General features: G+C 45.5%; 1 protein-coding gene across 1 annotated transcript; it reads right to left on the bottom strand.

The window, feature by feature from the left end:
- Positions 1-38,966: 38,966 nt before the first annotated feature.
- LOC146796254 (cathelicidin-related peptide Oh-Cath-like) lies at positions 38,967-64,032 on the bottom strand. The gene is made up of 4 exons (XM_085630192.1): positions 63,817-64,032; positions 61,878-61,985; positions 53,509-53,592; positions 38,967-40,737 (listed from the first exon to the last, which is right to left on the bottom strand). Exons 1-4 carry the CDS (start codon positions 63,994-63,996, stop codon positions 40,492-40,494), a joined length of 618 nt encoding a protein of 205 aa, XP_085486318.1. The 5' UTR covers positions 63,997-64,032; the 3' UTR covers positions 38,967-40,491.
- Positions 64,033-72,089: the final 8,057 nt, after the last annotated feature.

Genomic DNA, 72,089 nt, shown 5'->3' with positions numbered 1-72,089 from the left:
TCTTGAGCATGATGTAAACTCCACAACCACTTTGCAACAAAGTAGATTCATTCAAACCGACTTTTGCTGGGCACCTGCTGAAAAAAATTCAAACTTTAAACTTGGTCTCCATGACAATCAGCATGCATGTAGGGCTTTATACTTGTCCCTCATGTGTCCCCTATGTAATTTGGAGATTCACACACAGGTACGGTGCGTTCCGGGGCCCTAGGGCACCCCAAATGCATAGCAACGGCCCATACACGCGTGTGTACGGTCCGTATCACTATGGGTACGCATACGCGAGCACACCCATAGTGATAGTGAGCGTACAGGCGTGTGTACGGTCCGTATCACTATGGGTGTGCTCGCGTATGCGTACCCATAGTGATACGGACCGTACACACGCGTGTACGCTCACTATCACTATGGGTGTGCTCGCGTATGCGTACCCATAGTGATACGGACCGTACACACGCCTGTACGCTCACTATCACCATGGGTGTGCTCGCGTATGCGTACCCATAGTGATACGGACCGTACACACGCCTGTACGCTCACTATCACTATGGGTGTGCTCGCGTATGCGTACCCATAGTGATACGGACCGTACACACGCCTGTATGCTCACTATCACCATGGGTGTGCTCGCGTATGCGTACCCATAGTGATACGGACCGTACACACGCCTGTACGCTCACTATCACTACGGGTAGGCCTACGGCAGCACTCCCATAGTGATAGGGAACGTACACACGCCCTCAGAGCGAATGTACGGTGCCTTACACACATAACAGTGGTGACAGGCAGCACACAGAAAGGAATTGAGCTGACATACTTGTCCAAGGATGGACATCAAGGCATTGTCTGTGCAGTACTACATGTGTGGGGCACAGGTGTGAAAGGCTGTGATGTGGCACATTACTCCTGAGTTGTGAAGGCAATAGATGTATGATGAGATGTGTACAGATGTTATGTGTGACGGTGCACTATGTGCCAGACATGCCCTTCACTCCTTTGACATGTGTGCATGTCGTACAGCACACTTGAGATGAGCGTCACTGGCATGGCACAGTCAACAACACACGCAAGTGTCCCCTAATGCCCGCTACAGGGGTTGCCACACCTGACATGTGACTACCCACGTTGCATGATGTGACTATGTCATGTATGTGTGGTGAGTTCACATTAGCTTGATGTTGGTGTTCCCTCAAAAGCATCTGCTGTTGCTGCAACCAACATGTGTGTAGATGGCCATGGCACACTGTTACGCACACCAGGCCACATGTGGTATCGGCTGTAAGGTGTGTATGTATGCATGGGACACGGAGTAGCGTAACAAGGACCTGTCTGCATCCTCTCAATGTATGTGTGGTCAGTCATGACATGTACACCTTCATGGCAAGGTGTGTGGGCTGTCCTAGTGTAATGTCATGTGACCTGTGGCTCTAGTGTTCCGTTACCTGTCTCTGCAATCAACATCCTACTTCTGCTGATATGTTGATGTATGTCACTCCTGTATTGCGTCTGGCTGTTCACTTACACTGGGACACAGCTAGTCCCATGCCATGGGATGTGGAGGTTCACAATCTCCGTGTGTAGCTGGGTCTTGGTAGGAGTGTCACCTGGCAGCCATACGTGTCCAGGGCATGTAGCACATACCTGACTCCGTATGTAGCATATGTGTATTGACAGATTAACATGTGCTCAGTACATATAAATTGTTGTTGTAGTGCACTCACTTCCAAATTACTGCAGAGCGCCGCCTCTTCCCCGACCAATTCCGGACTTGGCTGACATGCGGGAGAATGACTGTATACGCTGCTACCGCTTCCCCCAACCGTTGATTGAGGAGTTGACGGCAAGGCTGGCACCACACCTGCAACCGCTGCACAGGTATCCTACGGCACTGACACCCAAGCTGAAGGTAATGGCAGCCCTACATTTTCTTGCCACGGGTACCTTTCAATATACCATAGCTCATGTTGGTGGCATGTCCCAGAGCATGTTCAGCCGTGTGCTGCATGATTTTTTAGAGGCCATGTTGCTTCACCTGGATGAGTTCATCCATTTCCCAACTCCTGAACAGTTGACTGGTGTCAAGCGTGGTTTCTATGCCCTGGGAGGGATGCCCCATGTCATTGGGTCCATAGATGGGACACATGTGGCTTTGGTACCACCACAGGCACAGGAGGTAGCGTACAGGAATCCCAAGCACTACCACTCCAGCAATGCCCTTGTGGTGTGTCTGTCCAACATGGTGATTTCACATGTCTGTGCTCGTTTTCCAGGATCAGCACACGATGCCTACCATCACGACCGTGGAAACTGCAATACCTGGCATTAGCCGAGACTTAAGAAATCTTCGGGTTATCAAACCCTTGTCACTAAATACTGAATTACCTAACAACCCGCCCCAGGCCTGATGGCCGATTAGGGGGCGAAACACGTGTTGGCTGTGCCATCCTTTTTCTTGCAGCTACCCAAAAAAGAATAAAAAATACTTATCTCACCCGGATCTGCATGTCGTAATTGGAATTTATTCCCAAAAACTGAAACTAAAACTCTAGCCCGGACACACCGTTTCAAAATCATGAGGCGTAGCAGGGTGCCTGAAATGATGACGCAGCTGCGCAACGAACGAGCATGTGTTGTTGGTGGGTACACTCTGTCTGTCCTGTATTTTGCGTAGACTTCCAGCCCAACCGCTTCTCCTGTCCTACTTATGTCCATGTGTTTTCCATGTAGGGGACGCTGGCTATCCCAACATGCCATGGCTGATCACACCTCTCCGCAACCCCAGCACGCCGGCCCAGCTCCGCTACAACACTGCCCGTGTCTGAGTGTGCACGCATTGGTCCCCGTGTGGCATGTGTTGCGATGTGTGTGTCCATCTACATGTATGCCACGTGAGTCAGTGGTGTGTGTGGATGTGTCACTCGAGTGATGGTGCCAGTGATGAGTGTATTTCCACAGTCATAATTGTGACCTATCATGTTGTCATCCTTACATGTGTCGAGTACATGCACATGCAAGTGGATGTGCTTTTTGTGGCTGACTTCTTGTGTGTCTCTCATCCCCAGGTACTTGCGCATGCCGTCTGCTGGTTGCATTGTTGTGGCACTGCTATTCCTCATGGACACGTCATCGTGTGCTGACTCAGCGTTACACGCACGGACAAGTTTGGAAGTCTCCTTAGGGTAAGGGATGCATCAGGGGTGTATTGGGTGTGGCAGTTGTTTACGATGTGTGCACACTGCCCCTGTCGATGTTTGGTTCCTCTGCAGACATGTTGCATCACCATGGGACACATGACATGTAGCTGGATACACCTGAATAGATGATCAGACTTGTTGACAGTCATCTGTAATGGGATAGTGGATTGTGATGATGGCCTCAATGTGTGTAACACTGCCCTTGGACACATACGGTTTGCATTGGCTTGACATGGTGTGGGACTTCCACATCAGAGGATCAATGGTGTATGGCAGGCTCTCCGTGAGCAGCAGGGGGTGTTTAGCTGTTACCCGACACTTGTGTGCCAGTTCCATGGATATCAAGCATTTGTGGTGCAGAAGGGGGGTGCCAGTGTTGGACCCACATGTTACTCCACATGACCTGTGTATGTGTACTCCGAGTTGCCTCTGCATTCCGGAATACATGACTAATAAAGGTGTCTCCATGCCTCCAAGGTGCCTCTTCTCAGTCAATGCTGGTGTGTTGCCACGGTGCATATGGCATGTCTGGCATGGTTTTCACTGATAGCGGCTATGTGTCTATGTGTAGAGAAGCAAGATGCAAGCTGTTTGTCTGGGATTAGACTCTGTATTGTGCATGATGTCCATGACTGTGTGGGTATTGTGACATGTGCCATACCCATGCATCCAACGTTGGCCAGGCCACCATTCTCTGCATCCACCTGACTCAAGCTTGCAGGACATGGTTCTGCCACCTGTCTACACATACCTGTGGGCCCCCCAGGACACTCCACATGATCCCTGACCTCTGCGCATGACTGTTGCTGTACTCAATATGTCTGTCGGCACGGTTGTGCGGCCACCCCCTCAGCTGGTTGGGCCCATCACGGGTGTGTATGGTGCTCCATGTCTGTCTTGCCTAATACATTGTGACCCATGTGTGTCCTGTGCCAGACTCAGGCCCCAGGGTAAGGATGGTTGAAGTCATATGAGAACTCAGGCTTGGTTAGACTTTACAAGACACATGTAAGGTAATAATGCAAAATGTAGGCATCATCTCTTGATCGTGTAAGTTTTTATTTGTGTTGGGGTACGTGTTGGGGGGGGTATGACAAGAGGGGCTTTCCGGGTGTGTGGAATCCAAAGTTCACTGGGGGAGTTGGCGTCCTTGCCTTTGGAAATCATCAGAGTCCATGCCACAGTCTTTGTTAACATTGGTCAGACAGTGACCAGCAAGTCCATGTGGCAGAGAATGTCATTTGCTGATGTGCTGCTGTTGGGCCAGTGGGCCAGGTGCCAGGCCAGGTTTCCTGGGAGATGGTGCTATTGTGCCGACCCTCACGGTCTTTTCCGTGGATGACCCGCCCTCCTGCGGGATCCCTCAGAAGCAGGCTGTGACGATGCTTGGGATGCTCCGTCGGATCTATCCTCCTCCTCCTGATCCCTCCCTGTGGGTGGTGATGTTCTTCGCCTGGTGGCACAGGGAGGGTTGCCCATGTTGTCGGCTATCCGACGGAGTGAACGGTTAATTCCCGTGAGCACCGTCACGAGCTCAGCCTGTCTGTCCTCCATCCGTCCTTGGTGTCGCAGTTGACAGGCATGTTGCTCCGCATGTTGCTGGGCCTGCTGGGTCTTGATCTCCTCGAGGGTCCCCTTCATCTCGTTGAGGGTGGACACAACCTGGCTCATGCCCGTGGTGTCCTGCCGGTATGTGTCCAGGATGTTTCTTACATGGGAATATACCGGTTCCGCAGCCAACTGGTCAGGCTCGAACCTCCGCCGTCCTCCACTCCCACCACCCCTGCCCACTTGCACCTGGCCTGCCCTTGTGGGCACATCGGGTCTCCGGGACCCCTGAGGGGTGGCATTTGCGTTGTCGCCTGCCTCCTCCTGGGTGCCCGGTACATTTTCGCGTTCCGCGGAGAGCGCGAAAATGTCAAAAATTCCGGTTTCCGCAGCTTGGCGATAATTTGTTTCTTGCTCGCGCTGTAAAATAATACATTCTCGCGCGCGCGCGATCGCCTTACCTGAATCCCTGCGTTCGCCGACAAGTTTTCTTGATCCGGTCGCGTTCTCCATGAGATGTTGTATTGTTTTTAGCCATTTGCGCTGTCTCGCGACAGTTCGCGCCCGCAGTGACGTCATGCGTTGCGCGATCACGTCTTTCTTCTCGCGATCATGCACCGCGAGACAACTCAAAACAAGATGGCCGCGCCCGCAAGCAACCACTTGGGTAAGTTGGCGACCCGCAACCATGCAGAAAATCTCACGAACATGCCGGAAAAAAACTTCCGCATCTTCGCGATATTTCCGCTTGTTTGCGATAATTTTAAACATTTTCGCGATAATTTGCGAAAGTTAATTTCGCAAATTCCGCCCACCCCTAATCATCATCCCGCAGAGCCAGGTCCTGTGAGTCTTCCCTCCCAGTGTTGGGGGGTGATCCACGACGTTGACCTGTGTGTGAGAGAGACAATGTTATTTTTGTTCCATGCAACATCCATGTTTCATTCGTTTCAAAGTTGTCACTTTTCCTCAGGGTATTTGGATATGTCTTGCATTCCACTCACAGTGCACTTGTGCATGGGTATGTCCCTTGGCCACAGCTTTTGAGACTTTACCTATGTGTGACACAGTCTTACTTGCTGCGTCAATTGTGACTGCAGTCAGCAGTGGAGTGAGCAGGTGTGGCGAGCCATGCATTGGTGCCTTCCGTGTTGCACTGTACGTGGGCACATGGAGTTGTTCCACACACTCATATAATGCAGGTAGCTGGTGTTGTGCTCGTGCACAGGTTGAGACATTGCCCAGTGTTTTGCCATGGAGAAGAGAGGGGGATTCAGGCACTGGCCACCCTTGTCTACATGCACGCATTCCACCTGCTGATGAGCAGACATTCCCACACCACCCAAGGCTGAGTTGGTCTCCCTGTGTATCCCTTTCTCACTCCCTCTCTGTCCCCCTCTCCCTCCCTCCCTGTGTCAGCCTCCTCCCTCTGTCCGTCTCCCTGTGTCTCCCTCCCTCTCTCTCCCCCTCTCCCTCCCTCTGTGTGTCACCCTCTGTCACCTCAGCCCAGCTTCCTAGGCACACACTGTTTGCAGATCTTTGAATGGCCCTTGGCTTGTTCATGTGAGTTTGTTTCTGATCTCCAGGCACCCATTGGGTGTAGTGTCTGTGTCTGCGCTGCTGCTGTGGTGGTGTGTGCTGCCACTCTTTCACAGTGTTGGCTGTTCATTGGCTGCTGTCATGTGCAAAAAGTGCCTTCACCCCCATGTCTTCATGCAAGGCGTCCGCCATTTGCAGGCAAGTCTTTCCTGTGTGGGGACACACTGTTTGTATGGCTGTGACCTAGGCCATATGGGCAGAGGGCATTGTTGTCTGCTTCTGAGTTGCACTATGTGATTTTTGAGGCCCACACTCCCGCCATCCGGGTTACCGTGTCTTGTGTTGGTGTTTTCTGTGGCCTGTGACTTGGCATTGTCCAACTGGGTGCATGGGGCATGGTGGCGCTAGTGGCATGTGCGTGTTTATGGAGTGTGGTTGAGTCATGCGATAGCTTTGGGGTGGTTGCGTGCATGATTGTGAGTTTGGTTGTGGATGACGTTCCCCCCATGTGAGGTGAGTTGTTTGTGTACTCACCAGGCTCTCGGAGTCCTTCTACTCCCTCCACTACCACCACCGGCAGTATGGCCATCACCTTCTCCTCCCAGGGATGGTATTGTACGCGTCTGCGGGCCGGCCCTCCTCCAGTGATGTTGGCCTGGTTGTGGTCGTCGGTCATTTTGTGGCGGACCGTCCTCCGCAGATCGTACCACCTGGCTTGGCATTCATGCCTGGTCCTTCTGGTGGACGCAACAGCATTCACAGCATCGACAATCGTCTGCCACATGGCTGTTGTTTCGGAAATGCTGGTCTGTCTGACCAATGTTCCAAAGAGGTGTGGCTCGACTCTGAGGATTTCGTCGACAAGGACCTCCAACTCTTGGCTAGTGAACTTTGGATTCTTGTTAGAGGGCATGGTGAGGGGTGTGGGTGTGGATGGTTGTGGGGGGTGTGGATGGTTGTGGGTGTGTGGGTGTGGTTGTGCAGGTGTGTGTGTGAATGTGATGAGGGGGTGTTTGTGAAGGTGGTTGTGTGAAGGTGTGCAGGTGTAAGGTGTAGTGGAGGTTGTAGTATGGTGCAGTTGTTACTCTGTGTGGTCTGGCAGCAGTGGGTCTGTTGCAAAGGATCATGGTTTGTGTGTGTTGGGCCTTTTTATTGGTCCATTGGTGGGTGTGGCTGTGTTTGAACTTTGGGTGGGTGTGTTATAAGGAGTGGTTGTGTTTTGGGCCTCTGTTTGGGAGTTTGGCAGTTGCAGGTCAGTGAATAGGTTGTATTTGTGCTTGTTGGACATGTTTTGTGGCTTTGTGCGATTCAAATGGAGTCTTCTTGTGTTGTTTTGCTTTGTCCTGGTTGTGTACGTGTGTTTTTAGCGTCTGTACGGTGCGTACATCGGCCATTTTGTTGTACAGTGCTGTCCCTGTCTCTGGCTTGGTACGACTCGTACATGCGCGATGTTGGGTGAGGGTGCTGGTGTTGGGGCCTGGGGTGCGCTCCGTACTTAGACTGGTGGGGTGTGTGTTCGCTCCGTACATACACGGGTGGGGTGGGGGTACGCTCTATACATACGTGGGTGGGGGTACGGTCCGTACATCCACTGTTGGGGTGGGGGTACGCTCCATACATACGCGGGTGAGGGTACGGTCCGTACATACACTGTTGGGGTGGAGGTACGCTCCATACATACGCGGGTAGGGGTACGGTCCGTACATACACGGGTGGGGGTACGGTCTGTACATACACTGTTGGGGTGGGGGTACGCTCCATACATACGCGGGTGGGGGTACGGTCCGTACATACACTGTTGGGGTGGTGGTACAGTCCGTATATACACGGGTGGGGTGGGGGTACGCTCCATACATACGTGGGTGGGGGTACGGTCCGTACATACACTGTTGGGGTGGGGGTACGCTCCATACATACGTGGGTGGGGGTACGGTCCATACAGACACGGGTGGGGTGGGGGTACGCTCCATACATACGCGGGTGAGGGTACGGTCCGTACATACACGGGTGGGGGTACGGTCCGTACATACACTGTTGGGGTGGTGGTACGGTCCGTACATACACTGTTGGGGTGGGGGTACGCTCCATACATACACGGGTGGGTGTACGGTCCGTACGTATGGGGGTGTACATGCACGGGTGGGGGTTCGGCGCGTACATACGAGGGCTGGGGGTGGTTGGGCGCGTACATACGGGGGCTGGGGGGTTGTTGGGCGCGTATGCGGGCACATCTCCATGGTTGCTATAGGAGTTCGGTGCGGACGGTGTTTTTTCCATCCGGTTGTAACATTGGACGCACGGGATGGATCGTACTTGTGCGGTCGGACTTCACTTTTCACATTTGTACGGTAAATCGTCTGGGGACGTGTCGGACACATTTTCCGACCCGAAGACGTGTGGGGAATTATTCCCAATGCGATTCGAATGGAGTTTTTCCCATGCGAATCGTACTTGGCAGTTTGTACGGCACTTGTACGATTCGTACGGTAAAAAGACCGGATACGAGTCGTACGGGGTATTTTTTTCCAGGATCCTAATCGGCACCTTGGTCCTGATTTAAATTTTGGCAGGTGACTTGCAATCGATTAAGGGTGTCAGGGTACCTTATGTCCAACACTGTAATGAACTACTTACTGTCTGTGCAGAATGGGGAGATGGGTGGAATCCAAGATCGTTAAGAATATATGGATCAAAGAAGAGAATTATGAGTATAGCTGCCAAAGAGTATCGTTTGAAGGAGGACACTGATGAGACCTTTTGAGATTCTAGAGGGTTCTTTATGTAGGTATAACTAGGCAACGCACTTTAGCTTTGACCAGATTCCTTTCAGGGTAGTTGAGGTACAGACCTCTATGCACTACACTTGTTGTATGGCTGTATGCTATGAAATATTCTTTCCTTGAAGGACTTCTACAGAAGTTTTACTATGCTGACAAATTTCTACTTTATTGGATCTAATCAGGGTTGCCTTTTATCATTCATTAGTGTAGTTTATTTAAGGAGAATTAGAATCCCTCGTGCATCATAGGCAGGAGCACCAAAGCTTTCAATCTAATCCCCAAACAGTGCTTCTTATACTTTCTACAGTGGCTACTGAATTCCTAATTTGCGTTCTATTATTGAGGATGAACTTTGGCTTTCCATTAGAAATCCTGTATTTTTATACTGTGTTTCTGAGACCGACTGATATTATTTTGGCTCTGAATTTGTAATCAATCACTACTTAATCCCACTTATTGTCTGTTAGCTTTACTTTGTGACTAAATGGGCTGCACTGTAGTTGTAAATTGAATGTGATCCTATCTCCTTTTGTTCCACAGGCCCCGCAGAAAATTACATATCAGGGGATAGGAAAGGGGACCCAATTCTTATGTGTTGTCAGTCCACTCGACTCTAAATAGATCAGACAGATCGAGGTTTGGCGGACAGGTTACTCCGCCACGTTTGTCTCATAATACCCTCTCCACCAAACTCTAAATTGGCGCCAGAAGCTTATTACAAACATTATTACACAACAGGCTTCCTCATCCTCCATACTCTCCAATTCAATATAATCAGTGATGCAGTGGTGAATATTCATTATTTCGTCCTGTAACAATAGAAATGGAATACATTCAGGAGTTCATATAAGGCATTTCCTCTCCTTGCCAATGGTAATAAATCATCTGCATATATAGGACTGAGCTTCATTTGAATATTCTCCTTTGAGTTGTCTGCCCCTGTATTCAATAAGTGGCCATAATGTCTCTACATAAGGGCCCTAATTGCGAGTTGAGCAGAGTGGTATCCTGGGGTGGAATTCAGCTCCACCTAACTATGAGCCACCCAGTGTACCAGCATCAGGTTTTCCAGGTGGGGGGAAACTAGTGCCAGGGTTCGCAGAGAGAAAATGTATTCTGTAAGATTGCATGAAGCTTGAACTGCATGCACAAGCTAATCCCCTACTCCCCGTAACCCTTTGTTGTAACATGGGAAAAAATAGGATGCTCCTCCCTGCAAGCTCACACACTTTTTGTGCCCTGACACCTTCCTTACCACGGAATCTGGCCCTTAATCGTACCCTTCCGCTCCATTTAAATAAGAATTCAAATCCATACGGAAAAGGGAATACCATGTTCTGAAAAAACTGACTCCACATATTTTTTTATGTTCTAAATGGATTTAGCTCGCATTATGTGGATTTAGCAGCAAATATAAGTCAGAAATCTTTAATTCCATCAAACAGGTACTTTCACAGCTAAATCTTATTGGTAAGCAGTTAGTGCAGCTCCCCTCCCTGAGCCTCTAACGGCCCAGGGACCCCATTCCTCAGGGCCAGGAGTTCAATTAAGGGAAGTGGGCATACTGCCCCCCAAGACAATTGTGGCCCTAGGGACACCATTCCTGGGGACCCGCTACATTAAGGAGAGTGAGGCATGTGGCCTTCCTCCCCAAGCCCCTAAGCTGCCCCAGGGACCCCATCCCCTGGAGCTAATGTGAATAAGCAAGGTGAGGGACCATGCAGCACCCCTCTTCCCGAGCCTTAATAGGCCCTGGTGACCCCAAACCACAAGGTCAAATGTAACCTAAATGGGAGGGGGGCTACATAGTCCCCCTCCCTGAGCCTAAAAATCCAATTGCTGTGTCCTGGCGAGCCCAACCCCGGACACAGTAGTTTCCCTGCCTGAAAGTACATGGGCAGAGAAACAGATACTTGCTCCTGCCAGAAGGGAGGTAGCATACATGCCCTCCTTGCCAACAGGAACACAGTCCGGGTAAGTATTTCAGCTCCCACCTGACAGGAGATTTAAAAATGCTCCTACCGCGTGACAGCAGACTTTTGTTTCTCTACTTACACTCCTGCGGGCAGGAAAATACACATTTATCCTGCCTGGTGGGACCAAGCACAAGACAACTGCTCCTACCAGGTGGGAGCAATGCCAGCTCCTGCAACATATGGGGAGCCAGCTGGGGCCGTAGTGGGCCCTGCTACTCCCCCTGTGGTCCTCAACCTGTGGTTTGGTGGGTGTCCTAGGTGGTCATCAAGGCACCCATCTAAAAAAAAAAAATAAAGGCTGTGGAGGATGGTTTACCCACGGCCACAGGAGGCTCAGGATAGGGGATGCATGAAAGGAATTTGGCCCCTTGAATGACGTCCCCAGGTCATATAAAGGATCGGGGAAGGGTCCACAGGCCCCTCTCCCCTTTAAGTTAACTGGACCCCCAGGTGATGGGGTCCTCTGGTCTACAAGGCATGGGGAAGGGGTGCACATACCCCTCTGCTTTTTTAAAGAAAATCAGCCTCAGGGATGGGGTTCCCGGCCTACAGTGGTTTGGGTATTGGGATGCAAGCCCATCCCCTTCAAATTAACTGCATTCCTGGGGGAAGGGGTCTCTGGGGCCTGATAAGGCTCAAGAAGGGGAGGAACAGCTCCCCCCTTTAAGATACCTGCAGGCTCGGAAGATGTGGTTCACGGGGCCTAAGAAGACTTGGGGAGGGCAGCTGCACTGTCCCTCCCCATTTTGAAGGAATTAAGTTCTGGCAGATGGGTTCACCTTGAACTTTTAAGGCTTTGAGTAGGGTGCCAGGGTTTCCCTTCCATTAGCATATATGTTTTGACCCCGGGAATATGGACTCCAGAGGCACTAGTAGCTCTAAGAAAGGGGCTGTGCACTCCCTTACCCTTAATTAAAAAACAGGCACCAGTTGATGGGTTCCCCCGGGCCTGAAGTGGCCAGAGGAACGTTCCTCGCATGCCCCCTACCTTCTAAAGAAAAAGTCCAGGGAAATGGGGTCCCTAGTTCCTGAAGTGGCTTGGAGGGTGGGTGTGCCAATGGTTTGGACGCAGAGCCTATTTGCAGGCCACGTTCTGCAACCACCTCCAAGCTGTGCATGGCCAAAGGCCATGCGCAGCATGGGTTTGGTTGTTTACAAAGGGTGACGAGATTGGTGCAAGGGAGGAGAGTTGGCTTTATGCATGGTAATAAAATAATTCTTTGCGTTAAATAAACCATAGGAATTCAATGAAAAACATTAAAGGTTAATGTAACTCCTAGGTTAGCTGAAAATTTCAGTGCCAACATAACAATCTAAACTAAAAACAAACACTGAAATTTACCAGGTATAGGTATAGTTTAAGCCTGGGCAAAGCACTACGCCACACTCACGTAGTTAGCGAAGTTTGCGCTACTTCGCACTACGCAAATTGCACGTAGCACAATTCAAACACACATAGCGTAGCATTGCATAGTGCAGCTGTCATTTTTTGCTTGCTCGCGGTCCTCAACTTCAAGTTGGCGACCGCGAGCAAGCAAAATGACATTCCGGCGAGACTTTTTCCTCATTCGCGATCAGCAACATCAAGTTGGCGATCGCGAGCATGGAAAATAAACCTCCCGGCGAGATTCTCAACACGGGGAGGTCATGTTTCTGATTGCGAGTGGTCGTGTGTGCTCGCGACCGCTCGTGTTGAGAAACTACTAGTCCGCGTTGAGAAAGCTGCCGCTCGAGTAAATATCTACTCGAGCGGCAGAAAACTACAGCTCGCACTGTGCAAGATGCCGTTTTCATTGATTGCACAGTGCCGGATGCTTGTCCGCACTATGCAATCATTGAAAACGGCATCTTGCAGAGTGCGAACAGGGTACTACGCAGTTCGCAAAGTGCTACGCGTAGCTCGCGTAGTGCATAGTGCACTTTGCGTAGCTACGCGTAGCGCTACTTCGCGAACTACACCCAGGGTTATTATAGTTATGTCAAGTCACTATAACGTGTGCCCTCCCCATGCACTGCTAATTCCCTCACATATAACTAGGGGTGGGCGGAATTTGCGGAATTCACTTTCGCAAATTATCGCGAAAATGTTAGAAATCTCAGCAAACACGTGGAAATATCGCGAAGATGCGGAAGTTTTTTTCCCGCCCGTTCGCGAGATTTTCTGCATAGTCGCGGCTCACCATCTTACCCATGTGGTTGCTCGCGGGCGCGGCCATCTTGTTTTCAGTTGTCTCGCGGTGCATGATCGCGAGAAGAAAGACGTGATCGCGCGACGCATGACGTCACTGCGGGCGCGAACTGTCGCGAGACAGCGCAAATGGCTACTAACAATCCAACATCTCATGGAGAATGCGACCAGATCGGGAAAACTTGTCGGCGAACGCGGGGATACAGGTAAGGCGATCGCGCGCAAGCGAGAATGTATGATTTTACAGCGCGAGCAAGAAACAAATTATCGCTAAGCTGCGGAATGCGGAAATTTTGACATTTTCGCGCTTTCCGCGGAACGCGAAGATGTCAAATTATCACAATTTCCACGACCGGAACGAAATTTTAGCCCAGGCCTACATATAACATCACTCATGACATGTTCTATGACATCATCAATAACATCACTGCAACATTTTAAATTAAATAATCAATGGCAAGACTGTGCATGGCAGGGGTACAAGTTATAATTTAATTAGGGCACAAATTATAGTTATGTGAGATATATATGTATATATGAAAAATATGCAGTGAAAAAACCCAAGGTTAAAGTGACTTTATAGTTTCGTGTAAATGTCAGTTTAAATGTAACATATTAAACCAACATAAATACCGAAATTCACCATTTATATTTACTGAAATTGCTATAACTTGCTCTATCAGCCATTTCAGATGCTGTATTGATGTTATCAATGATCTTATAGAATATGCAATGAGTGATGTAATAAGTGAAGTCATAAGCAATGCATGTTTTTTGTGAATTTCGGTTGGGTTTTCATGTGAAGTAATCTTTTTACCATGCCTTAATGTGGGACAGTCCTGCGACCAACCCCTGCACGTATCACACTGCCCGCCATGCACGGTCTTTGGCAATGCACCGACATAGGGTTGGCTGCTGGCAGTAGGCCAACCCCACTTGCACAGACTTTGGCTATGGGTGGCATGGGGTTGACCACAGATCCTGACAAGCGGCATAGCCCTGGCCCTAACCCCTATTCCCCATGGTTTCGCAACATACTATGCCACACCCTTTTTTGCAGCACCACAGAACAGTGTTACTTCCATGAAATTACATGGCAGCTGCACTGACCCTTGTGGGAGTGCTGTGGTACCACCGCATCATGAAAATATATAATTTCTAATTTGACCCCCGGGTGGGGTCCATCTGGTACTCAAATCAAGACCAGGTACCCCTACCCTACCCCCCAGACCTGTTTTTGCTTTGCTTTATATGATACAGGGACCAAGTCTTCAAGTCATAAAATGGCTACCACAACTTTCTCTCCATGTCGCCGCCAGCCAATGAGATTCCATGAGATTGTATGTTTTCAACTGATGGGACCGCAATACTCCACAAAACTATCACCAAGGTACTGCACATAAAATATATATCATTTTGAACCATCATTCTCAAAAACTACTGAATGGTGTTACATCAAATTATAAAAAACACACTTTCAGGGTGTATTTCCTTCAGCCTTCGCACTAGCTGTGTCAGAATTTCAAAACTGAAATTGCATGGAGAAAATGAGTTCTGGGAAGCCCTTTTTTTTGGCCGCCACTTGACAGATCACCCCTAAACCATCCATAAGGAAGCTGAGATGAATGAACATATTTTTTTAAGATTTGTCAAGTGGATTAAAAGGTATTAGCAAACCAAAGAATCAATTTTGTATGGAAACCCAGTCTTAACTGTAACTAAACAGTGGTGACCGCCTTATATATGAGTATGTGAGAAATTTGGTGGTTAGGGGACTAGGGTGTGAGGCCGGATCAAGCAGCAACCACAATCCTTGTCAGGGTGAGGCATACGCTAACTCCAAATTAACCTGTGCTCAATCCTCTGGTAGCTTGGCACAGAGCAGTCAGGCTTAACTTAGAGGCAGTGTGTAAAGTATTTCTGCAACACTTCAAACAGTAATAAAGTGACAAACACCACACAAAAGGACTCCACGCCAAAAAATAAAATAAGAACAAAGCAACAACAATCCAATCAGTAGAACCGGTGTTATAACTTTTTCAGGATTAAAGGGGCAAAAAGCATCAAGTGCCAATTAGGGATATCTGATCGTACTGGGCCAATTCAAAGTCACACGTTCAGGCTGACTGCAATGAAGGGCAGGTCGGCTAGTCACCAGGCTAGAGCCATTGAAGTGTATCTTCTCAAAGTTTGTGACAAGTCTCATTTATGATGGAAGGGGCATGAGGAGCAGGGAGAACGGGAAACAAGCTTTACAACGCAGGCATTACATCGCACTACCTTTACATCGCAACATCCTTTACATCGCATGTCACTACAACGCATGTCATTACAACGCATGTCACTACAACTCAGGCATTACATCGCAAGTCATCACAATGCATACAATTACAACGCATAGTACCCTGACACTATCGACACTTACCATACTTTTGCATTCACTGGATTCAGAATAGTAATTTTTACCCCATACTATCCAACACTTACCCTACTGTTGCACTCACTGGAGTTAGAATAGTAATTTTTACCCCTACACTATCCAACACTTACCCTACTGTTGCACTCACTGGCGTTAGAATAGTCATTATTACCCCTACACTATCCAACACTTACCTTAAATGCGATGTAATGGTGTGCGTTGTAAGAGTATGCATTGTAATGGTAGTTTTTAAAACTGCGAAGTAGTGTCCTGCGATGTAAAAACTGTGTTGTAAAGGCATGCGTTGTAAATGTATGCGGTGTAACGTCATACATTGAGGGAGAACATCGCAGTTGGCTGCTGGTGTAGCGGAAAGAGCAGGCCAGGCATTGCAGGCAGGTGTTGCTGGATGTTCAGGTTGGCGGTCACCGTGGCACTCAAAGTTCGAGTGCAAAGAGTTGGGCTTCACGCTGAATCGTGGCACGTGTGGAGGAGTCTTAGTAAGAACAGGCCTCTTTACTGTTGCAAAGAGCTCAAAAGCTTGAGTTCAGCTCCTATGAGCCTCACCAAAGGTCTAGAGCCTGAGGGGCACCACATTGGGGTCAGTAAATTGCTGCAGCAAGGTCCAGGGGCTGATGTAGGTTGTTGGGAAGCCTTTTATGTCCCTTTGGCTCAGATCAGGAGGCCACCTGACCAGCCCTTGGAGTCACTCTGGGGTCCTGGTTTTAAAATGAAGTTGCAGGTCCAGTTCTTCCTCCCCAGGCAGGTGGGCAGCAGTTTATTCAGAGTAGGTGTCAAGCAGAGTGGCAGTCTTTATTGCAGCACAGCAGCCCTTCTTGCTGACACGGTGACCACAGGTCCAGAAGTATACTGAAGAATTGGTGTCTAGAGTCCTCTTTTTATTCCTAGGTGTCCTGGTTCTGGAAGGTTGGAGTAGCTTCTAGACAGTGCCTTGAAGTGCATGGATTTCCATGTCTCCCCTGGCTGCAGTAACAATGTGGGTTTGTTAGGCCATTTGTGTGAAGGCAGAGCACAGATTATTCAGTTGCAAGTGGGGCTGTACTTAGCTCCCCCATCATGTCAGCAGATGGCTTATCCAGGCACAACTAATCCCTCTATTGTGTCACTGCCTGGGAGGAATTCACAAAGTCTAACTGACAGCTACACCCAGTCATGTGACCAAAGACAGGCTAGGCCACAAAAGTGCTAAGGGCAGGAAAATGCCAACTTTATGAAAGTGGCATTTTCAAAATTGTAATGAAAATTCAAACTTACCATTAAAGAAGGCTTTCTCATTACAGTTTTAATAGACACCAAACTTGACATAGGTACCTGTTCCCACTTGAAATGTACAGCCCTCTACATGTAATAAGGAATCTCCAATGTTATCCTATGAGAGGGGTAGGCCACATAGTAGTGAAAAATGAATTTAGGAGTCTTTCACTCCCAGCACATTTAAACTTAAAAGTACATGTCCAACCTTTTAAACAGCCATCATCCTTTCCTTTGGGCTACTTGGGCATGTCTTAGCTGTGATGTATATGCATTAAAAGGGGAGTTTAACGCTTGACAAAGGGTTTTTATGCCAAGTCGACATTTAAAACTGCATTAAGGCTACACTGGCAGGCCTGGGGCGTGTTTAAATGGCTACTTAAGTTGGTTGCACAATCAGTGCTGCAGGCCCCTTAGTAGCATTTAGTTTACAGGTCCTGAGTATATGGTATATCACTCTACAATACAAGGGCCTTACTGGTAAATTGAAAACGCCAATAGGGCAGAAAATCACAATTAACTGAGTTACACTTCTGGTTCAAACATGATGGTTAACAAAGCACTGAAAACACTGAATAGCTTTTGCTGACCATCATGTTCAAAACACCAATTTGCAAGCACTTCAGAAGCAAAATAGAATAGCAAAAAAGAGAACAATATAATGGGTCGCTTGTGGCCAGGGCCTACAACGAACCTGTTATGAGTGGCCAAATTTGTGCTCATGGCTTTGTGCCATCTGCAGAGAAAATTTGTCACAGACCCAGTAAGTATGACCCCATTTCCTGGGGGCTGTCTCCAATGTGACTAGGGGAAGTAAATCGGGTGGTAACAGGCTGCCAGGAAACATAATAAAAAAAGTTAATGGAAAGTCAAAGAAAGAAGTAATTCAACCTATGGGTATTTATGGAACACGACCTTGAAAACACAAGTGGCAAAAGGAATATGAAACTAAATTCTCTAAATAGGTACAAGCTACTTCAGATATTTTGAAAATGTTCAAGTCTCCACACAACATCATTGAGCGATTTGAAGCATGTGCTGTTCATTAAAAATAAAGCAGGTGCAGAGGTATCAAAGATCTCATTATATTTGGTCATAGTTAGAAATGTCCTACAAAAAGCTGAGAAACAGCTGTTAGCAAGGGGCATTAAAATATCAGGGAAGAACTTGCCAAGAATGGGCTTTCTACGATCTCATGGTGGTCTTTAAACAAGTTAGATTGGATACATTGGGTGTACAGATGACGACCCAGCATCTACTAAATAAAAGAGAGGGGACCCTGCAAGCCACATTGCTTCAAGGAAGGTACAATTTTGAGGGACAGCACCTTCTAGACCAGAATAAGTATGGCCCCGTTAGCTGGGAAAAGGAGGATAATGAAGTATGGGGTGAACTAAGTGATATTAACTAGGACCTTTGTTCAGTGCACAGAATTACATTGTTTTACTGGAACACGCATGGACTTTAAAATTTAGTAAACCAGCAAATTTTCAATCAAATAACAGATTGGTACAAATCGTTGTGTTTCCAGGAAACATGGCTGTGCACAGAGCACCCGCAAATAGACGGGTACCTGCAAGTTTCAAAAGGTGCATCAAATAATCCCTCAGGATGCCCCTCTGGGGGCATGTTAATGTTAATATCAACAAAGATTGGCTCTAAGATATGGGAAATAAAGACTAGAAGCAGTGGCATAACAATAGCTCCCGCACCCCCTGTGGTGGGGGGGTGAGCTCAAGGGGGTCCACTCTGGCACTTTGAACGGGCTGCTGCCACGCTGCAAAGTATCATTTATCAGGGGTTAGACAAATGCATTTTAATGCTGGTGTCTGTATCCTAAATTTGCCACCCATACAAGGTCACCACAAATGTGGTTTATGCGTGTGCTGTGAATCAACCATTGAAGGAGCACTTTTCACACACAAAGAAATTCATTGGAAACATGATAAATTTACCAACTGTAAATCCAAGTACGTTGTGTATGGAATAGTCTGCCCATGCGACAAGCTATATATTGGTAAAACCAATCAAGAAATTAGATTAAGAATCCATCAGCACAAATCGAGAGTACGCAAAAAAGTTCAGAATGCACCATTGCTCAACCATTGGCTGGCTCTCAACCATACGGAAAAAGATCTTAAATGGACCGTGATCTCAAAGGTAGAACAGGACATGAGAGGAGGTGATTTAGACTCCAAACTACTAAGACGTGAGGCAATGCTCATTGTTAAATTTAATACATCTATTGATGGGCTGAATGAATTATCCAAAATGTATAATCTATAATGATCTTCTTTTTGTATAAAATGGAATGAACAGTTTTATTCAGCACCAAATAGTATCCAACTTGCTTCCATCTCCCCGATCTGGAGTCATTTCCACCATGTTGCCCAGAATGTCTGCCTGAATATCATCAGCCTACACATGAATTTACAGTCAATAAGTACACTATAATGACCTAAAAAACAGTGCACTGATATCAACCAATATAGTGTTATACCACCGTTAGTCTTTCTATGAGGATGGTCACCTTGGGAATACTTGAAATATGGCATCCATACCAAGAATGATTTGTTGTGCATCTAACCATCACTATTAAGCCAGTTTAGCTCACTCTCTGGCGCACTCGCGCGGCATTGATTTGCGTCTTTTAGTAAGATCATCAAAATTATACGACACAGACAAAGTGTTGTTCATTCAAGTATCGAATAAAGTTTGTTGACACATACGCGCTCATAGCACGTCTCTAAAACTACAACTCCCAGCGCAAACAATGATCGCGAGATCAGAACGGCACATAGGAAATTCAATTCCGAGAAGACGCCAATGCGGAGAAGATAGCGAGCAATACAACACGCTGGAAACCGTTGCACTTGGAGGTAAGACCTGCGCGAGCCAAAAAAACAGATTGTTTCATAGAAGTGCTTTGAGTTGATTCGCGCAACCAGCCGTGCCACGGAATCCTAACCGGTCCGTTTCTGTTTGTTACAGAAAAACAAATCGCTGAAGAACAAATAAAGACACCGATCGTCCCGTGCTCGCCCGATCAAAAACGCCACGATTCAAGGTATTTTCCTAAGAATAGGAGTTCTTGAGAGCATGAGTAAGACCTGAAAAAAACCCTGTAACCCCTGTATTCATAGTAACACGTCCATTTTTCAGCTTACAGAATCCTCCACTTCCCGCCCGCAGCTGGGTCCATACACTACCAAGACACCACAAGTAAGAAGCCACGATTAAACATTGACGATAATGTATGTTCTAGTAGGCTGACAATTACTTTGAACCAAGTTTGACAGCATTAAGAGACCTTGTTGTACCCTCTCTTAGGTCCATATCGGAATTTATTCTGTTTCTGATTCTGACTGCAGCAGTGCAGATAAGGGTCGAACTTAATGGCTGGTAGGCTTTGACATGCAATACATCGGGTCATTCAGTAAATGTAGTTCTTTGTTTCTGTTTCAGTCACACATTGGTCCTGATGAGGATCTCTACATGAAAGGGGATCTGAAACGCGTCGACCTTTAGTCTGAGGCCAATCCTCGAGCTAAACCAAAATAGAGTTCTTTGTGAATGTTATTGACGTTGTGTTGATGGCCTCTACAATTTATTTTGAAATATTGTGGTTTGTCCAGATATGATTGGTATGAATGGGTATGACTGACGTATTTAATGTGTTTTTTGTACAAAAAGTTTTTTGTTGTGTCTTTTCCAAAAAAAAGTGAATTTTGTATACAAAAATTATGTACATCACTTTAAGATGAGTCTTTTGGTTGGGGTACAATGTAGTGTTATGTGTTTTTTATAATTCAAGTCATTTAAGATTAAATCTGACAGAAAAAGAAGTCATCAGTGTTATTTTTCAATGATCACACTTTGAATGAGAATATGTGACAAATAATGGGCAGCATTGGTAGCTCTCTTGTTTTGTTGATGGTGTCTGTATCACAGCATTAAAATGTATTGGTTATGCATATGTAACTCTCTGCCACTCTGCTTGTGAAAGAATTTAGGTTTCCGGCGCCAGGACTGGAGGGTTGGTAGCATGGCACATAGGCATAGATTCAGAGGCGCAACTAGAGCCAAATTTCGGGGGGGCTACCAAAAATTTCGGGGGGGTGGCTGAGTCTTCTACTAATATGAAGAGTGGAGATGCAGAGGCTCTAAGAAGGGGTGAAAACACAACAAAGCCCGTTTGCAAGTAAATGGTCTTTTAAAGAGCTGTGAAGTGCTCGGGTGCAGCTGTGTGTGTGCCCGGGAAGCTGTCTCAGCCGGACTGACACACATGAGGGGGTGGGGGGGGGGGGTCGGGGGGCTGAAGCCCTTTGAGCCCAATGGATGATCCGCGCCTGCATAGATTGTTTCTTTCCTGTGCGCAAAAACAGATTGCGCTCCTTCTGTCAGTCCCGCCCACTCGGCCTCTCTGAGCGTCACGTGCGGCTGCTGGATCTTCCAGCGCGGGAGGGCATGCTAATTGTGTGTGTTGGGCTACGACCTGCTGCATCCCTGCCAGCAGGGACCCTCGAACAGCAGGATGGGACAGGTTACTGCCAGCCTGCCCTGTACGTCTTGTCCTTGGCAACCACCGGATGGCTCAGCCAGGAGCAGTCCAAGGTGAGAGCCTCGAGCCCAGCGGATCTGTGAGAATGATGATGTCTTTAGTTGGAAAGTTGGTTCTAATTACGTGTTAGAGGTTAATGGTTATGTTTTCCCTGGTTACTGATTTCGCTACAAGCTGCACGCTTACAAACTTTGAGGCCGCTTAGTGCTACATTAATATAAAGACGCCTTGTTCAGCGCAGCCCTGTAAATTGACTTTCTGGTTTTTCAAAGCAGTCTTATTATATATGAAGGCCATAACTGTCCCAGCGCACTTACTTATTAGGTGTAAGAATATTGGCAAATACAGGTAACCAAAAATGCAGCGTTACTTTTAAAATATGAAAAGCATGATTTCCTTTCAGAAACAGCCTTCCATAAGTGTTAATGAAAGTGTAACTGCAGACCCCAGTTAACTTTGCTGGACCGAGAGTAGTTCAAACTATACAGCACCAGTGCGGGGCAAGGCAGCACCAATAATGCATGCAGGGGTAGACTTTTAAGGGTGATCAAATATAAGTGGTGGTATGCAGCTCCACCTGGTCCTGAGCTGGGGGATGCTGCTGTGGGAAGAACTCTCTGCAGAGTTCCGTTGTGTGCCCATCCGTTTTCAGGCAACAATAAAAATGTCCAGGGAAGAATGAAATGACTGATGTGATTAATGTTCCTACTGGAGAGAGATCCGAGTTTTAGTGGCAATTTTAACTCACGATAAAGTAGCACAGAAAGGTTCATTAAAAGCCTGCTGAAGAATTTGTACCCTGCAAATAGAACTGTATTATATGTGAATAGCGCAGTGGGTTACTGCTTGTGTCATAGAGATCCTTTTGACACTTGCAGTTCATTAGTTAAATCACCTAATAACACAGTGACCTTACAAACTGTCATCAAAGAGCTCAGCTGCATGTAAAACTGCATGGTATGGATTAGAATCGTATATTTTCCCCAGTTTATCATTTTCCTAATGTTGCTAAAAGGGGTATGTTTGAGTAGAAATGCTTTCCTATTACCAAAGCCAATCCCAACCACTGTGGTTGGTATTAAATCCTGCGTTTGTGCTTCTCATTCAAACACTCTTAATACATGGCTTACTAGTAAGGATGGCATGTGATTCCTACACCTTGTAATCCTTTTTGTGTTATGTACCATTTCCTAGACTGATTTACACATGTATGGCTCATTGTCTCTGCATAATGTGTGTGTGAAGTAAAGTGCTCTGACACCCAACACATCCTTCACTGGTATGAGTAGCACTATAAAACAAATGAAATAGATGTGAGAGAGGTGCTGTGAAGAGATGAGGGGCACAGATGGAGCATAATAGTGAGGTAATCTGTGGACAATGTGGTCACTGTAGCACTGGGCACCACCAGTGCTAATGCTGGCCCTGAGAGAGTGAGTCAGTGATGTCTGTCATTGTGCTGTTTGAGATTGATAGCATACTAAAGTGTTAGCACTGTATAGATAGAGGACAGGCGTTGGATTTCTAACTTCTAAGTTGTGATAAAAGGTGTTCAAATAGCCAAGTTACAATGACCTGGCAATTTTACACTGTCTGTTCAGAGAAACTAATGCATGTTATAAATTGTGTATGGTACTGCAAGCAGCTCAGCTCTAGTGATCAAAGGAGGTGTAAAATAATGTGTGATGATGTGAGGAGGATGTGATATGGATTTGCGCAATGATGTGAGGAGAATGTGAAATGGACTTCACTGCTTAGGGGCCGATTCCGATCCGGGTCAGAAGGGCACCAAACGTGATCCGGCCGGAAAAACTACGAGCCGTATGCGTGTTTTCCGCCCGGCTTGTACAGCTGTACGAGCGAGCCAGTACGATGCGAGCTAGATAAAATTCACCGACCGAGTCGTTTCTGAGTCCAAACCGCTCCGTACGTCTCGGTTGTAAGCTAACCGTGGCGTGCAATGGATGCGATTCACGACCGAGCCAGTACGATGCACGCGTCGGACAGCCTGTGCGAGCCGGAGTGTCCGGCTCGCAAACGCTCCCGGAGTCGGACTTCGGGGGTCCGCGTCGGACCCCCCGACACCCGCAGCCATACGACTCGCACACAGCGGGAGACCCATGGGTCTCCCCCACACAGGCATGTACGGCACGGACGGCACCGCCGCGTACCCACTGTAGGGGGCGCACTTGTTCGAGATGTACCCATTCAGTCAATGGGAGCCCATGTATGCGTCGTACGACCGGCTCCCATTGACTTCTATGGGAGTCCGACCGAACCGAGTCCGACAGCATACATGCGCATCGTACTCGCTCGGTCGGACTGTAGGGGTCCGGCTCGATCGGAAAACACTCCGGATCCGACTCGGTTGGAGTGCTTTCCGACCCGGATCGGAATCGGCCCCTGAGTTTCTAGCATGCAAAAGTGTCGCTTTGACAGTCATACATTTGCTCATTGAATGTCACTCATAAATAAGTACACTGAGATTATGAAAAAGTCACTAGTACACAGTCTCAAACCTTGGCATCTATTGGGTCCCTGGCTTGAGAGCTCCTGGCTGGGTCCGGAGCATGGCGCCCCCTCCATCTGTTTTGCAGGGGCCCCCTCAAGTTTTGTTATCCCACTGACCAGAAGTAACTGGATCCTAGCATGCGGTGTAAAACTGTCCAATGTCACAGGCAGGAGTGGATTGCATTATTGTTCTTAATGTCTACTTGCAAGTGAAAAATCCAACTGTCTATGAAGGGACTATGACTATGTTCAAGGACGATTTGGTCAAAATGTGTTCATTGTACACACAACTTTTGCTCGTGCTACTAGGAGCTTCTAACCATAAACTAATTCTTGAGATTTCAGACCAAATGTATGAAGACCTACCAACTATATTTAATATAAACTTGGCCAGTTGCCCGGTAAATGCTGTATCAACAAGAGACACCTCTTTTTTAAATTTCCTTGCCTCAAGTGGTTTTGTCAGTCTTAATGGTATAATGCCATCATATTCAATGGCAAGGAAAACCTTTTGTTATGGAAACCATAACTGCCCAATTGATTATGTGTTTGTCCAAGCCTGGGCTTATAGCCATGTAGAGAATTTTGAGGTACCTCAGCTTGAGGGAAGCGATTACTATCCCCTGAGTACAATGCTCAACATGGGTAACACCCGCAAAATAAATAAAGTGTTTCCTCTAAAAATCAGCTTCCCATGACGATTGCTTACAAGAATATATGAGAAGTACTTACACCGGTTAAAAGTCTTCCAATGTAAATATAAGGAGCTTAAAGTAGAAGAGATATACTCAGGCTTTATTACTCAATATGAGGAAATAATATCTAAGGTGTAAGATTTTTAAGGGAGGAGCTCCATATATTTAGAAAACAATCAATGAACCTTTGGTATGAAGCAGAGTGCAGAAATTTAAAAAGGCTGATACGGAAAATAGAAAGGCATATAAAGCCCTCACAGAATAACGAGGTTAGAACCCGTCTTATGGACCTAAGGGAAATTCTTAAAGGTTTAATAGCTAGTAAGAAACAGGCCTACCAGGAAAAAACTGTAAAAATAATTTAGAAACAATAGAGACAAATAACATTAAAACATTTTGTGATCTGGTATGATATGGCTTAGGAAATAGCGTAGGAATCTGACATGTCTGGTGGGCTTGGAAGCATGGTCAGTATGCCTGGAGGACATTATAATAAAGAGCATCAACCGTTCTACGACCAGTTATTTTTAATTGAAACAATGCTATAAAAGAATCCTTCTTGTTAGAAATGATCAAAAAGACTATTTCATCACTAATGCTTACAAGAGCAGCTGGTCCAGATAATAAAAACAAATATGGATTGGTGGTCTGGTCTGATTAATCTCTTATTCCAGAGTATTCTTACTTCAGGAATTTTCCCAGATATTTGGAAGGGGCAGTGAACAAACCCATGTATAAAAACTTGAGCCTTCCTCCCGGGGAGCTATAAACAAATAAACCTGATAGATGTGAGGTGAAAAACTCCTCTTATGATAATCCCCATAGAGCAAGGTGGTTTTAAAAGGGGTTACTCAACAGTAGATCACTGTTTCAGCCTATGGACTATTGCTAAACAAACATCAGAGCATAGGGTTATATGGCTGTTTTGTGGATTTCCGTTCGGCATTTGACACAGTTGATTGGGCCTTGCTATGGGAAGCACCAACAAATTATGACATCCTATATGGTTTACATTTGACCCTGCAGGAATTACATAAAGATAATTGGACCCAGGTGGAATTGGATGTTGATGGGTCACTCTCATGGAAAATAGGTATTAGGAATGGCCTTTGTGATTGTGTTCTGGCACCTATACTGGTCTCCAAATTTTGGGTGGATTTACCAAAAGCATTGGAACTGGCCAACAGCCTTAGTGCCAAAATGAACGATGCCCACATAAGTTCTCTTCTCTAGGCAGATGATCTAGTGATCATAGAATTAGCAGAAATAGGTCTACAGAGGAAGATAGATGTTTTTGCTGACTATTGTAATAAGTAAACAACTAATTATCAATTTGGAGAAAGAATTGTGCTTTTTTTTGGGAAACAAGAAAGTGAAGTTCATTGGCTTTTAAATAATGTTAAACCTCGATTGTTAATTGCTACAAGTACTTGGAGATGTGGTTAGTGAGGAACCTGTCATGGAAAGAGCATATTGATTCCCTCTGGGTAAAAGCTCTTTCCTCAGTAGGGGGACTCAAGAAATTTGATAAAATGAACAGATGTCCATCTCTAAGACCAGTATTTGCGATGTATCAGGGAATGATTCTGCCTCAATTTCAATATGGGGTGGAGGTACTCTGTATAATTGGGAAATCAAATTGGGATCGCTAAGAGGGGAGAAGTTTACAAAGATTACTCTCCTTACTTACTTCTGCTATGATCCAGGCTATTAGAGTAGAGAAACATGCCTAACTACATGGGGCTATTTTGCAACAGGGGAAAAGCAAAAATTCTGGTCCAGAATAGATAGGGAAGTGTTCCCAGAAATATCAACTCTTTGTAAAAACGAAATTATGGATAGTGTATTATTCTGGGCTAGATCTGCCAGGGCAAGGATCAATGAGATAAGCAAGGACCTGACAATAAAAACGTGTTGTGACGGACCTATCAACAGTTAGTAAAACTGAGTCCGTAGAGTGAATCAAGCTATGGTCAGGGAGGATGACTTGAGATATTTACGGAATAAGAAATAAATATCTCCTGTGATGACCTCATGGTTGGAGGAGGAATAATTCCACTACTTAGATAGTCTAATAAACGCATATTTAGGATCGACCTTCCTGAAATTTAGATGTGGCATTAATCTGGTTTTAATTTCTCAAGAGCAGGGCTATTTTTTAAACAAGGATAAAATGTGTAAGTTTGGTCTTAACATGAAAGGGGATTTAATGCACATTTTTCTAGATTTTCTGTGGTTCCTAGTACAACAGAAAAATAGCTGAGACCAATTTTACAAAAGTATAGTATTAGGAAAAGATAGCAAGAAGCCAACTTACTAGTGAATATGCAGTTTTTAGATGTATTATTTGCTTTGAGGAGATTTTCAATGTCTGAGAATGAATTTCTAGCAAGTGTCAGAGTATTTTATTGGTGTACACATTTGATGGAATTTTAATGCTATCCACTTCGAGTATAGTTATGGTTTTAGATTGGAATGGTATTATAATTTCATGAAATAATTCTTATTCTCTGTAAAACTTTTCTTATTATAGTGTAAGTGTTTTAAAGACTATGGTCAAAATAAACCACATGTTTTTGTCTGACTGGGGCTGATACTAAATTAAAAGAGAGGGGCAGAGTGCAGTCTCCCCTCCCGGAGCCTCCAAAGATAGCTGGAAACACCATTCCCTTGATTGAAATTCCATAATAGGGGAAGAGGTGTGCACCCCCGATCACCAAGCCCCATTGAGGAGCTGGAGACCCAATCCCTCTGGGTCAATATTAAATTTAGGTGAAGTGGGTACAGCCCCCTCCCTGAGCCTCTCTGATGCCTCAGGGACCCTATGCCCCTGGGCCAGCTGTGTAAGAGTGCGGGCAGAGAAAAAAATGTGTGCTGCAAAAATGTCTCTGCCAGGTTGGAGCCTAAGATTTCTTCCCTGCCATGAAACAGTTCCCGCCTGCTGGAAGCAGAAAGAAAATCTGCTCCAACCCAGCGTGAGCAAAACCAGCTCCCACTGGATCCAGGATGGGTGTATGCAGAGGAGTAGGCAAGGCCACGGGTTTGAGGCTCCCCCCAACATTATGTGTTGTAGGTGCTCTGGGTGGGCACCGGGGCACTCACTAGAGACCTTGGGGGATGGGGTCCCAGAGGCTAGTAAAGACTTGTGGAGGCGGCGTGCAACGCCCTCTGCTTAAAAAAAATATGGCCCCAGGAAAAGGGTCTCTAGAGGCAGTAAAGTAACAGGGAGGGGATCGTCACCCCCTCCCCTTAAAAAAATAATACAGCTCTGGTGGAAGGGGTCTCTGAGGCCTATACAGGCTCAGGGAGGGGGACACACACCCCCTCTCCTTAAATGTATTTCAGCCTCTGGGGATGAGGTCCACTGGGCCAATGTTGACTTGGAGAGGGAGGCCAGACACCCCATTCGCTTATATATAAATATTTTTTTTAATTTCCAGCTCCCGTGGCACCCAGGAATGGTGCTGACATTGGACCCGGTGAGGCCGTGGGGGCAATGGGACTCCCCCCCCCCCCCATGCCTACAACAAAAAAATTAAGAGCATGAAGAGTTACAGAGAGGGATTAATTGAGATATTGATTCTTCATCACCACACAACACTTCTTTGGGTTTGACATGTGCGTAGCTAGTTTCATAAATTAGGCTTAAGCTTTTTGGGATGCTCCTAACCTGCTAACAATTCACTCAAAAAAGGTCCTGAAAAGTTCTTATTGGAAGTATATACAAAGTAGCGTCCACCAATGCCCTAAAATAAGAATGTTGACATTGCAGTTCCTATGTGTTAAACTATTCACTATTGTCGAAACATATCTGGACAAAGTGCAACTGCAACTAGCCACGTCACTTTATACAAAGTTCCGCTTTGATGTCCTCCAGATTAAATGTAATACATTTAAATGGTCATGCAATTCTGTTGATACCAGGATGGTTTACTGTACACTATGCTCTTTCAATGCTGCAGAAAATGATTCCCATATGTTTTTTTGTCTGCCCAGCATATGCCATAAAAAGGAAAAAATGGATCAAACCTATCACAAACCTATTTGTCGCAATATGGAAACCAGAAAATACCTAGAAGCATTACGAAATTTATAGACAGATACATCCCAGCCAATTGTCTTCTTTCTAAGCAGATATCCATTTGCTGTAAACCTAGTCCACAAAGGGAAGGGCTTGAAATTGTAATCAATAGTTTATTGATTTTATCACCAATTTTAATTCTGTATTATTTACATGTATGTGTGATGAGTTGAAAACATGTATTTAGCTGGTATCCATTACTGTGATGTGTTGTACAATTGTATCTTGTTGTATGCTTTTTATGGTTTTTAATCAAAACAAAAGCTATAACTAAAATAACTAAAAAAAAAACAGTAAGTCTTGTGGGTCATTAAATTCATGGTCCTAGGAGAGCTAACCATATGTTTTTTAAGCACTCCTTAGTAAAGCTCTATGCACTTCAACTGGAGTGCAGTGCTCCCTTGTGGTTGGTTCAATGGCTGCACTTTAAGCCTGAAAATGTAAAAAAAAAAAGATACAAAGATGTGTTGATGTTTTTTAATAAGGCTTTATAATATTTTTAATGACAATTGCTTATATTGAACATTGATTTGTGTGAATTAATGAAAAATGCATTTCTTCATAATTATTGATAATGTTTGACCAAGACAAATGAATGTTGTATATATGTTGATAGTCTGAGCACTTGATAATGCCAATAGGCCCACTTTTATAGTTTTGTTGTTCTGATCTTTCAAAAAAGTCAGCATCTCTGTCATACTTAAAATTACACCTCTTATATTAAAGGTGCTGGAGGATGTTTAGTTAATTACATCCTTGAAGTTCCATTTCGTTTTTCATTTGCAATAGAATGTTTGTTATTTCATGATTTGGGGAAATTATTTTGATTGTAGTAAATGTTTTTATTTGGTTTCATTGGTTTTTGGTTTTTGTATTTGGTAACTTTATTGTACTCCTGAGTGGAACCCACATCTCTCTAAGGGGCTGCTTTCATTTTAAGAAGGCGGTAACTTTTAAAATATTAGTGACGCTAGCTCGTTTTCATGACGTTGACTACGGCACTCAGTAACTCTGAGCCCACGGCTTGTATCTAACACAGGAGCGCCGATCACTTTTTGATGCAACGGGTAAGCGGAGCATAATTTCACGCGGTGATGGGCCTTTTTTTCGGAAGGTATAGATTACCTTTGACTCGATTTTTCTAATTAGGTTACTAAGGTAATGCACTTAGAGATTTGTTTGTTAGTAACAGTCGGTTTGCAACAGAGGCACGCGGATTCGTTTAGATGCTACTCCAAAGATACGGAGCACCTTTATTTGGTTTACAGGGTCACGATTATTTTTCTTAAGAATGCACCATTTTTAGTTCGTATAAGCACCCACTAGTTTTATGGTATGAACACTGAGCACAAGCGTTTAATACGTGATGGTACAACTTTAAAAGTTTTTTTCAGACAAGCATGTTAGTATTGAAGAACGACCGCACTTTTGATTATTCACGTTCCGTGGTGTCGAGCACACTGACACCTTCTCAAAGAGATCCACGTTCCTTTAAGCACAGGGATTTACAATGATTAGCTATGACCATTTTTGTATTCTTTTAAATAGTTTGGACTGAACTGGCTCTTGTTTCATTTTGTTTTCAGAGACCCCTGATGAAGGGTCATTCTCGACCCGAAATGCATTGGGTTAGATGAGTGATTGCAGTTTAAATCACAACCTGTCAAATGAAGTATTTGGAACAATAAAATGATGTATTAAATAGATCATATAATAATACGGAATTGGAATGAAATGTTTTCCATGAAAAAGGAAGATTATTATGTAATTGGGGGAGAAACCGAAAAGTTTCAATGCTAAGTCCACCCATCTGCTTGGGATTGGTTTTCCAAACCTGGCATTCTTGTTACCCCTTATATTTAACCATGTGCACCTGTAGAAGTTTGGGTGCCAGGCCTTGTGCCCCACCCTCTGCTCTGCATGGCTTATACACAGCTGGGGGGTGTTGGGCACCAGTGGGTGTTGAGAGCAGGGCTGAAGGCTGTGCGTGGCATGAGGTTGGCTGTCTACGAGGGGTTGGAAGAAATGAAACCAATGAAATTCACTAGCTATAGTTATCCCAAGTAACTATAACTCATTCCCTAAAGTAATAATTCCCTTGTGCTCTGCAAGGCACAGTGTTGTCATCAATTATGTCATTTCAAAATTTTGCAGTGATGTTATCAATGATAATATAGAACATGTCATGAGTGATGTAATATGTGAGGTTGTAACAGAGCATGGGGAATGGGTTAAGGCCAGGTTCATTTATAAGGTTACGGAACTCTGAGATGACTTGCAATATTCTTATCATGTACAGCAGGGGGTACTTTATTCCTTATAATACATGCTCATACTATTACACATAATTATGTCAAAGTAAATTACATTAGTTTCCTAAATCACTCATCTTAGGATCACTGCAAGGAATGGAGAAGTGGAGGTAGTTTAGCATTGGCCGATGTAGAATAAAAGTAACATGCATATTAATTAATACATTGTTTTATTTATTTTATTTATGCAGTTTCTCTAGCACACCTGCAATGTGGATGGTGTCACTAATCCATAAATTGCTTTACAGAAGGCAAGACAGAAACATAGCCATATTCATGACAGCATTTAGGAAAAAGAAACGCAAAACGACGGCGTATTTTTCAGCACCTTCCTCAAAGAGAGATTTGTTTTGCTTTTGATATGAAATTGACAAGAAATCCATCCATGGGATTTGATTGTGACAATATGCCGGGACTCTACATCAAAGCTGTGGTTTTTAAATGGCTTTACAAATGTTCACAACAGCATTCACATGAAAAATCAGTGAGGGACTCTAGAATTCCTGGCTTTGTGCTTGGTTGGATGCCTTAGCACATTCTAATTTTGCATTTGAGGCTTTCTATGTGACTTTGATACCTTAGAATAATTTAAGACAGCCAGACTGGTACAAAAAACATGTGTATTTTAGATTGAGTATAAGTCTACTAGCAAGCAGGACCACTAGACAAATCCCCAGAATTTTGCGGTCTGTTTTGCTAAATCTTGTAACCTCAAAATAAAGAAAGTGCAGCCAAAAGGAACAAAATTGCGGTATTTTTGTGAAAGACACTAAACATGTCTGTCACAAAATATACAGTGGCCCAGTGTTAGCCTTGAAATCTTTTGTCGAGTTTCCCCAGACTTTTTGCTTTCTGATCTCCCGGTTTTGACTCTGTTTTTGCTGATTTACTGTCTCTGCACACTTTCTCACTGCTGTTCAATGTTAAAGTGCAAGTGCTCCTGTTGTAAATTATTGTTATGGATGGGTGTTTCAATGATTGGCTGATTTGATTTACTAATCAGTCCCTAGTACAGTGCCCTGTGTGTGCTCAGGGCCCGTTAATCAAATGTTGCTAGTGGGCTTGCAGCACTGATTGTGCCACCCACACAAGCAGTCTGTAAATGTAACTCTGGCCTGCCATTGCAGAGCCTGTGTGCAGTCTACTACTACCATGTGGACTTGGCAAGTGCACCCACTTGCCAGGTCCAAAAATGTCCTTTCCTTATATATCAATGACCCCTAAGGTAGGCCCAAGGTACCCCTGTGGGCAGGGTGCAGTGTATGTGAAAGGTAGGACATGCCCTGGTGTGTGTGGCATGTCCTGATAGTGAATTACTTTCAATTTTGTTTTTCACTATTGCAAGGCTACCTGTCACCATAGGACAGAATGGGGAGTTTGTTTATAACATCTTGGAAATATAACTACCCCTGGGAACAAGGTAGAAAAATAAAGTTTAGTATGCCTGAACTCAGAATATCAAGATGCATCTTTTAGTGAAGGTAATTTTTACATTCTGTGTTTGAAAATACCACTTTTAGAAAGTAGGTATTTTCTTGCTCAGTCATCCAGTGTGCCTCTACTGGGTTTGTGGATGGACTGTCTGGCTTTGGGATGACAGGGGCTGGGGAGGAGCAGTGGCTCCAGAGAGTCTAGATGGGTCACGGAAGGGCTGAATAGACCTGGGCTGTATTTAGAGTTGGGGGTGGAGATTTTCTTTCCTCTGAACGGGCCTGGTCTACCTCTGACAATGCTGTCTCCACTCCTGCAAGGAAACTGCATGAGAGAGGACAGACTGGTTCTGGCTGGACACAGACACTCTCTGCCCCCAGAGAACAAAGGATTTTGAGCTATAACAAGTGGGGCCCAAACCCCTGAACTTTAGATCTCTTTTGGAACCAAGAAGACTGCCAAGAAGAAGAGCTTGAGAAGCTGTGAGGAGAGACTACAACTTTGCTGTGTGCTTTGCTGTCTTGGGCAGTGAAAGGACTGGACTAAACTTTCTGCAATTGTTTTTTGTGAATTTCTCCAAGGGCTTGAGGTAGAGCTTTCCCTCTGTTCAAGCAGTCTCAGGAACAGCAAAGACTGCAAGTTCTTCTGCCCTCAAAACTGGGTACTGTGTGTTTTGTGCTGCAACAGAAGCAAAAGCAACCCAACGCTCTCTACGATGCCGCTGCTGACTCCGTGTCCTGAAGGCACTGCAGAGGGCACCGTCAAAATGCGGCACCGCAACCCTGGCCTCACCAACACTGCCACCTGATGCCTCCACCGAGCTGCTGCTAGCACCGCAACCTGTGGGCATCGCCCTGGTATCCCGACGACGCCGCTACATGTCAACATTGACGCTGCTGCTTGCACCGTGGTTCGAGGGCACCGCTCAAAATTTACACGACGCACCGTCCTCATCCCACACCGCAGCATTGGTCTACCGACGCTGGCGCCATCGATTCCAGTTCGTCAGCCGATGACAGTGCTTCAGCAACGGCGATACTGCTGCTTGCACCGTGACTTGCCAGCACCACGACAAGCACCGCATCACTTTGCACTGCAGCCCTGGTCTCAACGACGCCACTGGATGACCGTCACCAAGCCGCTGCCTGCACCATGACCTGAGGGCATCTCACGCCGCACCACTGCACTTTGCACCGCAGCGCCGATGCCTGCCGGCGCTCCTGACTTCAACCGCGGCGAGTTTGATCTGCAGCGCGTGAGACTTCAAGGACCCGACGACTCCTGCACCGACCTCGGGAACCGATGCCTGCAGACGCCGGCCTTTCAGGGCTCATCAAGAGGGTGCCAACGGCCAACATTTCTAAAGGTACTGTTTTGTTGGTCTTCCCAACACCGTAGCTTGCCTGCGACATAGCGGTCAGCCAGAACTGTTTTGATTTGTTGTTCACAATGCCGTGATAGCCTCAGACAGAGCTATCGACTTCAAGGACCTATATTTCAAGTCTATTTTGATGACTGAAGATTTCTAAGTACGGTATGGTGGATTTTTATCGTTTTGGTCTTGTTTTAAGTATATGAAATATTGGATATTTTTCTAAACTGGTGTGGTGTCCTTTTGTAGTGCTTTCAGTGTGTTACTGTTGGTTATGTGCAAATGCTTTACACACTGCATCTAAGATAAGCCTGCTCATGCCAAGCTACTAAGTGGGTGAGCAGGGGTTATTTTAGGAGCGTAACTCCCTTAATCTGACTAGAAGGAAGGGTCCCTCCTTGGACAAATGGGCATATCCTTGCCAACTAGAGACCCCCATTTATAACACCCAGATATAAGGCCAGCAAGCCAGCACTACAAAGCATGACTGAGCGGTGAAGACAAATGTTTGGTGCCAGAGAGAGTGCAGATTTAAAATGTAAAGCTGCATTCACTCTGTTACCACCAGGCCATCATGCTTTCCAGCATCAAATGCATGGTACTGGAGAGAGCCGTTTCTTTAGCCCCCTCCTTCCACCTTGAATTAAAGTGTGAGTCGGGTGGAGGGGGTTAAAGTAACTATTCCCTTCCAGCACCATGTATTTCATGCTACTAATTGTGCGTGATGGGTGCCACAGGGACTGGGGACAAGAAGGAGGGGGACTAGCGGAAGGAGGGTGGGGGCAAGAGACTCAGGAGGAAGATGCTACCTAGGGGTGGGGCTGAGTAAAAGATAAGTTTCAGGGTGGGGTGGGGGTGTAGGGGCCAAAGACTGCCAAAGGAGGTTGGGACATCAACATACCTGTTTAGTCCCGGCTCCTGTAGTCTTTTGTTTTGCTCCTGGCTACTTAGGGAGAAATGCTTATTTAGCACACCATGAATCAGGGAAAGTGTACAAAAACACCACTCTCCTGCCAAACCTCCTTTTTCCCACTTAGCAGTGCAGGGTCAATAAAAGAAGGGTTAAATAAAGCCTTTAAGTAAGATATTGTAGGAGTTTTTAATAAAAATGTAAGCATTTTCACAAATGTCCTGGTTTTGCTTTTTTTGCACATCCCCAAACCCCCATATCCTGGAAGTTCTGATTAAAATTAGGCAGTTTTGAAGTACCACATTAAGTAGCAGCAGGGCCGGCCTTTAGCACGGGCGCCTGGGCCAAGACTCAGGGTGCAAATATTCTGTGTGGGGCATGGAGCTGTATGCAATAAGGTGATGCCAACAGCACCGCCCTTCTCATCTTCCTCTAGCCTTATCCTTGCACCTGCCTGTTTGTTTCAATCTGCTTAGCCAGTTTAAAGTGATTTCAGTCTTTCATTATTATACTGTGGGTGATTTGTTTTGTTTTTAACACCCATTTAGCCCCCTTACTTGCCCTTCCTTCACTCTGACCCCTGCTTACAAACATCAACAAAACAGTCATCTGTGTGGTGCAACTAAGCTATTGGTGATTTAGGTGCACTGGCGGAGGTCCAGGGATGTTTGTGTTCAGGGGCCATACCCTGCTCATCCAGGTACTGAGCAGTGAACACAAACAGGACCCCCTGATGCCTCATTTATGGCAGAGGCCGCCCTGAAGGGGGCTTAAAGTGCCAGTTCAAAAACCGCTGCTGGGAGTCCGAAAATACCTGTTTCAGCCTCCATAACAGCAAAAACAAGGGGGTGGACCCCGCTAGCCCTCAAGGGAGGACAAGGCACACCAAGGTGGGTGTAAAAACACTTGGCAATGGGGACCCAGATAATGTTTTAAACCCCCTTATGGGTGGACTCCACTGCACCTCTGCTGGGGGCAAGCGGGTTTTTGCCCCTGCAGAAAGTACGTTTGTGGAGCAGGGGCAGCTCTTGGGAAATTCACGACACACCCATCCACACCAGAACAGCAACATTGCCACAGGACGGAGCGCGCAGGCGAGTGGTTAAAAGGGTACATTGGTTGGTAAAGGAGGCACACTGGAGGGTGGTATGCTGGAAGGAGGCCACTTTCTTGGGGATGCCTTACTGCAGGGTAAGTAGGCCGACGGGGGAGTAAGAGGAGCATGGCACTCGCAGCCCAGAGCCAGTTGGAAGGGCACAAAAGGAATAGACAAGGCAGCGAGTTGGGCCTAACAGCAGTAAGAGGTTACCCCCTCATTATTGAAGAATGAACCAACAAGAAACTAACAAAAACTTTAGGACCACAAAATGCAGCAGGGCGATGGCCTTAACAACAAAAAGGTATCATAACTATGACAATCAAATAACAAAAACTTGACTGATATATGGCAGAGGTGATTTATGACCTATCATGAAATTATGATTTATGATCCTGTCAGAATGATTTGTATATGTCAGAGATGATATTATGACATGTCAAACATTGATTTATGACCTGTCAAGTAAATATTATTTATAATCCTCTTAGAATGATCTCTGGCACTCAGAATGATTTGTGACCCTGTAGTAATGATTTATGGCCTTGTCGTCTTGTGTTATGACTGACCACTGTGATTTATGAGGTCAATGATGTAACGTAGAGACCATGCATGTTATAAAACTATGAATTCCCACTAAAATACAATTGCACGACTGGTGTATTTTATTCACAAATATATATGTGTGAAGTGTACTAATTGGAGTGGGCTAAGTGCATGGGTTAATTAACTACCATTTGCAGGGGCGCAAAATGTCTGCCCCCCTACGCCCAGGACTCTATCTTAGCAAAGACCGGCTCTGCTTGGCAGACTTGACTAAATAATGGTGCAAGGAAAAACAAATTATGAAGCAATTATTCAGCACCTGTTTCAATTCAAATAAGATCTGCTCAAAAGCATAGTGCATTTCATATTTTTTATGTTGATATCTCACTACAGGATTGAACATGTGAGATGTTGCATAGAAAGGCAACATGTTTTTACTTCTTCTAAAACCTGAGTGGCCTTTTGAAATAACTACATCTATGACATCTGTGTCTGCAAATATGAGTTTGTGCGCATAGTGAAATAAGAAAATCATGACAAAGAAAGAATCATCCTATCCCCCCTACATGAATTACATTTAGATATTTAAGCTTTTGATCCCTTCTGCAAGCAGAAACTTCCTATAGTCCAAGTGGGGTAGATTCATTATCTGGGAATATTGTCACCTTTATAAATGCCTGATCACATTCACAGTCAACAGACAGCGGCGGCTCGCACAGTTAAATGCTGTGGGGTGCTAATGCACGGTAGTGAAATCTGACATACAATGGGAATGTGAAAACAAACTAAATAAATAAAAAAAACAACAAACCTTTCTCTCGCTGCATCGCCGAAGTCTGCAATGCGGCAAGCGCAAGGTAATTGGTTTTATTTATTTATTTATTTGATTAGTTTTCACATTCCCGTAGTATGTCGAATTCCACTACACCCACCCCGCCCCACCACGCCTCACTTCCCCACATCATTTACCTGTGCGAGCTGCCTGTCACATGGTCCATAGGGACATTGTCATTTTCTCTAAGTTAGCATGAGCATTCTGCAGCTTGCCTGCTGCTTTGCGCATGTTACTACACAACTTGTATTTTTGCAATATTTCTATGGCTGTTTTCACATGAGAACTCATCCTTGTATAAAGTTCCAGGGATTTTGACTGAACATTGTGAGCAAGGTCGAGCAACAATGTACCTTGTTATTTTGTTCTGGCCAGGCCTTAGCGCTTAGACAAACCATACCGATGCAGCTGATGTTTGGACAAAGTACTTTGGTCTTATTAGAATACACAAATAGGTAGTACACACTTGGAGAGGAGCCTTTCCAGGGAGAAGAGCGAGACAGCACCTGTGATGTAGATCTACCATCTAAAGGCTGAAGTATGGGGTCAGCTGACAAAGCCCAGAGATCCTCTACTATATAATAATACTGCTTTATAGCAAGGGGAGGGAGGGAGGTTAGGCTCTATTGTCTTTTCATGATGACATCTCCCTTCATGGTATATGGACTAGCTGCTATGCTGACTGTACTTGTACAAAGCATTTTTCTGCTTGTTGTGGCACGTATACTACAGGTTAGGGCACGTTAGTTAACATAAATATTTTAAACTGTTTCGTGTCTCTGTCAGATGTTATTGTTGACAAGTACAAGAGTGAAAGTGAAAGGGTATGTCTTGTTACCATGATTCCTGAGAGATCTGTGAGTATTGTGTTCTGGAGTGTCTAATCATTTGTTTCTATGAGTGAGTAGGAGAGCAAGTGAGACTCTATAGCTAGTCGGTCCTGGGATCGTGGGTACTAAGGTGGTAGGTTGACCCGGTCACTATACACCAAGGCCCTATAAGCCTGCGCATAGTTCTGTGTTTGTGCAGAATCCCTGCAGCACGCCACTGTCAACAGCTGACAGTGACATTTAAACTTAGTAAAGTGTATCTCACAGCATTGTGCCTGATTGATTGATAATTAAAGATCTTTTGAGATAAAAACATTTTTGGGGTTAAAATCTGTCAACTTTGCAACAGAAGATGTATTATGTGGCGAGCATTGCACATTCATATTTATATGGTAAAGGCCATGTCGCACAGTGGTGTCCTTTTCCAGTGGCTTCGCTAGCAAGTAATAATTTAAAATGTTCAGCAGCTATAAATATCCATTAGACAGATCTATTACAATGGAGATACTTCAAGTCTTTGCTGATATGTAAACGAAAAAGAAGAAGAAAACAGAAAACAGAAAATTGTCATAGAAAGGTATACAAAGAAGGGGCCTAAGGAATAAGGGTTCCAGCACACAAAATGCAATCTAGTGCACCACAGTAGAAGAATGTAATTTGAAGAAAGTCATACATTCAATTGGACCATGCGCACAAATGGTAATTTTTGATTTGATTTTATCTTTCAGAAACATCCTTGTAATTCACAGCCACAGACGACATTTATGTTGTGATTTGTCAATTAATCAGAGCTGTTTGAAATAGAGAATTCAAACATGTAAACTAATATCAGTCTAAAAGCAGTGAAAACCCCCAAAAAAGAAATGCTGAATACATTTCCATAGATCTTTATTACAAAACAATCATAAATACCTCACAATTTCCTATTATATGGTTATCTCAAAATCTAAACTTTCCATCCACTGGTTATAGTTAACATAAACATCTGCAAGAAGCGAATTTCTATAAATAACCAGGCACAAGCCTGTAGGACCATAGGAATGAATGGGAAGCTATTCCTTATTTGCGACTCGCAATTTGCTAGTCGCAAATGAGGAATGTGTAGGAATCGCTATTATAGCGATTCTTACATGCATAGGATTTTGCGAGTCCTTAATTGCGAATCCTTAATATTCGCAATTAAGGACTCGCAAAATCCTAGCTTGATGCCTGTGCCTGATCATTGTATAATTGGTGGGACATGACATGCACAATATTTCATCATTATTCAACGCCTTCATTTTTAAAACCGCAAATCAAACACATACTTTCCAGGTGGTTATTAATATCCTAAAACATTCAAAAAATGTTATTATAAAAATACTTTGCTATCATAACCTCTTACATTTATTGCTTCTTACATCTTATGGGAACCCGAAAGATAGCTGCCCCTTCCAACAGCAAACATGCAATCCCACCGAAATGCTGATGCAGGGTTGTCACCATGAACTAGTGCTTCAACAACTGATGTATACAACGATTTTTTAGTCTAGTGATTTGCTAGCTTAAAGTTTCAAGACGAATTTACGACTTACTCCACAATGAAACAGTTGCCAGGAAATATATATTGATCTCCAAAAATGCATACATTTCAGTTTGTCAGGAATTCCTCAAGGGAATCCTGGCAGACTCCCATTGTGTTACTGCTGTAGATTTGACCACCATAAGTGTGGAGATACCTGCAGCAGTAAATCCAAAACAAGGGGTGCGAAATGGGCATACAAAGTTGCGGTTAGTCTTGTAGGGTTCATACATTTGTGGCCATTCACACATTCTTCTCGGACCATTTTTATCCTGGAAATGGTCGGAGGTTCATTCCATTCAGGGATAGGAATAGCAAAATATCATCCCCCATATTTAGAAATATAGTTGGGGTTTAGGGGAAGACCTTTAACTACTGGAAACATCTTTTTGCCCAGTAGGCTACATTCTCACAGTGCGTAATATTATTCTATGCAGAATGACACATAGGGACTCGAATCCCAAAGTATTTATCACATGGTATTCTCAGTAGGACGTTTGGAAGCTGATCTTGGTACAGCTCTCCAAGCATGCTACTCTGAACATATCTAAATACCAAGACATAGTGAATCTGCATGCTAATATATGCCTAATGTTCTGGCTGCCGGTTACTAGGTGCGCCTCAGTGTTGGGCTGAGGTAAGCGTCATTCAGATTGTCTTGATTTTTGTAACACTGATGAAAGATTTGAGTCCAAGTTGTTTGTTTTTGGCTTTATTTTGGGACATTTTAATTTTAGATTTTTCCAAATTGACATTCAAAGCCCATGTGTTAATATTTCAGATGTTAGGAGAAGAAAGATCTCCAACTAAACTTCCAAAAAATGAAGTAAAAGCTGTTCAGCCAAACATAGGGGGAGCTGAAAAAGCATGAGTATCTGAATAAGGCAAGGTTTTCTTCTTTAGATCTTCTCTGTGCTCCCCTTTTCTGGTCCCAACACTTGCAATGGATGAGCGAGCACCACTCCTACTACCTCTCCTCCACTGGTTACCTCTTCTCCCACCACCACCCACATTCTCACCCCTGCCCCTTCCTCTCCTTCCTCGGACGCTTCTTCCGTGTCTAGACCTCTTCACACGTACACGCTGAGGAGAAAAAGAAGGAATACTTGTTAGCAAAGATCCCCTGACACATAGTGCTCATTTTGATATCATTGCTAAAGAGCACGACTGATTTGAAACTCATAGCCTGAGAGCAGGGCCGGATTGGGAACAGCAACCAGCCCTGGCAGACTGCTGCTCAACCAGCCCTGGGAGTGCTAGTAAAAAGCACCACTCCCGCATTTGTTACTGGGGGACGATATTGCAGCACTACTGCAAAACTGGCCCACGTGACAAAACCACTCCCCACTGCCAGAGAATCGGCTCCCACCCCTACGGCCTACTGGGGAAACGCCTGGTGTCTGCTCCGGCCAGTCCGGCCCTGCCTGAGAGCCCAGTACTCCTGGCTCACTTACGAACACAATCTCCTTTCATATAAGACAACCACATGAAATGTAGGATCCCATAATTCAAGAATGTGAATGGGGACTGTAAAGCCCTGTAATTGATTTTCGATAAGGTCTGGGATCGAAATGTCACTTCGATACCTCTGGCACACTAAGCAATGTGTTTTTCGCAAATTAAATTTCACCCCTTTAGACATAAATTTCAGATAACTCGGCTACTTACTTAAGTCCTCTGTGATTTCATAACATAAAGCTTATCTCACTAAATTTACAAAGTGTCAGAGTAAGTAATATATAGGTCTATCATTCTGAGGAGCATGGTAATATTTAGTTGGGCACAAGTTGAGGTGCAGCTTTCAAAGTGAGCTGGCAGTTTTTATCTTTACAAATGTCCGCACTGAAAGCCAGGTGAAATTTGTGGGGTTAGAAGCCATAACAGTCACACTTTTGCAGCTCTAAGCAGGAGAAAATGTGCAATATTACCACATTGTGACTCAGCACATCCTTCAGAACTGGCTAGATATCACCACACCAGGATTCACTGCACCCGCTGTTCCACTGTTTTACAGGCAGTATTAACTCCCGAGTGTGGACTATGAACTGTAATAAAGAAAGCTCCATAGGAGGTGAGGCCTATGTAACTAATGACAAGGCTCAATACATATACGCCATAAAAGATTTGTAAACTTCTTTGAAAAGAGAATGACAGAAATCAAACAACCACTTATTTATTGAAGAGTTTATATACGCTGAATATCCAAAATCCAATTTCCACAGATTTGTTTTCTGGTTTTCCCTCTTTTTCTAACTGCATGAGTCCCTCAATATGTTTCACTCTAAAGTATAAAATCTGACATGTGCCCGGTGAGGAAATATTGTATTTAAAGTGTAGGAAAGTGCCCTTTTTGTGTGGTCACCCTCACCACACTGTTTGTTCCAATGCTGATGATTAAGACCCTGAAAGTGTACTGGAGCCTGCTACCCAGGCTCCAGTGCAGGTGCTCTCTCCCTAAAACTGATATGTGTGAATTGGGATCCCCAATCTGCAAGAACTTTATTCCCCTTATAAGTCCCTAGTATATGGTACCAGTGGTACCCAGGGCATGGGTGGTAAAAGGTCATCAGGGAATGAAGCATTGTTTGTGAGTGACCCAAGGAAACTACTGACAGCAGGCCTGCGATCGCAGACTGCATGAGCAATGTAAACTGCTCTAACAAGACTTGGCCCTCACCAAGTGCGACAAAGTCAATACACTATCCTTGATATATACCAGTCACCACTAAGGAAGGCATCCTAAGCTCAGGAGGCAAGGTGCATTATATTAAAGTTGTTGTAAGTGCAAACCTTTATGTCTCTATAGTGGGCTTTTCCATTAAAGGCTACTATAAGTAATAGGCTGTCCACCGGATCAGATTGGCTGGCACTCTGGGAAACTCAAGGTTGCCAGCTCCATAATGGTATGACCGAAATATGTCATGTTTGGTATCAAACAATTTTCCTCATCACCCCTGACATAAATATCATGTTGAGGACGATGTGGCTCACGCCCAAGTGGCTACCTTGGAGCTTGCCCACCTTGTTATCCCAGCCTTTCTTGTGCTCTGGCTGCCAGCCCACAGCTGCTGCTACCTAGACAGGAATCTAACCCCCTGTCAGGAGGTGTGAACTCTCCTAGGAGTCAGAAACAAAGGCCTTTGGAGGAAGGAGGTCACACCTCCCTCTCTGACAGGGTGGCTAATGAAGTGGCACATCAAGGCAGTGAACTTCAACCACTTCACCACCTGTGACATGCACCCAGGCTGCCTTCCAAAGGAGGAAACAGCCTTCCCCCTGCCACCAGGCACATTTGCACCAGGGCAGCTAGGAAAATTAGGTATTCAGGAGGTGTACACCTCCAGACGGCTAGCCACACCTCTAGGGTGGGCTACCTGGTCTGAACAGCTGAGGAACCTTCTGTCATTTCTAAAAGTGGTAAAATAGAGGATTCTGGGTAGAAAATGAGACACACACTCTCGGATGAGGTCACCTCAGGGGCGCATTCTATTTTATTTATTTTATTTGAAAAGTTTTATATAGCACTGACTAGACCCGGAGGTATCAAAGCACTTTATATGAGGATCAGCGAGTTACAGTTAACAAAATTACATCAGCTACAGGAGCCAAGTATAGACATAAGAGGAAAACATGAGATTACACAGAAATGTGAGTTAGTAGCGCGTAGCATAGCCAAGACAAGCGTCTTTTGGGGCGGAGTGACAGGTAGAGGGGGAATGGTAAACAGGGGTAAGGGATGCAGGTAGGAAACAGAACCGGGAGACGAGGAAAACAATGTCTGATGTCCGGCTGGGTAGGTGACAGCTTAGGGTTGAATCAGAGCCAAAGTCCTCTGTAGCTGCATAGGACAGCTTCACCGGGCATCAGCCAAGGTTGCTTGTGTAAAACAGGGGTAAGGAGTGCAGGTAGGAAACACAACGAGGAGACGAGTAAAAACAATGTCCGATGTCCGGCTGGGTAGGTGACGGCCGAAGGGTGAACCAGAGCCAAACTCCTCTAAAGCTGCATAGGACAGCGCCACAGGGCATTGGCCAACATTGCTCGGGCACAGAGGTGAGTATATTTGAATATAGTAGACCATTGGCCATTTGCACCCACACCCCTAGCACCCATAAATCTAGAATTCAAGAGCTACCTCTGACACCAGAACATCAGTTGTGATCCGACTTGCCGCAAAGGGCAAAGAGGAGACCCGTGTCTGCGACAACAGGGTCTGCAAAAAGCAAAGGCTGAATACTCTTCACTATGGCAACATCCAAGGACTGTATGACTGTGAGTTGTCCTGCACCAAAGTTTGGTTCCCCCAGACAGAGGGACCCCTTTGAGAGCCAAAGGCAACTCTAGACTCCCCTATACTAGTGGCACTAGTCAAATGCACACCGCAGGTAAAAACAATGTACCGGAGTGAAAGAATTGCTGACCATTGGGCCCTTGGAAGGATCACCCAAAAGTAGATGGCCCAGCGTATTGTGGGAAACCTAGTCCTCACCTCCAGCGAGTTTCACTTGGCTAACATTTTCCCCTGGGACCTTGAAATACTTTTCTGCTCGACTTCCTTGTCTCAAGTATCCAAAAATCAACAGGGGAGTGGATCACTAGTCCCAAAAGAACCAGGGTGTGCAAAGGCAGTATAAGGTACTGTTAAAAAACCCTCAATCACGTTATACAGAGATCGATGTTAGCGGTATATTTTCATTCTCCGCTTCGTTATATGTAACGTGACAGCATCATCATTGGGTTTTGCTGTAATGCTTTCTCCACCTGGAGAACATACCACTGGTTATATTGGTAGTGATCGTAGATAAAAAAGAGTGAGTTTTGGTGAAGTGATTAGTGGTGAAAAGAATATATTTAAAAGCCCACAGAGCCAGTAAAAAATCTTTAATCGTACTGGATGTAGGAAGATTCGTAGGTCTTTGATGTGCACTCAGGGGTGAGTTAGGACCCTGTGCATTCTAAAAAAGTGTCCATAAAAAGGTCGACATGTTTCAGCCCTTCTTATGCCCCGAGGGGTCAAGCGGGCTTTCTTCAGGACCTAAGTAGTGAAAGACCTGAATATTCACAGGGTCTTTATGGGGAGGAGAGTTGGGTTAGATAGTCCCAAGAGTAACTGTTCAATTGAACCTATAGTTATTGTTCCGAACAGTGATGATGAGGAGCAGAGTTTGTGGGAAGAAAACAGACCTTATTAAAATAGTGTAGGATTCATTAAGATAAAAGCATCAACAGAAAACAAACAATATAGACATTGCTGGTTTTACCTCAGACATATTTTTGTCTGCAACAGCTAAAAAATGGCAATTCTTTCTTATATCGAGGTGAGACACTAGGGTGTCCTCACTCTCTATGGCAAAACTCGTCCCTCCTTTCAATACTAGTAAGAGAGAAAAAACATTCCATCTTGTCATACGAGGTACAGCTAGTACTTGTTGTAAGTGTACTATTCCCTTATTAAGGTGTAAATAAGAGAGCACACATTCAGTTTCGTCATACGGTATTAGGTGTAGAAATGCTAATGTAGTGAGCTATCCTTTGATTGATCAATAACCCCCGATCTATGGGATGGAAAGGGGGGAAGGGAGGTCCACATGTAAGAAAGCATTATTATCATTGAGATGATTTGGCAGTACAACTAGTATGCGTATTGAAAACTAGTTCTTTGTCACCAGTCCAGGAGCCACCAACTTTACTCGACGCTGCACTTCAAGGGAACCCCACAAAACATTCATCCGGCATCAGCAGTATCTTTATTGTCGGCTTTTTGCACCCGGTCCCCCACCAGCGCCATGTAAGTGGTAAAACCAGCTCCCCCATGACTCCCACTTCAGCACCAAGGACAGCCAGGACAACTCTGCACTTGTGCTGCTTGTGCCAGTGAAAATCAAACTAACTTTTGTGGCATGGTCCTGGGACCCTCATCACCTTTACCCTCCATGGGTTCCATGCAACTTGACCTGCAAGGGATTGATTATCACTAGTGGCTTTTACCATTGACCACAATGATAACGTTTTGCAGTACTGTTTTGCACTGATTTAATATTGCTTCTAAAATCCATACCTCCAGTTATACTTATCCAATTTAAATTTTTTACTGTGTATAAAGTTATATACTTTACGTCCGGCCGGGTCCAGGGGCCACAACCCCTGTCAATATTCCTAGAAATAACATAACCTATAGCTCCCAATCCCTGCATGCGCTGAGAAGGGATAATAATCACAACTGTCTACATTCACTGAATATTGTTAATAGGCCTTCCCACTGTCCCCACTGCAAGTTTAGGTTCCAGCCTCATAATATCTACGCGCCCCAGGCCACTACCCCATTAAGGATGTTTCTTTTAAATTGCAGATCGCTCCCTAAACACTCTTTTGAATTAGCATTATTAATAGATGAGCTCAAGCCAGATGCCCTTTTTTTGACAGAGACATGGCTTCAGATTGAGGCCGATCCTGCTATTATCCAAGCCCTTCCCCAGGGCTATTCAATACTCAGAGCCGACCGCAAGACCGGCAGAGGTGGGGGCTTAGCCATTATATTCAAAGACATTTTCAACTGCCGAACCACCTTGAATACGCTACCAGATTGTGAGAGCATGGCCTTCTCTCTAGAGTTTTCACCAACGAGTACCTTCTCCGGTCTATTGCTCTATCGCCCCCTGGGAGCCCTAGGGCAATTCTTCCCTAATCTTTCTACGTCAGTTGCCAATCTAGCACTGGCTCCAGCCAATTTTACGGTGCTTGGAGACTTCAATATCCATCTAGACGACCCCTTCAATCACGTAACCAGTGAGCTACTACTGAGCCTCCTGGCGTTCCAACTCAGACAGAAAGGATTCACCCCTACACAAGTCAAGGGCCATCTTCTTGATCATGTGTTTTGTAACCTACACAACCTGGTCGTAGGTACCCCTACCCCACTCCCCTGGACGGATCACTTTCTGATTCCTCTATGTTGGGAGACTTCTGTGCCTCCTCTTCCCCTGAGAACAGTGACGATCTTGGAACGAAAATGGTCTAGGCTCGCTTCTGACCAATGGACCATAGCTCTTGAAGCCACAAGACCACTTAGCGATCCCAATCCCAATTCGGCTAGCGATAATTTTAATACTTGGATCCAAAGCTCCCTCGACCTAGTACTCCCTAGAGCACCCACTCACAAGAAAAGCAGACTGAAAACAGCCCCATGGTTCTCCCCCGAATTGAGGGATCTAAAACAGTCATGCAGAAGACTAGAAAGAAGATGGAGACATAACTTCTCAGAGGCTAGGATACTAGACTACAGAAAGGCAATCAGGCTAAACAAACTAGAAATCGAAAATGCCCAAACCGCATTCTTTGAAGAGAAGATAGGTACTGCCGCTAACTCACCCAAAGAGATTTTTCGTATTGCCAAATCACTCACCACCTTGCCCCAGAAACCTCCGATAACAGATGGAGCACTAACTCGCTGCAATAATTTGGCAGCTTTTTTCCACCAAAAAATCCAAAAGATTTATATCCTTCATCGATTGAGCCCATGGTCACCAGAACAAGAGGTCCTCTTCCTAACTCCCACTGCTCATTGGAGCAATTTCCCCTCCTAGATGTTAACTCACTGGATCTGAGGTAACCTCAGGCTCCCCTTCTGACCCTGCACCCCCGCAGCCCCTTACCCTAGTCATTAACTCTATCCGCCCAGCAATTCTTGAAATTTTGAACTCTTCCATCACCTCTGGTACGGTACCCCCTGCATGGAAGTGTGCAATGGTCAGGGCCCTTTTGAAGAAACCTAATCTGGACCAATCCAATCTGGCCAACTATCGCCCAATCTCCCTTCTCCCTTTGCTGAGTAAGCTGATTGAGAAACAAATTAATACCACACTTGTTGATTACCTGGAATCCAACAACTTGCTACATGATTCTCAAACAGGCTTTCGTCCTCAGCTTGGGATGGAGATGGCTCTACTAGCAGTAACGGAGGAGGCAAGGAGGTTACTGGACCAGGGAGGCTCAGCGCCTATCATCCTCCTAGACCTCAGTGCCACTTTTGATACTGTTAACCATAACATCTTGTCACATCGTCTCAATAACATGGGAGTGACAGGCACAGCATTAACCTGGTTCCAATCCTTCCTCAGTGACCGCTTCTTCCAAATCTTTGAAAGAGATGTGGTGTCCACCCGGTTACCTCTTAGCTGTGGGGTTCCTCAGGGCTCTGCCCTGAGCCCTACGCTATTTAATATCTACTTGAGTCCCCTGGCGGAGATTGTCCATCCATTCGGCATTAAGATCATCACCTATGCAGATGACACTCAGCTCATAGTGGCATTAAATAACTCAGAGGGGTCATCTAGCACCCTAGGTCCTTGCCTAGAGGCGGTGGCCGAGTGGATGGAACTCTCTTACCTTAAGCTCAACGGGGACAAAACCGAGATTATGTTCCTGGGCAACCCTCATCCTTCCATTTCTTCTATCCCTGCACCCCTGTGGCCAGTCCGTATTGGCCCTGTCCCAGCTCCAAAGGCACAGATTAAGAGCCTTGGCATGTGGCTCGACAGTTCACTCGATTTTAACCACCAGGCGCCTAAGCTCTCAGCCACTTGGTAGAGCCTGATGAGAATGCTGCAGAAAATTATTCCGCTCCTTCCCTTCCAGGCAAGAAGGATTATGGTACAGGCCCTTATACTCTCCCGCCTTGATTATGGGAATGCCCTATACCTGGGAGCTCCCCAATTTACCATCCATAAACTGCAAATAATTCAGAACTGTGCTGCCCGTCAACTTCTCCAGATGCCCCGGTGGCAATCTGCCATACCAGCACTGAGGAGCCTCCACTGGCTCCCAATTTCGGCCAGGATACAGTTCAAAGCCATGTGCCTGGCCCATAGAGCCATGTGGAACACTGGCCCGGTCATCACCCCTTGTCACTCCATATCACCCCCCAGAAACCTTCGCTCCAGCTCCTCTTTTTTGGCCACTCCTAAGAAAATATGAAGATCTAGATGGGGCAAACGTTCCTTTTCGTTTAATGTACCAAAACTCTGGAACACGCTCCCCCCCCCATTTTACGGAAGGAAACAAATATGCAGGCCTTCCGTAAACTCTTAAAAACTAACCCTGGGCATAGTTTGCGAAGTAGCGCTACACGTAGCTACGCGAAGTGCACTTCACACTACGCGAGCCACGCGTACCTTCGCAAACTACGTAGTGCACTGTGCAAGATGCTGTTCGCACTGATTGCACAGTGCCGGATGCTTGTCCGCACTGTGCAATCAGTGCAAACTGCATCTTGCACAGTACAAGCGGTCGTTTTCTGCCGCTCGAGTAGATTCTAATCGAGCTGCAGCTTTCTCAACGTGGACTGGTAGTTTCTCATCACGAGCGGTTGCGAGCATACGCGACCACTCGCAATGAGAAACCTGACCTCCCCGCGTTGAGAAGCACACCGGGAGGTTTATTTTCCACGCTCGCGATCGGCAGCTTGATGTTGCTGATCGCAAACGAGGAAAAACTCTCGCCGGGATGTCATTTTGCTTGCTCGCGGTCGCCAACTTGAAGTTGAGGACTGTGAGCAAGCAAAAAATGACCGCTGCACTACGCTACGCTATGCGTGTTTGCACTGTGCTACGTGCAATTTGCGTAGTGCGAAGTAGCGCAAACTTCGCAAACTACGCGAGGGTACCGTAGTGTTTTGCCCAGGCTTATTAAAAACCCACCTCTTCAAGACAGCGTTTTAACGTTTCGGCTCTTCTGCTTGTTCTGTCAACAGCGCTGAGAGGTCTCAGGGTAGCCATGTGCTATACAAATACAATTTCATTTCCTTTCATTTCATATAATTATCTGCTTTATTTTTATAAATTGGTTACGGATTTCTTTCGAGTCATGCCAATTACTTATCATCCATGTTGGTACTCTGAAATGCTTAACACATGTTCCTCTAGTAAAGACTAACCGCTCTTTGCCATTACACCAAGACTGAGCTAAGAATTTATTATTGTGAATCCAAGAACCATATTTGGGGTATTCAGAAAGTTTTGCATGGAGAAACCTAACCAGAATCACCACAAAATACTCTACTGCCTTACATAAAGAATTTATGGAGGGCATCCATGTAGTTTGGGCTATTATATTAATATTGCCTGAAAATGCTCCTTTTTGATGTCTCTCACGTGATATTAACCATGTTTACTATTCACTTACTTCACAGCTTCTTTCTCAGACCATAGGTGATTGTGCAAAAACCTCATTTTTAAAAGCTGGGTTCAATGGATCACAAGTCAAGGCAGAAAGATAAAGTCTGTATCACAATTAAATATTTAGCTCATGATGACAATAGAGGTAGGAATTAATGCTTGCTACAGACAACTGTTGTAAACCTCAAGTCACACGTTCAAATCCTGGCAAAACCAGCTTAACCTTCATCTTTTCCAGACAAATGATTTGACTACTGTTAGATTAGGTTTTATTAATCCTTGTTATTAAATGCTCTTAGGGGTGATGAATGTGTATTATAAAGTGCTATATATGAAATCCAGTTCTAGATGTAATCAAACAATTAAGATCTAGCAAGCAACTTCTTTTAAAGAGCATAAAATTGTATGACCTAAATGTATTTTTTTGACAGTGTAGCAAAAACACCATGAACTTAAACATTGCATCCCGATCCTTCCCCACCTCCCCGCCCGCTCCTATTTACATCCAGTCACACTTGTAACGCAACATTTCAAGTTTAACATTCCAACCCAACAACCCTACACCCCACACTTCTACCTGTGAAGCATCTGTGGCCCAACACCTTTTAACAACAGAAACAAACAAGATATTGGGGTAGTTGAGATGGACCTCCTCCTGTGCAGTTTCAATATGCAGCAGTCAAACCACAGGTAAGGTATCCTTGGACCAGGGCCAGTATATGCCAATGACCAGAGTATTGAGAGAACACAACGGAGCCACAAGATGGCCATCCTCACAGAGGTGGCAATGTCAAAACATTTCAGCTCCTTGGAGGGCAGTAGGGAAGTGAGGGGCTTTTCAATCTCCATCTGGGACCAAGCAGGGTCAGTTTCCAATGAGGCAAGATAGTTTCCAGGTTGCCCCCAACGACCTTTGGATTTGGGGCGGTTTCAGGTCTGGGAGCGGGTGGAGGTGGGGTGTGGAGGGCATCTGCCCACCTGGGTGGCGTCATTTGTTGGGTCATATCTCTTAACTGCTCGCTGTTCAGTTGCCCAATTGCCAAGCCACTTCTGGGGTGTTGAAGCAATGGGAGCGGGATCTGTGGATAACCCACAGTCGCACTGGGAAGAGTAGCATGTACTGCAAATACATCACCCTGAGTTTCTGTTTTACAGAGTCAAAGGAATTGCACTGCAGTTTTGTCACCTGAGTATGGTCTGGCAAGATCATGATGTGTGATGATTGAAAGTAGAGCTTGCCACAAGTACGGGTTTCTCAAAGAATAACATTGTTGGCACGGAACTTCAGTATTTTGGTGATAACAGGCTGGGGGGAGACCCCGGAGGAAGATGCTGTGCCTGGTCCCATGCACCCGCTTCACCATGAACCATGGTGACAGAGACCCTTCAGGAATCCAAGATCTCATTCAGTTTCTCACAAAGGTCTCTTGGTCAGAGATTTTAACCCCTTCAGGGAAGCCAACAGGGCACAGGTTTGATGGAATCAACTTTCTGCATCTCCTGCCCTAGCCTCAATGGTGCGAACAGTTGAAAGCAGTGTAGTTACTTTGGTCTTTAAGTTGGATGAATCATCCTCAAGGCTGGACACTCAACTTTCCACCTCAGTCACCTTCCCTGCCACACCGCCAAGCCCCTGAAACAGCACATCAATGTAGACATCAACCACCCCAATTCTGGAGTCAAGGGCCTCCCTCGAGAATTGGATAGCTTGCAATATCTGGTGTGCATGTGGGCAGGCAGAGGGTACTGGTAACTGTTCATCAGATTCTGGCTTGTGATGCATCAGAGCCAACAGCAGGGAGGAGCGAGAAAGGAGCCTTCTTAATGCCGATGTCACCATGACGCTAATGTCCAGGAATGCCCACTTCCTAGCACGCTTACCCATTCAAGTGGTGGGGCAGCAGAGCAGCCGAGTGGGGGGGGGGGGTACAGGTGGATGAGGGATGCCTTGCAGCTGAGGGATGCAGGCTGTAGAAAGATGGGCGTGCAGAGTGCCGGTTCAGAACTCGTTGTTTCTGGTGTCAATCATAGGCAGTGGCATCACAGGCAGTACCATCTTTGGGAGGGGTGTCCACTGGTGGCAGTCAACGGCCCGCTTGACCCAGGAGAGACCTCGGGCAGCAGGTGCAGCCAAAGAAGACTTCCATCCATCGACACTGGTGCTCAGAAGAAAGGAGAGAAAGGGGGGACCCATTGGTCTCAGAAGGGCCAGGCTGACCTTAATCATGGGGGGGGGGGCACTCGCCAAAACCAGCCCATGCCAGCCAGGAGAGGACCCACCTGAAACTCCTGGTGATTGGACCTGAAACTCCTGGTGATTTGGGCTTCTTAGTATACTAGTGAAGCAGTATCAATGGGGGGGTGCATCAATCTCCTAAGGCTATGGACATGGGGCCCCAACACCAGCATTCAACCCCATTAGCTTCCACAGGCCAGTCTATCAAGAAGGGCCCAGGGGGTGGCTCTGCTCGAGCAATTTGCTTGATGTCCACCTCACCTCTCACCAAGGCCCCACCAGGCCCGGGGAGAGGGGAACTCACCAGGAGTTGTACCGGGCACTGTCTCGATATCACCGTAGCCCTCCTTCACAGCACTGCCGCTCTCCTGGACAATAGTAGAATTCATATGAGGGATCAGAGAGGGCACACACATGGGGTAGGCATCCGCCACTCAAGGCCTGGCCCCAGGTGACGGCCTCCGCTGTTTGTCACATCTGTCCCCACAGTAACACTGAGCCAGGGGTGAGAATGTCCTCGGGGATACCCAGGGGATTGCCATGAGCCTCCTGGGGTCCTCCCCAGTGTGTGTGGTGGATCCGGTGCATCTCAGGAGTCTTCACAGGATCTGCAGACAGGCACCATTTTGCGGGATGGAGTACAGCAACGCCCCCATCTGAATTAGCTCCACCAGGGCCAGCGGTGAAGCATTGTTCAGCCCCAATAACGGCTGCAGATGATAGGAGGAGTGCTCTGGGGATCTCACTGTGATCGAGGGGGACCCAGGGCAGCAGTTGGAGCAGGACGGCAAAGGAAGTCCCAAGAGCTCCACTAAAACGTGTCCAACATCTTGGCTGCTTCAGCCATGACCCTAGTATATGTTTATTTTATGCAACCATCTTGTTGAGTCATCACAAACTCCATATGGTGAACTATGAACATCCTTAGATTTTTTTTCTTGGAAGTAGCCCAATATAATTAAGAAGATAAGTAATTTTTAAAACTTGTTAGTTGGACATGTGTGCTAAAAAGTTCTAAACCTTATTTAGGAGGTTTGAAGAAAGTTGCATTGATGTGGAAAAATGTTATGTAATCATTAACAAGAATTTGAACTTTATTGGTTGAAAATGGATAACTAAATGTACAATGTTAATTAAAGAAACTTTGGATTTTAATAACAGACAACTTTGAGCTACCTATAACTGTGAAACATCTCAATATTTCAGTAATTGTGTGAAGATCAGTTAAGATCACATCAGTTAAGATTGCCATCCACTTGAAGATAATGGAGGGATTTCATCTCTCGTGGCAGGATTTTCTTTTTGGGAGTAGAGTTTCAGCAGGATGGAAATTAGGAGAGATTCCCACCAATACTCTGAATGAATGGGCAATGGTATTTCAATTAATTAAGCCATAACAATTTGAGGCATAAAATGTAGTGAACAGAATCTGGATGCAAGTCATACCTTCAGCTGCACAGTGTCACAAGTGACCACAAGGGCTCTAGCTTCTTGCTCGGTGGGGCAATTTACAGAACATTTTTTCACAATCTGTAAGAGGAAGAACATGAACACTCTCATTAAATGAAGTTTCTGACTAAAGATACTGTAAACCCTTACCATGATTACAGAAAATCCCTAATATTCTGTTAAATTAGGGGTGTATGATATTGTGTATTCTTTTGCGAAACTTACCCAAATTTAATAAAAATGTTGCAAAATATTTACAAAATTATGACTTTCAAAATGAAACGTGGTTGGTTGGTAATTTTTATGGTTATTTTTATGAGAGCACACACTTTGCTTAAAAAAATGATGAACAAGTAATTGGCAAGAGGACAGGTTTGAGCAGTAAACATGTCTCGGAAACACTTTTTTAGCGTGTGCTTTGACGACGACCAGGACACTGCGCTCAATCTGTAATTTGACACCAAGACCCTTATTACGAGTTGGATGATACATGGGTAACAGTAAAATCACAATCGATTTTACCTTCACTATGCAGTAAATCCAGGGCCTTAAGTGGGCCGGTTTCTGCCTGTGCTCAGCACTGGCAGTTCTTAAAAGCAGGTGCTGAGACGGGTCCCTATAGGGCTCTCTATTTTTGCCCTTAACCTCAGGGTGAAAAATTAAATCTTAACTTTGCAGCAGTACCACCCTTCACTGCCTTTGATGGAACTTTAGAGAGACTCATTATAGCTCTTTCACAGTCTCACCATTTCAGAACAGAAGCATTTTTAATGTCATATACAGCAAAGCCATAGTTGTTATTAACTTATCTTATGCAACTAACAACCGCTGACAAAGCCAATTGACCTGGCTTGTTGTTGGAGTATTGTTACTTATTGTTTTATATATTTAGATGCAATGACAGAAGCAGCAAAATACCAGCTGGGCAGCACACTATGCTTAGCATAGATTTTTAGCTTACGTGTTTTTAAGCAACAAACTGAATTACATGGGTCACGCCCCTTTGTGAGACGCCCCAGTTTTTTCATCCCACTGAAAGCACTAATTAAATCCACAACAATACCACACAAGTATAAGTTAAACCCCATGCGATAGAGAATTTCTGGGTGGGGCTTATTTTTGTGGTCATAGAAATACACAGAATTCTCTATTTGATGGAGCTTAGCACATGTGTTTATCACCTGCCTTGAGCAGTTGGTAAATGTATGCAGGGAGCTCTGGTTGAGGTAGGGGAGTGGGGCAGGGAAGGGAATGCCCCGGTTACTTACCGGTAATCTTCATTAGTCCCAGTCTTCCTTGCCACAGTTTTACCAATGAGCATTCTGCTCCCACAGAAACTCACAGCAAAAGTTATCATACTAGTCTCCCTATCCCTCCAATATGGCCCCCAGTGGCAACAACCAATCACATAAAAGGATACAAGATCCACACCACGACCTGCAAACCAAAGCTGAATACATGAAGCCACAACAGAGGGCCGGGAGGGAAGGGAAACTATACAGTGGCGAGGAAGACTAGGACTCGGAGCAATGAGGATTACCGGTAAGTAACAGGGGCATTACCTCCTTGTCCGTCTTCCTCGCCACAGTAATTACCAATGAGCAGATACCAAAGCAACATCAGCTTCATGGATAAGAATCACAGCCAACACACGGAAGGCAGTACAACAAAAACTCCAGTGACAACAACAGAGAGAGACACACATTTCAAGAAACCACTGAGTCCAGATTAGAAGAGTCAAAGGCAACCGAAGCACCAACCGCAACCTCAAGCCGGGAACGAGACATGAAGGAATGAGGGGAAGACCAAGCGGCTGCCTTGCAAAAATCCTCAACAGAAATATCCGAAAGGCGGCCCAAGAAACAGCAACAGAACGAGTAGAACACCCCAGAAGAGGACGAAAGGGAACCACAGACCAGACATCATATGCCAATAGGACAATCTCCTAAATCCACTGACATGAGAGTGGAAAGAGACAGCCGCAGGCACTGCGGGGCCACACCAAAAGACAAACAAATTGGTCACAGTACCAAAAGAAGCCGTGCGGGACAAGCAAGGCAACAAAGCACGCATCACATCCAAAAAGGAGCAATGTAGAGTCCTCCGCCGACGAAGGAACAGGAAGAAGATAGGGAGGACCGCCACAGCCGACCGATGAAAGAATCCATAGGCACCAAAGTAGGAAGAGCCCGCAAGAGCAACCCATCCTCAAAAATTCTCAAAAAAGGAGCAGACCGTAGGAAAGCCCCCAACACCCCAACATGTCTGACAGAGGCAATGACCACCAAAAACACCAACGTCAATGTCAAAAACGTCAAGTCCACCGACTCCAAACAGCCCATAGGGAACCCCCTGCAAAGAACTCAATACCAATGGAAGGCCCCACAGATGAGGAGACAAGACAGGACGTGGGGATGGAAAGGCCAGAGACTTGAAAAGGTGAATTACCAAGGGCTCCGCAGACACAAAAGGGAGACCAAGCAAAGCCGGAGCAGCCACCCACTGAGCACGGAGGAGAGAAAGGGCCAAGCCCAAAACAAAACCGCCCTCCAAAAAATCCAGGACCCGAGCAGGATCCAAACCCTCAACAGACTAACCATGGCGCAGAACTCCACTAGCAAAGGTGACCCAATGCGTAGCGTAAGACTGCAAACGAGAGAGGCATCAGGACTGCCAGAGAAGATCCGCAACCATCAAGGAACAACCACCGTGGACCAGGGAACATGGTCCAAGAATCAAGTCCGAAGTCCCATGCAATGGAACACCGGAAGAGGAACCAGAGTGCCCAACAAGGGACACGGAAGGTACAGCAACGTCCAACCCAGACAATCTGCCAACTTCAACAACAGAGAAAACCATGGGCGGCGGCACTTGCAAAACCTCCGGAAGCAGGGGAACTGGAGGGAAGACATACAACAGGCCCATGGGCCATAGTAAGGACAGCACATTTACCTTCCAAGCCATCTGATAGGGCACTATCGTGCAGAAACAACGGATCTCGGTAATGTCTGGAGACGCAAACAAGTCCACCACTGGACAAACCTCCTCAGCAATGTCCGGAACAGCACCCGGGTCAGAGACAAGATCCCATGGAGGAAAGACCCAGCCCAAACAGTCTGCCACAACATGCTCCCGGCCCAGGAGGGAAACCGCTGACAGGGAGGCCAAAGACGACTTTACCCAAGAACAAAGGAGGTGACTGAGGCGACTGAGGGAACGAACCCGGCAACCCCCTGATGACAGATGTAGGACATGACAACTCGGCTGTCCATCTGTACCAGAACAAGGTGACACTCCAGCAAGGCAGCAAATGCCAACAGACCCAAGTGAACGGGCCATAGCTCCCTGTAAATGGAGGAGCAAGACATCAGCGCCACCGACCACCAGCCCTGCACAGAAACGTCGTCCAGAGTAGCCTCCCCAGTCCAACAGACGGGCATGCAAAGTGACCACCAGAGAGGGAAAAATCAGAAACGGACAACCCCGGACAGAGGACCATCGTCTAACCACCAAAACAGAACCTCCCTCACCTTGGCCGACACATGAACCCCCGACTGAAACCAGGCCACAGGGGCGCCAAACAGACAAAATATGGCCCATCACAGGAGCCATATGGAGACGAGTCCAAGGAACCACCAAAAAGGAGGCGGTCAGCAGCCCCATGACCCACAATTGGACCAGATAACACCCAAGGCTCACAGGAGGGCAAGTCCCTGATAACAGTGACCGAAGCACCAACACCAGAGTCAATATCCAGGCAGGAGGCAAGAACACAAATCCCAACAGAGTCCAGAAGGGAGCCCCAACGTACATCAGATGCCGAGAAGGAACCAGCCAGGGATACTACCGATCCACCAGAAAACAGTGACCCACCAGGACCAGGCAAACCTCCCTGACTTGCAACTCCGCCGAAAAGAAAGAAGAAGCAGAAATCAACAAATCATCCAGGTAAGGAAGATCACAGCCCCCATCCCATGGAAATGCCCAATCAGAGGGGCTAGTACCTCAGTAAAGACAAAAGGGGATGAACACAGGCCAACGGGTAACACCTTGTATTGAAAAAGACTGCCCAGAACACAGAAGCGTAAACATTCCCGAGAGTCCAGATGGACAGGGACAGGGAGAAAAGCAACCTGATGGCCGATGGAAGCCAGAAAATCTACCGATAAATCAGGGCAGGATCACCTGCAAAGACACCACCCTGAATGAGACAGGGGGAATGAATCAATCCAACCACATCAGGACCAAGATCTTCCTGAAGACCCCTGTATGCCTCTTCACCTAGAAGAGAATAGAGGACACTCCCAGCCCCCAAAGATCCCCAGGCAACGGAACGACAGCGCCTTATACCATAAGGCAACAGACGTTAACCAACAGAGCCTCATTCAGCAGAGCGTCCCAGGGGTAAGGAGTGACCTGTAAATTGTCCGGGGGAGACTGGACGACCCCATGTGAAAACCTTCCGACACCACTGGAAGAATCCAACTGGCCGACACAGTCCGCAACTAGCCGACCACAAAGAGAGACAGGTGACCTCCCACAGGATCCACACCTGGAGCCACCCAGTCACGATATGGAGGGTGCAGAAGAGGAGGAAGAGGTGGCAGGAAACAGGGATGTGCCAGAGGAAGGAGCACCCCGGCCACGTCCCCGTCCACGAAAGAACTGAGGAACCTGCTCCGGATGAGTAGGACCCAAAAAGGCCAGACGAGCCCCAAAACATAGGGAACATGCCACCATCTCAGGAGCCAACTCCTAACGAACCTCCGCCGACATCTTGAATAAATTCTCCAAGGGAGCATCAAAAAGCTCAATACCGGAAAAAAAAGGATATTCATAAGCAAACCCTTCAGCGCAGCAGCGGCCTACCAAGAACGTAACCACAACTGGGGACGAGCCACAACAGTAGACCCAGCCGCAGATGCCGATGCCGATGCCCCCAAGGAACCAAAGGAAATGACGGAAAAGAGCCGCTGCCCCATCAGGACGAGAGTGGAAGTAATGTCCGTGGCCCGGTGCAACAACACAGCCAACAGCTGGAAGGTCATCAACAACGACTGGATAGCAGGGGAAGAATAAGCAGCAGCACTGTAAAGAAAAAGAAGCGGCGGCAAAGTGTGTCACACTGCCTATAAGCCTACCTCACATGGTATTCCCAGGTGGACTCCCATCCAGATAATAACCAGGCCTGCCCCTGCTCAACTTCTGAGAGCAGATGAGATCATAAGCATGCATGGTGGAATGGCCATAGGTCAAAGAATCCATATGAACAGCAGACCCTGAAAACAACAGGATGGAGCAAACGTGCAGAAGGACAACCTGAAGATTCGACCCCAGCACAACAACGACTCCGAAGATCGACAACCTCCCACACCAGAGACCTAGGAGGGACCAGGAACACAAGTAGCCCCTCCAGATGGAGGAACATTCCCACCACGAAAAGCGGCAGCCATCGCAAAATGTAACATCTGCTGGAACACAGCCAGCGAAGAGACCTTGGCAGCGGAGTCAGAACACCTCCCAGCGTGGGAAGAATCAAGACAGCACCCCCATAACAAAAATGAATGAAAAACCATCACGGCAAGCCAGCATCGTTTAACAAGCATTGGCATAGCCAATAGGTCTCGCTTTTGGGACCTTATAAGTATTTAGTTATACAGCACAATATCCTTGGTGCAACAACATTAACTGTTGCATGGTTAAACACTTATAAGGTCCCAAAGGCGAGATCTATTGGCTATGCCAATGCTTGTTGTTTTTCCTACGGCGCTAAAGCACACACTGTGAAGAAGACGTGTGAAGTACGTGGGGGCAGCTTTAACACCAAGTCAAGCAGAAAGGGTCGAATGATGTGTTTGTATTGTGAAAGAGATGTACAGAATGAAAAAGGCTTGTAAATGGTTTGGCTGTGGCTACAACAAAACGGACGTTAGGGCATACAGTAACGTAGTCTTAATTTTAAAAAAAGTTTGCGCGCCGAGGAAGCACATAATAGCTGGAAGTAAAAATCTGCTAATAAAAAAAAAAAATACTTGGCTTTTGGTTAAAAGGCACAAATGTAGCAGGCTTATAATACTTTAGAGCTAATATACTTTGTAATTGTCAATAAGCAACATAAATGTTGTGTTTGCAGAGCGCACAAACTGCTAGCAAGCAAGCACCAATGTAAACGTCGGTGGAGCTGTACCTGAAAGTGAAACATTGTGTTGAATGAAATGGGAAAGTAAAGCAAGTATCTTTGTAACCCCGCTGCCGAGGTGTATAAGTATAGGATCAATATCGGCAAACACAGAGCATCAATGTAAATAAGTGGGGAACTGTACCTGAAACCCATAAAAAACATAGCCTCGAAGTAAATGCTGCATATGTGCCGCTGTCAATGGAAGCCCAGAGGTTAGTGCTTCTGCCGCAGTTGTATTTTTGAAGCTCCTTAACGTTAACTGGACATGCACTAATAATGCGGGCTGATAAAATGCCGTTGTGAAAACGGAGTTAAAAACACGGCAAAAGCAAAGCATTAGATATAGTGGAGGAAAATACACTGAAAATGCGGAGGAGAAAAGCCGTAGCGAAAACACAATGAAAAACATGTGAAAATTAAAGCAGTTGTTATTGCGTAAAAAAATGCCAAAGTTTAAAAAAACATCGCCTCACAAGAACCGCTAAGGGTGTTGATGATGAGGCACAGAGCACTACTAATGCAGTTTGACGAATGCTGTGGCGAAAACAAAAGCAAAGCAGTTGCTACAGCGGAAGAGCTGTAGCTGAAACCAAAACATTGGCTCGAACTAAATGGCAAAAGAAAGCAAGCTTCTTAACAACGGAGGAACGAGGCAAGTATAAAATAACAAGCAGGAAGTTGGATAAGGGAGGGGGTGGCAAATGGTGATCACTTTCGCGGCCGCTTTGATGTTCTCAGTGGCCGCGCGGCTCACTGAGAACATCAAAGCGGCCGCAAAAGTGATCAGGCAGGCTGCCAAATGGTGCGCGCCCGGCACACATGCACTGTATTTGGAGGCCTGAAAAGCACTAGTTTGCACTTTCAAATCCCCCATTTACTAAAGCTCCCTGAAAACGCTCCTAGAAGGCCTCCTGCAAGCCTCCAGCGTGTACACAACCCCCCCCCCCCGGAATGCCAACGGCCCAAATTAATTATGCCATAACAACGCGACGACCAACAAGGAGCCGGACCCAATCCACAACCCAAGAGCACCGGGACCTATGCGGTGTCCCAGCGGGAAACCGATAAGATAATGGGCTGGAGGGAGCCTGCAGGAGAGCCCGGGCGTCCCTCCCAACCCTTAGGGGACCAAACAAAAAGGTGCAGAAAAGGTGCTGAGCAGCCAAGCACCACAAAGACCTGCTGAGTCCGCTAGAGCAGGACTCAGAAGGAGACCTCCAGCAAGCGAGGTCAGAAGCACAGCACACTCAGGGAGTCTGCTATAGCAGGACCAAGGAGGAAGTGCAAAAGGGGGAAAGAAGATAAGCTAGGCAAACCAAAACCCCCGGGACATGAGAGTCCAATACAGCAGGACCGCTGCCCCCACTTACCTGAACACAGGAACAGCACTTGGAGTAGTGCAGAAACAAAAAAACAGGTTGTGGTGTGGATCTTGTATCCTTTTATGTGAATGGTTGTTGCCACTAGGGGCCATATTGGAGGGATAGGTAGACTAGTATGATAACTTTTGCTTGGAGTTTCTGTGGGAGCAGAATGCTCATTGGTAATTACAGTGGTGAGGAAGATGGACGAGGAGGTAATTATGTTTCCTGGCAGGAGGGAACTCCGTATATTCACCCTTGTGTGAAAAAACTGGGAATGAGGCTTGGCTGCTGCTGCAACCAAAGCCTCATTCGATTCCTGTGGCCAGAAAAAAAAGGTTCTTGTTCTCCCACATGGAAAAAATGAGTGTGGAAAAAAAGCATACCAGGCTAAAAACAGGCTGAGGGAAATTGCATTCGGCAAATTCGGTAATTTGCTTCCATGCAACTCAGAATCCTTCCTCCTTTCTTCTCCCTCTTCTCCAAGGTTTCTGAGATCTACCTACAGCTATTCTTTGCCAGCCACCAATAATCTTCATAACTTGTGAATTGTCCACTGTAGTCCCCCTTCCCATGTCCAAGGACTGAGTCAAGACTAGAAGTAGAGTTTGTCAATTTAGAAACCATTGTGATTCTTTTTAGGGTTGAACACACAACGATGTGACATTCACACAACACAGATCAATATGCTGACATTTGACCCCATGAATCTGATACAAAAATGTTGAGGCGTGTGTTAGATGATTTAGTTTGCCTAACTGACTTTGTTTCTTTTTTTTGTTAGTGACAATGTTCAAATCTGCATCAGGCACATGCTTACTTACACCTCCATATTTGAAATCACAATCTTCGAGGTTACTTCTCTCAAAGTCCTCTGTCATTAGGCACTCTGTCTCTTTGATGGTGAAGTAAAGTTGTTGGAGATTTGCATCCTGAGACAGAGGGGAGAATGTCACAAACAGATTGTCAAATCCATACCAAACGTCTATCCACTCAAACAACATACATGTTAAGTCAGAGATCATCTTTCTGCAGAAGTGCCACAGATCTCATAATTCCAGTGGGGACGGTAACTGCTTTTATCAGCACTGTTCCAACTATGCTCCTTTTGTTAATGGTTTTGTCTGTTTCTATATTGTTGAATTACCTTTTTGTTGGTACTGCAACCAAATATTCAGCTATGAAGAACAACTACTGCAGGATGTCACGCAACCGGCTGAACTATTTCCAAGACCACTGGAATTAAGCAATCTTGTGACAACGAGGAGTTCAATAAAATTATGGATTTCCCTCATTTGATACATAATCCATCATCGACTGCATAATCTGCTGTTTTTAGCCAAACAAAAATGTTGTTTCAAGCTCAAAAAGATAAAAAGTTATTAAAATGCAGTGACGTGTTGCCAAATATTGGGAGGACCTTTGCAAAGGTGAACTGGTCATCTTTCTGTTGCTTATTGCTCTATCTGCATATCATACTAGTACTAATTAGGTGAAACCTTTGCCCAAATAGTGTTAACATGTCAAAATGGCAAAATAATGAAGTAACACCATCACAAAATGGGATACATTATGATGCATCATTTGCCTCTTAATTTAGACAATTTAGTTCACCCTTCCGCATAATGTGGTCCTCACCTGTAACTTACTTCTAGTGGTCATGACTATTTTAGAGAATATTGATAAGCACAGTATCAAAATTAATACAATAATGAATGAATAGACTTTTAGAGCACATAAGTGTGAATTTAATAACACAAAGGGGCTTCTCTAGTATCTTATAACGTCACTCAGTTCTAAGGTGGCCAGATTGATTTTTAAAACAAAAACTTGGATGGTATAGACATAGAAGGAAAACTAAGTGTCGCACCACGCATGGACGCTAAAAGATGACAATGACAGCACCCACCAAAGTAGAAAAATGACTACACCGGCACATGTCATCAGTAATGGGATTGGAAACTATTTACTCCAGGAACTCATGCATTGGGTGTAAAGGTGTGGCAGGGGAAAGGGGGCGGAGTCATAGGTGCAGAGCTTGAACAGCAGAGTGTGACAGTTAACATATACAGTCATTAAAAAAATTATCTGCTTCAAAGAAATTGGCAGCAAGGACATGTGACAGTATATATGTTCTGGATTACTTAAGTGTTCACAAAGAGGCAAACATTTAGAAATATCTTACATGATTAAGACACCTGCTCCACAGGTCATTGCATGCCCAGCAATTTTGAGGGGATTATAATAGTGGTAAATGAACTTTATTGGTTAAAACAGTTCTGGGCGTTTTCTGGGTTTTGTTCAGTCACAGTTTTGAATCAGAAAGTAGCATAGAGAGTTAATGCGCTTGCTACAAAAACCATTGACTAACATGCAGATCACAGATGCGTACTTTATTTAGGTAGGCTACTGTTTTTGACGCAGATCATATTTCATAAGTTGCAAGTCTTCTAAGATACCACACTGTTCTATTTACGTGTATCAAAGCCCCTAGCCCCCCCCCCCGAAATTTTTCTTGGTCCCCCCTGAAATGTGACTCTAGTTGCACCTCTGTAACAGACCTATAGGAAATATATTGTGCATGAAAAATTGAATGAGTTGGCTTTCCAGATAATGCATTTTGCTCCATTAGAAAAAGTTTTGAGCAGTCAATGAAGGAGAGCTGAAACATACATAAGCAGCTCGTTTAGTCTGCTTCACTTTGAATTCTGGGGTTCGTAGCCCCAGCCTGGCTTTCGGCTCTTCAAGGCAAACATTACTCACCAGCCTGACGTCAGAATACAGGAGACGGAAAGCCGGTCTATTCACTCCAAAATTCAGAAGTTCGGTGGCTTCGTCAATGAGGTGAAACTGTTCGCTGGTTGCTGGGTGCGTAGAAAGGGCCCCAGAGGAGCCAGCTGTCACCAAGCAGAGCAGCAGCGCCCTTTTCAACCAACTGCCCATCTCTGCCTTTGTCTCGCTCTCTGCTCTCAAAGACGTTGGAGAACTCGTTTTATTTACCGATCCCTTATTTCATGGTTTCATTTTTAGGCAGTAAAGTTTCCCTTTGAAAGCAGCACTGTTTTTTCCTTTCATTTCTCGGGTACAGGAGCAGTCCGTGGAAATACCCGTCTATTACGAAGGCGGATGTTTGGCCAATCTTAGACAATATCATTTGTCAGCACGAGTGACCTTTCGATGATCTGTTATGAAATCCCCTAAGGTGTATTTCTGAAGTGACTGTCCCGCTTAATGTAATTTTGTATGACGTGAACTGTTCATAGGTCAAAAATCCCAATTTTCTCAAATTACCTACCATAATAATAAAAAAATTAAAAAAAAGTTCTTCAATTTTAAACATTAGCATATTCTAAAATGCAGCTGAAACTACCCTCCTCCTGCTTTTTTCTTTTGGGGACCTGGTTCACAGACAAAAGTGATTCATAAACAAAACTTGTAAATCTATACTCTTTACTGCCACCGGCAGATGTAGATTTCCTAGATTTGAGCTACATACAGTCAAGGGTTTCGAGGAAAGCTACTGGGAATATCATGTACCCAAGGCAAAGCTGCATGTACACAACACATGCGCATTGGAGAATGACAGTCTGTTGCACAAAGCCAAGGCAAATTTGTTTTATATGTTCTTTTGTTTTCATCCTGGGGACAATATTTTACCCCAGTCCCTTACTCTGGAATCCCGCCAACTTGCAGGTGTTTCTTTTGCCTTCCCAACCTGGAAGTGGATTTCTTCCGACCTTGCTCCGGGGCAAATCTTTGATCATTTCAATGGTGGGAAGGGATCACAGAATCATGAGTGATAGTGCCAATATCGGCAACACTCAGTTCTCATACAGCAACATACATAAATAAACCACACAACACCTTGTTAGTGGAGAAAATTACTACAGGTTTATTTGCATAACAAATATGCCAACATGGTGGGTTATCTTACGGGCGATCTGAGGGCAGGCCCGCCCCTATGCCACCTGCCCGCCTGATGAGCCAAATTACACCGTGGCTGTCACCAATCGGTGGTTACCAGTTTTGGGAGGGGCCACCCCTCCCATCAGTGGACCGCCAGTCCACGCACTTACTCACGCCCCACAGGAGGGGGCGGAGCGTTCCTGGCTGCCCCCGGTTGCTCAGGCCCACAACCGTCCGTAGGACTAACGGTGCGCCGTTGTACTTCCAGGGAACAAGCTAAGACATCCCTGGGTATCCTTGGCTTAGCACCCTTACTGTGCTGCTGCATGTAGTACCCTTCTGTACCTTGCAGACTCTGGATCGCCCTGTAACTCTTCCTGCAACACAAAACAATAAGTGAGATTCTTCCCCTCCCATTACCACCCTCTGGCCGTCTACAGGGTAAGCGGTAGGGCGGGAAACAGCGAGACGGGCAGCAGACAAGAGGCTGCCTTGTGGGCGGGGGAAGGAATTTGTACCCTTGACCCCCTCCCCCACGGCCGGAAGTGATGCGGCCGACCGATCTCCTGGTCACTAGACCGGGGCACTAGTACGCTGACTGGTGTGCCTTCCTGTGGCACTAAGGCTGCCGCCCTGTTGGAGGGTCCCCTACGTGGCCCCCCGGGCAGCCTTGGCATAGTGCCAATATTGGCAACACTCAGTTCTCATACAGCAACATACATAAATAAACCACACAACACCTTGTTAGTGGAGAAAATTGCTGCAGGTTTATTTGCATAATAAATATGCCAACATGGTGGGTTATCTTACGGGCGATCTGAGGGCAGGCCCGCCCCTATGCCGCCTGCCCGCCTGATGAGCCAAATTACACCGTGGCTGTCACCAATCGGTGGTTACCAGTTTTGGGAGGGGCCATCCCTCCATCAGTGGACCGCCAGTCCATGCACTTACTCACGCCCCACAGGAGGGGGCGGAGCGTTCCTGGCCGCCCCCGGTTGCTCAGGCCCACAACCGTCCGTAGGACTAAAGGGGCGCCGTCGTACTTCCAGGGGACAAGCTAAGACATCCCTGGGTATCCTTGGCTTAGCACCCTTACTGTGCTGCTGCATGTAGTACCCTTCTGTACCTTGCAGACTCTGGATCGCCCTGTAACTCCTCCACAGCTCTGGGTGTGGCCACCGTCACAACCAGGGCCCCCCACCAAGGTAGGCATTTTTACCTATATCCTGCTGATTACCGGGTCTCTCCCAGGTCTAGCCAAAACAAGTCTTAGCCCATACAGGACCGGAGGCCAGCATGCCCCTTCTGGACAGGTGCCCCCATCCTCCCTAAACTCCCCATGGAATTTAGACTTATATGCCTTAATACCAATAGTTAGGTGTTGGTTCAATGTTAACATTGCCTGGCTGAAGAGCAATACCTTTGACACGCCACTCCTGCGAGGAGGTGCCAATGCGGGTGGAAGTAAGAGTTAACAAGCCCGCCTTACTTCCTCTTTCACTCAGTTATCTGTTTATAGCACTAGTCGGAGTCTATCCATCGCAATCCGTCAGTCACCACCCTAGGTGATGCCCTGCCCTCCCAAACTTCTGCAAGTATCCCCGGGAGCAGACAGGACAGTGTGAACCAGAGGGGAAACAAAGTATAAATACCTCTCTTTTTTTAATACTGGGAATGCCAAGTGTTCCCTAATACTTTGTAGCCCATTTGTGTTTGACCCAGGGGTTTCCCCCCAATCTTATGGACCATATCACCCAGTTGGGTGACAACTTCCACAACCTGCATAGCTGCCAGCCAAGGCTATAGGGTGGGAGAAATTTCGCCTGTTCTTGTTACTCGATTCAATGGTACTTGTTTCAACGACCTCAGAAAGATGAACTGCTAGGTGGACCGAATGTCTCCAGTGGTGTGAATGTCTCCAGTCTCTAAAGTTTGTGGGCGTTCAAAAACACTGAAAGCAAACTATGCCTTTGATCCACCCACTCACAACCCTTGCCTGCTGTTTACCACTGCGATATTGTAAGCAGTTCTAGCGCACAATTTCACAGTAGTAAATGCATTCATGGCTTACTAGTATCCTTTGTTGGATACCTAACCGGTGTGATTGGGACAATTTGCAGTCCTGACTCTATTTTGACATGGCTTATTCGGAAGTATCGGCTGGTGGATTTTAAATGTGGGCTGAAAGTTAAGACTTAAGTAAAAAAAATGCCAGCGAGCCTGAACTGAAAGCGGAGGATCGAGTGTGTGTTCTCCCCCTACTAGAAAATGTTGAAAATGCGTTTAAACTGTGTTTTTTGGGCCTCCGCACCAACAAGAGTCCCAGATGATGCATTCCCTGGCCCTCACGCATAAAACGAACGCCCAAAGAAGCTAGACACCTCCCTAATCGAATCAGCGTTCTATCCACACCCCAAAGGTCAGTTTGAGGTGCTTCGGGCCTTAATGCACAATGGTATCCAAAAGGCAGGGATTTTCCTGGCAGTTAAGGGTGGTGTTTGGTATTTAAAAGAAACCATCCAATATGCTAGCACAGTGAGAGGGCATCATGGTGGAACAAGTGGTCATGTTATTGCTCAATGATAATAGGATAGTATAAGTAGCACAATCATGCACTATATTCTAGCACAATGATCACGATTATTTTGGTTTACTGTTAGCATTAACCAGCGCAGGAATGTGCCATACTGTCACTCGTCAATGAGATGTATTCTGGAGTGATTGATTTTTCCTCAGCATTTGGGTTGTATTCTGCTCTTCATCTGCTGGAGTAATTTACTGTTGCCAGCTTGGCCCATATACTGTTTTTTTTGTTTTGAATTTGCTGTTTTCAGCCAATTTGTTAAAAAGCATGTACCAACTAAATACAAATATTGCCTTTTGTTTGGCACAAATTAGCATTGTGAGCATGTGAGGAGAGCACATGAGCTTGGCATGGAAGCTCTTATTTCTTCTGCCTGATTGGGCTCAGGCACATTGACTGCCTGAGCAAGCAGCGTTCACCTATGTGGTGAATGATTGATCCATGGTGTAATTCGGGAGCCTGATGAGCTTAAGGTGGGCGACTGGAGAGGTCATGATCCCGTGCTCAGATTGAGCAGATATGTTCAGAACAGAAGGTACCTCTATATTCCGTATCCCACTCCTTTATGAGAAACAGAGGTTATGTATCACCTTTCTTGCCACCGTAGCAGGTTTGAACAGATGTTGGCTGGGGTAGCTTGTCCTCTTTAGCAACCACCCTGATACTCTGTGTGTATAGATGTCAAGGCACACTTTGGTGTCTGAAGCATACATTAATCCCAAGAATATTCATTTAACATCACCAGCTCTCTGTGAAGAACCAAGTTAGACAAAATTGTCCAAAAGGCAGAGAGGGATCTGTTTTGCATCCCCATGAACTGAAGGCATATGCGTACCCTTACTGGTGTAGGGAGAATAAATATATGCATACTCATTTCTGTCCACACTTATTCTGCCTCTGGCCATGCTGCTTTTATATCTTCACTCTCTGTTTCTATCTTGCCAATCTAGTCCGATCTCTGCCACGGCTGTTTTGGATGGATATGTCTTCCCAGGTTAGTTGTATGTCCGCCCACAAGGGCCTACGTCCACTGAGGCTGTTAAGAGGATGCATGGTCACCAGGCTACTTCTTTTGCTGCTCCAGGTGGTTCTAGGTCTGTGCAGGATGGCTAATTGGGATTCATCACAACGGACTGAGGAACAAATGAATTAGAGGCTGACAGATCGTCATCTCTGCAAATCACAGCCTGGACTCTACTGGGTAGGAAACCTTTTCCATCTTTGCTATTTTGTAACTCACCAAAAGGAGCATTTCATGATCTCTGTTACTAGTGGCATTGCCAGGGCATTTCCAGGAGTCTGTCTGGTTCCTTTAAAATAAAATGTGAATTAACCATTAATGTAAATCCATTTTTGTTATTGTGAGTACTGCAAATAATGTCTCTTTCAAAGGATGGGGGCCCGTAATCATGGAAACCCAGGTTTGCTGTGCACCCTGGACAGTCCCATGTCCAAAGATTTTGACTCTTTAGACAAATGATATGTTGCTGCTAGGGCACACACTTTGGCATAGAAGTATTGTCATTTGATGTTGTTTATAGCACTCCTGTGGCTGGGTTCTTTTTTGGTGGTTCTGTGGCAGCTGCCTACAATGGCATTAGTGTAGGGCAGGCCCATGTTTGAATTGTCTGGATGCAGGACAGGGTCCTAGTAAATCAGCTAACTCTAAACAGACACTGAGAAATGCTCTGGTGGAGCCATACACACTCTTGGGGACACTCTCCTGCTTCATCTACCTCTCTCGTCTCCACTATCTTGTTATGTTTCATAGGGTAACCTAATATAGGCCAGAGTATTCTTGTAACCTTTCACCTATATTTACTGTACCATTAAATGACATAACTGGTTTTGGTATTGACCTTTTACCTTGTTAAGTGCTGCATAAAATGTAGTGTGGTTTTCCCCCAAAACTAGCCTAATTATTTATGCATGGAGGTTCTCAGAATCACAGCAGGATTACCATTTTCTGTATAATAACTATTTATAAGGGTCTTCCCTTCCGTCATCCTTGGCTGACATGAAACAGCAAGGTAGAATTCCATTAGGGTACATTTTGGGTATATATACAACATATCTTTGCCAAGGCAGGCAGAGAAGAAAGACTTCCATGCTGACACACTGACGTGAGATGCTGAGGTTCCTGCACACAGACACTCCATCTCGCAGTGGTCTGACATCCCTAATGGGGTGTCCATCTTGAGACCAAGACGGGGAACCTGAGTCTCTCACTTCAGGTAATGGGGTTGGCTTCAGCCTAGGGGAATTCTTGACTCTACACCTACATACATGCTAGGTACACTTAGATACATCTAGTTAGGGTTGCATCGTAGGAGTACGCATTACTATTGACATGTATTTATATGCTTGCATATATCCATTGTTTTAGCACTATGGTAGAGATCTTCCATCCATTTACTCTGTTGGTGCTTAATATCATTTATATCTGTTTCTGTCTTATGGTTGTTTCAGCTCACCTATTTTACACTAAAATGACGCTGGTTTAATAAATGTTTATTGAAAACGTCCCCACCATTTATTTTGTGTATCTCTCTGAGACAAAGTGAGCACGAGTGACTGAGCGAAAAGTACTGCACTGTTTCCACGATCCCTGATGGGAGAGGATTGTCATGTTCTATAGTTGCCAAGAACTATTCTGTCCCTAGTAAGAGGAGTTTACAGTGGCACTGTGAGCTAGCTAGGTATACAGGCGAACATTCCAAGTGTGGGTGTCTGGAATCAGTCTGGACACCAATCCCACAGTCTATGTTGTCTAAACCCACAGATCCTATATAGGTTTATAGGAACTACATGACATGACGGCGCCAATGTTGGTTTGGTACTTTTTTAACAGTCAAATCTGAGTAGTTCAGTTGTGTTTTTCTCAGAGACCCCTACTCACATTATTCCTGAGATCTCTGGAGTGGGAGGGAAAATTACGCCACAGCTAAGTAGGCATATGCTATATATTACCTGTAGGTTTATTCAAGCTTGAAGGACAAATAGTTCCTATTGTGCATAAAACCTTATCTCAGTTTCCTTGAAACCTCTTTCAACAATGACTGACGAAGATCTCATTGGGCCAGTTGAGGAAGGAGAACAATAAGATGAAATAAACATTTCAGAACATGTCAGAACTGCACTTACTTTAAAACTAGCAGATTATGGAGTCACAGCTAGGGGTGGGACAGTAACATTCCTGATAGAGGTACACAAATCATATTGAACTGAGGTATTCTTTTCATGGGTTAAATTCCCTCAAGCAGATGCACACACAAAAACATTTAATTCTTACACTCAAGATGAAACACCAGAGGAATACTGTCCATATGAGGACATTGAAATTCCGCTCACCTACCAGGAGCACATGAACTGGTTTAAAGGTGCCCTCACACACACAAAAGATAAAGTAAGACTCGGCCCGCTTGACTGAGATTGAGCAACTTGGCAGGTCCTGGCGGCTTAAACACTGCACCCAGACATTAATACAATGCCAGTAGCAGACTTACTTCCACTACACAAAGAAATAATAAAACTTTACAGAAACCTGACATAGTTTGTGATGAGAACACTCACACTTCAACCAACAAGGGCTACACCAGCAGGACAAGTTCAGGGATCTAAAACTAAAAAAACTCTACAAACACCACACGCAGTTATGGGTAAAATGCCCACTAGATATGAGCAAATGCCATTCTGAATAGCTCATAAAATCACACAGAGGCAGTGTTTCCACACACAAGCCCGCAAAAAAACCCACAGAATGCTCACAATCTGCTTGCCAATGGGGATAGCTCCCCAGATAGAGTATTGTACCTCTTGGGGTACAGTTCTTTCTGCCATATATACCAGAACTGATGGTATCCCTTCAATTTCAGTAATACCATATGTTTTGAGATAAATACAGAATGAGTATGGGTCAGAACCTGCTCTGAACTTAGGGATGGAATTGTTAGGAAATTATGCCCAGGTATCACCTATAATATTAGCAAACATAAAAGGGGAGGCAGCAGCAGTGGCAATACGCCAATACCTAAGGGATTTCACTCCTTTACAACAGGAGCATGAATTACCTAAAATTATCGAAGACACATATGCCCATATAAGGTAAAGATAGTTTGGAAGCTAAGGCAACTAAACCCCAACTCATGGGTGGTCCTGAAAAGGATAATACCAAGCAAGCATCTGATTCTTCCAAGAAGAAATGGGATAATAAAAAACAAAAGAATAGAGACAATAGATCACAAACAAGGAGTGGGTCTCCTCAACAGGAGCCCTCCAAAAGGAGGTACAACCTTAGGAATTGTGATAACATTAAAAAACCTGACTGGTATCAGGATACTGATACACATTCCTCTCGTTCTTTTCAGGATTCATCAAAAAACTCTGAGAGAGAAGGATGGTCAGAACATAGACAAAAAGAACAGACAAAGTCCAGAGACTTACATTGTACTTCGGACTATAATATCAAACAAGAAGATAAACCAAAATCAAAACCTCTATTTAAAAAGAAGAAGGTAGCAGGTCTTAAAGTTAGACATGTCCAGAA

The sequence above is a fragment of the Triturus cristatus genome, chromosome 10, assembly GCF_964204655.1.
Source record: "Triturus cristatus chromosome 10, aTriCri1.1, whole genome shotgun sequence".
NCBI classification, from domain to species: Eukaryota; Metazoa; Chordata; class Amphibia; order Caudata; family Salamandridae; genus Triturus; species Triturus cristatus.
Note: the sequence above shows the minus strand (reverse complement) of the source record. Positions and strands in the feature narration are given on the sequence as shown.

Coding starts and splice junctions, on each gene's coding strand:
- LOC146796254 (XM_085630192.1), bottom strand. CDS start 63,996: ATGGGCAGTTGGTTGAAAAGGGCGCTGCTGCTCTGCTTGGTGACAGCT. Junction 61,986..63,816: donor TGTATTCTGACGTCAGGCTG/GTGAGTAATGTT, acceptor CCTCTGTCTCAG/GATGCAAATCTCCAACAACT. Junction 53,593..61,877: donor GTGATTTCAAATATGGAGGT/GTAAGTAAGCAT, acceptor TTCCTCTTACAG/ATTGTGAAAAAATGTTCTGT.